We start from the raw sequence: 72,089 nt of genomic DNA, 5'->3' as shown, positions 1-72,089 counted from the left end.
ACATTAACACAACAGTACCTGTCCAATCATTATGTGTGAACAGTACTCCTGCAATGGGCGACATCATCATCATGATAAAGGTAAATGGGGTAACCATAGAGGGACCGGTAGTGTTTTGTGTACAATGGGGTCATCCTCCTCATGTGTACCTGAACCATGTAGGAGTGATGTGCATACCAGGACCATGCACCTGTGGGACAGTGGTGAGGATAACAGTCGTATGTTATGATGCATATTACAAGGGTTTCATGTGTCCAGTGGGCACATGTGTGTAATGGACAGCTATGTATAGGGCAGATGGTGTCCTAAGAGCTGAATGGCCTTATGTGTCTGTAAAAGAGGGTCAGATGTTGGGGAAGGAGTGTAGGTATGGCCGTGGAGGATAGGTAGGAGCACAGAATTGACAGCATATAGGGTTGGTATATGACACATGTGGGGGGGATACACCCTGGATGGGGTTGGGTCTTTGGCATTCAAAAGCCCATGTGGGAACAGGGGGATGGAGGTCTCCAGCCATGGGCAACTGCCACTGCACCTACACAGCTGCAAAGGAGGCAGTGCTGTGGGCTGTCCAGGACAGGCAGCATCACCCTGTAAATGTGATACTCCGCCCTTGAACTGGCATATCTGGCTTCATAACCCCTTAGGGAGCCACCTACGAAACATGCCTGGGACCGCATGACAGCAGATATGTACCTGTCTGGTCCCGCTCCCAAGGGGGACATGCTCCATCCTCAGTGGTGGAGCCACCAGCAGGTGGTGCATAGCCAACAGAGGTTGATGTTAATGGCTGGGCCCCAGATGTGCTAGTGCCCGGTGCCATGGTCAGCTGAAGTGGGACACTAGGATCTGCCAGGACCTACCAACCCATTTGGCTTATGGTGTTGCATTTTAAACCCACATATGGCTTAATGATAGATAACAGCATACAGGATTACCTACGACAGTATGCATAGATATCACCAGCAACCCAACAGATTGTATACATTTGCAGAGGGAGCACAACACATGCGTATATACCACATGGCAACTATGCAATGTGTAGTAGACGTGTGACCGCAGCTATGAAAAGTTGCCCATCATTGGCTTGTCACTGGGAATCCCACACAGTGTCAGTCATACCACTGTCTCATGTGACACATGTCCAGTCAGGGATGCGATGGCAGTAACACATCCCTATCATCATGTACTGTCTGCAATCCCCACACTATGCTTCTGCTGTGCACAGAAGTGTGTTCAGTGTGTAACACAGGAAACAAATGGTTGTACACACTGACCTGTTCACAGATGGCCCTACAGATGGGGTTCCCTCATGAACAGAGTACTGTCATGTCTGTATTTTAACATGCAGAATACCCATTACCACACACATGTTAAGCAGGCAGTAGTCTCAATGCAGCATAGCTACACTTACATGCTGTAGTTGTGTGGCACATCACCCTCCTGTCATTAGGCTATTTCCCATTGTTGAAAATGATTGAGGTACATCCAGATATCATCTGCAATGCTGTGTCAGAACACCATATGCAGGTACCACTCACAGTGACTGTCATGGCCAGATAATAACATCTTTCCCTAGATAGTGTACTGTGTTTATCATGCAGATGTCTATGGGAACACCATCACAGCTGTACCACAGGAAATCAGCTAGAGGAGGACTGCAATAGGTGCAGAGGCCATCACCTCACCATTTCCATCTGTTACAATACACATGCTGCTGCTGTGCAGGCGTACACCTTCACATCCACCAGAGAATGTGTGTGTGGGACAGGCAATGTACACCAGGGAAGGGCTTGGAGACTTCACCATAATCTGCCACATGCTGAATTGTACAGGGTCAAACCCCTTACTACTCATTACTATTACATGTGCATGACATTACTACATGTGCCACAGAGGCAGCATGTTGCAGTGCTGTAAGAACATGTGTGTAGGTGAGTGCCATCTGCAACAGATATAGTAGACATACATTAGGTATGGCACACATGTCAGTCCACGTGATCGGATGCCATTGTCACCACAACCACACTCTAATGGACACGCATTGACACCTTTGCCAGGGCGGCAAATACACAATGTAACTACTTAGTTTTCCACACCGCAGTAATGCACAGGACCACATGCACCACAGGGGATATCTGGAGGTCCAATGAGCTAGGCCATGTGAAAGTGCTTGGCAACTGTTGGTATGCCAATGGGGTTTATACTGGGAGTGACTGTGGTTGGGAGCATCACAACCCACACGCAGACACAGGGTGCCAGTATTGTCATGCAGGTATGCATTGCTCGATGGGTGTGTAATGTTTGGCTGTGCAAGATGGCTGTACAAGGCTGTGTGAGAGGTAATCCTTGCCATTGCGTCACCTGACAATGGCGTGCAGTGCAGGGTTGTAGTGTCTGCAATGTCCCACACAGATGGGTACTGCAATATCTGGCCTGACATCCTGGTTACCAATGTGTAGGGCCATAGCTTTGCAATGCATGCCATGTCTGTGTTTGATAGTCCTTCACATGGACATTGCCTGGGATGTGCATATCCTACAATACTGTACAGCAACATGTACAGGTGTACCTGATTTGACAGACACATGTAGTGTACACAGCCTGTTATACCCCGATATGCCAATACTGGCCTGGTGTGGCGAAACCTGCTTATAATGAGAGGTCGGCCCTGCACCTGCATGTATAAAATGGACAGGTATTCTGTGGTGTCAGTGGCATGGGTCCATACAGGACACATGTGTACAGCATTGTCTGGCCTTAGTGGATCACATATGATGGCACCACATATGTTGCAGCCATTCAGTGTGGAACATAGTGAAGGCACGATGTCTGCATATATGTGCCAATTGTACCGCTGTACAGTGTGCCATGTCCTCTGCAGGCCACTGTGGTCACACCATGCCTACTATCTGTCCTCAATGTGCATGTTAGTAGCAACAGAGTGGGATATCCTTGGCAAGGTTACATGTGCATGGCATATGGTTGTGGGACATATACCGGGTACTAGTAGGGCTGCATTCTTAGTTCACCAGCCCTTTTGCCAGATGTATGGGTATGGCTTGCCAACTCAGTGCCATGGCTGACTGACAGCTGTACTCCTCGTGAGGTGACAAATGTGTCATAATACAGATGCTATATAGGAAAACTACAAAACCCGCTCCCAAACATGTCCAATGGTAAGACAATCACAGCCACCTCTACACAGGCTCTGACAGACAAACACACTTGCCATGTCCTGTATACAACCCCCTACCATATCACACTGCAGCAACACGTGTTTAGGGCATGAGCTACACCAAATACTACAAAGCACTGTACTTGTCTCATGCAGGCAGACACACCCACATACACACACACACACACACACACACACACACACACACACACACACACACTTGGCATGTCTGGGATTAGAACACTGACCTAACTACTTTACTACACTACAGCATTATGCAGTTACAGAAAGTGCTACCGAGATTACTGGGACACAACGCTCCCAGAGGTGTATTTGTGGATGGGCGACATCATCGGCCTTGCTAACGGTGGGTATAAGAAATGTATGGAGTGTGAGCAGTATAAAGGTATTATTCAGTCCTCAGGCAAACGGGGAGACACATACACACACATGGCAAGTGTGGGACTAGAACACCAACCTAACTGCTTTATTACACTACAGCATTATGCAGTTACAGAACGCGCTACCGAGATTACTGGGAGACAGTACTCCCAGAGGTGTATTTGTGGATGGGTGACATCATCGGCCTTGGTAATGGTGGGTATAAGAAATGTATGGAGTGTGAGCAGTATAAAGGTATTAGTCCTCAGGCAAATGGGGAGACACACATATGGCAAGTGTGGGAGTAGAACACCGACCTAACTACTTTATTACACTACAGCATTACGCAGTTACAGAACGCGCTACAGAGATTAATGAGACACAGCCCTCCCAGAGGTGTATTTGTAGATGGGTGACATCATCGGCCTTGCTAACAGTGGTGATAGGAAATGTATGGAGTGTGGCCAGTCTAAAAGCAATTTAGAGTCCACCGGCAAACGGGGACAGACATACACACACACACGCCAGTGTTGGGTATGGAACACCTGCCTATTTACAGATAACTATTACAATACTACATATATACAAATCTCGCCACACAGACTACACATGTCAAGGTTGTCATTATGACCATCTGGGAATGCAGACATCAACAGGGAGTTAAGATGTACATACCTGTGAACCTGTGTGTTTAAAGTATGAATCCATCCTGACCTGGAGTATGCCCATCTGTGGAATGGATGACTACTACCACTATACAGGGTTACAATGGCCATGCCCATCGACAGAGGCATATAACCAACACAAGGTGTCACTGGGCATGATCACACACTTAGTAGCACAGTGCTGTTCGGAATGCACTGTGTCCATCTGCACAAGGATATACTGGGCATGCTCATACACTTAGTAGCACAGGGCTGTTCGGAATGCACTATGTGTCCATCTACACAAGGATATACTGGGCATGCTCATACACTTAGTAGCACAGGGGGCATGCTCACACACTTAGTAGCACAGGGCTGGTCGGAATGCACAACTATGTGTCCATCTACGCAAGGATATACTGGGCATGCTCATACTCCTAGTAGCACAGGGCTGACTGGGATGGACTCTGATGCTAAACACGGAGGTTCACAGTGGCCATGCTATTACATGTTGACATAAAGAACACATTGTAATGGTCTCTGGTGTTGGTAGTTGTCATTATTAGCGAGAACGCTGCTCTACATATATTTGACACCGTTCTTTTACAAATCAGCTGTCATTCTGGGATGACATAGCTGACAGTAGGCAGGCCTTTGTCACATATCACATGCATCCATGATACAAGGGAGTGTGGATATTACCCAAGTCGCAACTGTCCACACAGTGCTATTCCAAGGCAAATGTCCTAAACACAGGTTAACTCCCATACACCTACAGGACAACTGCATTGTTTTCTTATGCTAACCAGTGCTAGATGTGTAGTGTCCATATTCACAGCTGGCCACTGTAGATCCAGCAATGGGGAGTACTGACATCTGTGCAGTGAGGAACACCTGGCTGGTGTCTCTGTAGTGCACAATAGCACTACCACCATATAACTCAGAACCTAGCACTACCACCATATACCTCAGAGCCAGACATGTGGGCCATAACACAGGTATGGACTGCTTCAGGTGGTGTACCCACATACATAAAGGCCACTCACATGTACTGACTGGTCCCTCCACGAAAGGCATCACAAATGAGCCATGTGCAGGACACATTGTCACATGCTGCATTCTAGGATGTAAACTGCAGACATCACCATGCCCTCGGACCACCACCACCACGAAACTATACATGTTGTATGACAGATGAGTATGCCACCATGTGACCCTTGACCTGCGTACTGTACTAAGCTCTACATAAACTGTAGACAGTACACATGTGCTGACACAGTTGCATCATATGTTATGCAATGCAATGATACCACTGTCTGTGACCAGGTCAGCTGTACACAGACCAAGGGCCCTCAGTACTGTCTACCGTTAGCAGATGTCTGTTGCTGTACAACAGTACACACCCTCATGTATGGATATGACATACATGTACCTGCCCTGGGTATGTACATGCCACACACACAATATACCTGTAAATAGCATAGCTGTTGTAGTCATTTGTGCAAACAGGTGGTTACAGCCATTACACACATGCACATGGAATGTAGCTCCATGGTTGCTGAATGCTAAGAGTACATAAGGTGTGATATCAATGTTGACAGAGGTAACATCCCCTCTGTACTGATCACCCATCATATCATACAACAGTCCATGTGTCATGTATGTTATTACACATATCCGCCAATTGCAATGCCTACAAACATGACCAAATGTCAGGATTGTAGGACCTACACACCTGTACACATAGTGTTGTGCATTCAGATAACATGCGTGTGCAGTTGCTGATGTATGCAGGTGGCATGTATCCTAGTATATCATGCAGCTGCAATGCAGCCTCAACATTGCTAACTGTATATGGTGATATGTTGAATGTACAGAAAGATGTACCAACAGCTATGGACAGATGTGTTGAAATAACTAAGTGGCGGGGCATCTTTGCAGATGAATGTTTGCTGTGGACAGCTCACAGGTGTATCACAAGTGGTCATACAATACCTTGTGTAACCAGTAAGCAATGGTTTTGTTAATTGAAGGACATAACACACAACTTAGACAGCAGTCAGGGTGATAGCGAAGGTAAATCACTTGACACCTGTTAATAGATATGACATCCCTAGTGCATATATCAGCACTGTTGTCAAAGGAAGTGTCAGTACAGTTTGTAATGCATGCAATACTGCTGTATGTCTGACATACATAACATGAACTAGGCAGGTCTGAGATTCACAGTACTGGCATGTGTGGTTGCGTGTGTGACCATATTTGTCATGTATTGTGGGGAATAAATCTTAATTGTTACTCACTCTCCTGTACACTAGTGTACGCATATGTACAGACTGCAATGTATAAAGCAGGACATAGGCAGGGGCATGTATTTCACACATGTGAGGTATCTGTATGTGCATGACATAGGTGTATTAATTACTGAATGCCACAGTGTGTGTATGTAGGGCTGACTGGTCCCTGGGGTGAGGTTGTATGTTACCATACTGAACTGATAGGACCCTTCCCACCATCCAGGCGATGCATTCAACTATTCGTGTTGATGTCCCCAATCTTAGGCCATACTGATTACGTGTACATGTGTATTCTCTGTGGAGCATCATGTAGGTGCACAGTACTGAAATGATGATTTGCACATAGGCAGGGGTCCTCATTCCACCAGTAGCAACTGTGTGCGAGTGTGTGTTACTGTGTTGGTGAAGCCATGATGAGTGTGTGTGTGTGTGTGTGTGTGTGTGTGTGTATGTGTGTGTGTGTGTGTGTGTGTGTGTGTGTGTGTGTGTGTGTGTGTGTGTGTGTGTGTGTGTGTGTTACAGTGTCACTGAATACATGTGTGTAAATATCTGAGTGTGTGGGTGCAGTTGTGTGTTGGCATCCTGTCATGGGAACGTGTATTACTGATTCCCATTGAGGCATCACACTTCCCACTGGCCTCTACCCTTGTAATCAGCTAGACCCCTCTCGTACCTCACTACTCCATGTAACTGTACCTGTGATGTCACCCTTTATGAATGTCACATCTGTGGTCACAGTAGCTTAATACACAGCTATAATGCTCTTGGAACTGTAGACATGTTTGTAATGTGGGACATTCTCACTGGTATGTGGCAGCTACACAGTACATGCTGGTATATTCATACATACCTGTGAGTAGTCCACATTGACATATGGGACACTTAACTTCAAACACTGACATTCACCGGCACGTGCAATTAGACCTGAAGAAGGACGGCAGAACAACAAGACCACCATGCATTTACTGTTGTTACACAAGACACATACTGTTACCAGTATTGTACACCTGTACTACACAGTATATCTGCTGACTGTCAACAGTCCTCAACATTTGTAAACTACACATATCATCCTAGTCTGTTCACCCTGTGCATCAGACCATATGAGCATGTCCCTGCACCAATGGTGTGGATGTCAGGGATGCGGCACAGGCATCAGCATATGCACAGGGTGTTAATGTTTGCCGGAGGCCTAGGCTGCACTGTTGTTGCACAAGACACATACTGTTAACAGTATTGTACACCTGTACTACATGGTATATCTGCTGACTGTCAACAGTCCTCAACATTTGTAAACTACACATCATCCTAGTCTGTTCACCCTGTGCATCAGACCATATGAGCATGTCCCTGCACCAATGGTGTGGATGTCAGAGATGTGGCACAGGCATCAGCATATGCACAGAGTGTTAATGTTTGCCGGAGGCCTAGGCTGCACTGTTGTTCCACAAGACACATACTATTAACAGTATTGTACACCTGTACTACATGGTATATCTGCTCACTGTCAACAGTCGTCAACATTTGTAAACTACACATATCATCCTAGTCTGTTCACCCTGTGCATCAGACCATATGAGCATGTCCTGCACCAATGGTGTGGATGTTAGGGATGCAGCACAGGCATCATCATATGCACAGGGATTTAATGTTTGCCAGAGGCCTAGGCTGCACCATTGGATGACATCATGTGTGTGGGTTTGGGCCTTTGATCTAATTGGGCGTGTGTGGATGTTATGCATGTGTGTGTTGCGGTGCCCTACCTATGTGTCCAGTGTATGCATGTATGTCTGCACACAGTTCTCCCATGTATCTGGCTTACACAGGGGTATTATTGACAGCTGCAGACTGTACAGATGAGGTTTTACAGTTCACGGTTTCTGGCCATGGACATGTGACCTGTGCCTGCCAGGGATTGCATGGGCACTACCAGACAGAGGTGCAGATTGGGTACTGTCTGATGTCACTAGTCCACTGGAACCGTGTCCCATGTTCGGACCATCATGGGCCACATGCACGTGACCTGCTGTGTCGTGGTGTGGACGGCACAGCACCAGATGTACTGCTGCTGCTACTGCCACTATTGGAGCAGGTATGTGAGGTAGCTTGTACACGTAGACCTGACACAGGTGATGTAGCAGGCATATGTCCACGTGCCCGACGCCTCACTCCTACCAGATGTTCCAACACAGACAGCTCACACTCGTAGATTGTCATGCCAAGGTCAAGGACTCCAACCATGTCACCCAACTGTCTATCCAAAGCATCAGCAGTCTGCTGTTGAGCATTTACCATTGCCTGGATGCTGTTGTTTAAAGAATGGACAGCAGCCCTCTGTAGCCTCTGATCTTCTCTGTTGGGCCATTCACCACGTGCCTGTGCCTCCGTTACAACCTGAAACATGCATCTGGTGACACCAGCTGCTGTGCTCTGTCGTGCAGGAGCATGTTGGTCAGAGGTCCTCCTACAAGCAGTAATGGCCACGTGCCTGTGTGGGGCATCACCAGTAGTTTGGCTGACACCATGGTGTGCACGTACACCTTCCATAGCCCCCACACTTTCCTGTTCCAAGCTACCACGTGCCAACTGTCCTTCATCTATAGCCACTGGTGATGGGGTATGTGCAGATATGGGATCTGTGTGCGAGGATGAGGTGGATATAGATGGAATGGCAACAAATGGCACAGTTTCAGCCCCTGACAACTCTGCATGTGACCCAGTCATACGTTCATCATCACTGCTAGAGTCTGTGGAGACAATAACATCTGATGTACTGCAGGAGGGCAATGCATCTACATCACCTGTGAGGGCAGACAAGAACTGTACATTACAATCTATACAATAGACACACACACACACACACACACACACACACACACACACACACACATGCATGTGATATGACAGAAGGCATGCAACATGCATGTGATATGGCAGACGGCATGCAGCACAGACAATAATAGTGGTAGTTATCATACATCCCTAGGTTGCACACAACAGCATGCATGTGTGATAGCAGACGGCATGCAAATTACACAATCATAGTAGTGGTTAGCATACATCCCTGTGTTACACCATGTGGACCAGCGCAGTTTAACAGTAGACCTGCCTGATGTGTGGCATATGACCTTGATAATCACATGTAGTATGACATGTGATCTGCTGATGTATGCAATGACATGCATATATGTTTAACACAAGGGTGTCATGTCAAATATACAGTGGGGCAATGGTGTACCAATTCAGTGTTGTCTGTCCACCCTACAGATATACTGCAAATATAGCTTATGTGTATGGCCATTGCAGGGAATCATGAGGAGTCTCTAGTGCTATAAGTGTGAGTTACAGACAGGGTTCATAGCCATCACTGTGGTCAGATACAATACATATATACTGTGGTATGTGACCTACGTCACTGAGGTGTATACACACTAAACCATGATGTGGAAGTTATGACACAGGTCACTGATGGGTATACGGATGACACACCTGCACATCTGCAACCATATTGCTGCAGCCTGGCAACTATGGGCAGACATGGCAAACACGTCGGTACACCATGTCCCACATGACAACTGTGTACCACACACACACACACACACACACACACACACACACACACACACACACACACACACACACACACACATGAGGAGTTAGTATGGCATTTATGTCCATCACCAGCAACAGGAATGTAATGTATCTGTGGCCTGATGTGGATACTGTACAGGTAACTGCTGTCATGTTGCAACACCCTCAAGATGTTCAACACATCCTATTTGGTGGATTGATGTTATGCCTACACAAGATGTGCACAGGCCTGTAGGATGTCTAGCATTCCACATCTACATTATGACCATTATACAAAGGCCATGGCCGAACCATGTGTAGCCATTGTACAACAGGGTGTACACACAAGCACAACACTTCTACTGTGTGTGTTGATCCAAGTCTCTGGCATTCTCCATGGCCATGTGTGTACATGTGTTGTCCAAATTATAGTGATGGGCATCTATTTCACATGTTTGTGTTGTCCCATATGACATATATGCTCCACTGACAACAGGGTTATGCAGATAAAGGGTGGTATGTGTGATATGTTTTCAGGTTAGGTAGGCAGTGTAGCAGCCAGGCCAATAGATGTAATGGACATGTCAAGATAGCACATCACATTGTGTGACATTCATAGCAGGGCTATGATCCACACCGGAGAAACCTGTGTGCTGGCCATACTCCAGCCCACTGTGTAGTACTGTTTGTATTCACCACATGTGTAGAACAGATATGTTATATGTTCCTAACGTGAACAGCACCTCCACCATTGTATGCACAGCTGTCAACACATCTGGCAATAAAGTTTGTGAGGAGTCATGTCGGTGAGATGATTTACATAGTTTGCAAATGTGACACATGGATAGTCATTGTGATGCATTGTAAGTCTGACCTGTATTTTGTGACAGGACCATACATTATGTGTACATGTTGTGAATGGCCACATGGCAGACAGATTTGTGCATTATGGTTCCTGATAAATAATAACACTCTCACCTGTAATGGGCTTCTGTTGCCGCAGAATGCCAGAGGTACCTAAATAGTAGTAACACAGCAGTATGAGTATAATCCACCCCTGTATAAAGGCTACGGGGAGCAATGTGCATAACACATGCACCAGTACATTAGACTATACTGCATACACAGAGTAGCATACTATAATATGTGGCATGTGTGCATACATGCCTTGCATATGATGTTACATTACATATTGTTCAGTGACACATGCAGCTATATGGAATATAGTTGTTATAGGTGCAGTACTAAATTACCAGGCAACTCTAGGCTCAGTGGTTGAGAGACACCCACCTCCTCAATATTGGCTAAGGCTTGTGGCTGTGGTTCTGCAGGTGGCCTCAGGTTGGCCTGTAGCTCCTCGGTACATGTGAGTGGGGGCTGGGTTGGTGGTCCACCACCTGTTGCACCTTGTTCCCTGGCGATTGCATTTGCCTACTGTTTCACCCATCGAATGAGGTCTGTACAGTGTCTGCGCACCTGCTGGTATGTGTGGCTGTGGCCACCCACATCATTAACCCGCCTGCGAAGTTCCATCCGCAGGGCATCCCACTGCTGTGCATCCTGTGGAACATGGCTGAACAGGATGTCATGATTATCGAGTAGGTATGGGATGAGGGCCTCATCCTCCAAGCATGTAAAAGGGGGAAGCCTTGCATGCGGCATACCTGGAAGACATAATGATGGAGACAGGTCACAGTACCTCAGAGACATACAGAGCTACAGCTGAACATACATGTGCATCGTATTAATTCAGTTTAAATAGTTGTATTTGCAAACCTACATGACACTGATGTGTTTGTGTCACACACATGTGACACTCAATGTTCAGTGGATATTATCACCATATATGTGTGTGTGTGTGTCACCTGATTACATTGTTCATACTCCATGTGGCTGCTGTCTTGATGTGGGCATGTCTGTTTGCCTGTACTGGTGTTCCTACCTATCAACACATGGCTGGTTGTGTCCACATTAATGCAGTTGACCTTGATGCAGTGTATATGTCACATATAAGGACTTTCACTGCCTTAACAGACATGACCTGTGACCCTGCAGACATGCTCACATAAGGTTTTGCATGTATGTGTTCTGCCATAATCATCTACACAGCACTGTACAGCAGTTCAACATCCTGCCATGTATCACCTGTGTTTCACATGTGATACACATGGGACACTGGCTAGCCAGATGGTATTTGCAGGGATGGATATCAACTATGGCATGTACAGTCAAAGTCAACTAGTGGGCTATATGCCATGGGCCATGTATGCATCTAGGATGAAAGGTTACCTGGCAGTAGCCGACAGGCGGGTCTGTGGGGCCAGGTGGAGCAGTGCCACATTACTGATCCACAGGGTTAATGATACATATACCATGCATTATCATGTGGTCATCACACCATGTCTAAGAGGGGAGCGATGTACAGCTTTGACAGACAGGAATGCATAGTATGGCAGGACTATGTCAAGGGTATGGGAAAAGGATCTGTCCAGCATGTGGTAGGTGAATGTCCATGAAGTATGTGTTCGAGATCAGGATGAGTACGTGTAGCATGTCCATCACTGGGTTGGACATGGATTTATTCAGGGTATGCATTATGCTACATAGTGAGGAATGGGAAGGCTGGTGTAGGCCATCTGAACATGGCCAATACCCCTTAAAGGAAATATGTGATCTGATATGGGTCACTTGAGTGGTCTGTATGGCTGGACAATGATCTCTATATTCATGAATGGCACCTTATTAGTATTAGGGTTGCCACATATGACTCCCTGACAGGTGTGGTGGCATAGCTATCACAGGAAAGACAACTTCCCAGCTGCATCCCTCAGACACAAGTGTCCATTATGATGACCGCTGCCTAGGTGGTAGTTCATGGATACAGGGTTATTAACATAGGGGTGACAATGCAAGTCAGCTATTGCTCCTAGGTCATAGCCATTCACATACTACAATAGGCAGATGCCTTCTGATTGTCTGTGAGGTATGGGCTACAATGAGAGGGAAAAGAACTCATTAACCCTGACATACTGTAGCTGCCACTGGTGTGATGATCACGTATTATTCAGACACCTTCTGTAGTGTTGTTTCTGCCAGCAGTCCTGTTGCAAAACACTCCTATGACATAGGAATGTACATCTAGTATACCGAGTGTAGGTGGTACACAGTATGGGTGATGATGTCCTATGACCTGGCAAGGTTATGATATGCAGTGTGACATCAACCATACTGTCATCTACATCTGTACTGCTGACATCACTTAAGTGATCAAGGTTCATGGCCTTCCAGACCAGACTCAGCAGGGTAGTAGTGCAGTACTTCCCATTATCAGTGGTGTCTCCCCCTTTGTTGGGTTGTGATACCTGTTGGTGTGCACTATTCAGTGTGTACACAACCTGACATGGAGCTATGTTTTACATGATGTGTACATGGAGAGCATCTGGTTTTGCCATATGTGTATGATACAACCTGTGATGTGGGCAGGTCCCATGCAGACTGAGTGCATAGTTGTGGGTACAGGGGCCCTGTGGTGTACATGGATATATGCTTGCTTACCTGTTGGGGGGAGGGGGCCATGTTTTTATATTATCCAAGACCCTATCTGGATTGCTTATTCATGCTAAGCACTTGTTCAGGACTTGTAAACAGTACGTAAGCTAATGATTACTATAGCACTTAATCTTCCACGTCACCTACAGGTAAGGGTGAACAGGTTTTGTACATACTTTTCTCACTTGCGTAGAGTAATGTATCTGTTATACTCACTTTCCTCAATTATCTAGGTGAATGTAGTTCTATATTCAGGCATGTCCAAGAGTCAACTGCCAATGTTCTCACCTGTCTATCTGATGAATCTGGACATCTTGAGACAATATACACATTGCCTCATGTACACAGATAAGCCTCTCCACCTACCACCCAACACTAAAACCTGTGAGAGATGCACTCATCTAGCCAAACTGGAGGTAAAGGTCTCTCTAACTAAGCCTGACCCTGACTGTCATGTGGAGAAGGTACACAGTCGCACAACACCACACTCATCACATAAGCCTCACTGTATCTACCCCACCATTAACTGGGAAAACTACTCGTGTACCAACACATTAGCTCAATGTTTTTTGGAATTCATAAACACCAATGCCCTGACTCATCATATCCACACACCCACCAGGGGCAACAATATCCTAGACCTAGTCATTAGCAACATGAGTGACTGGTGCTCCACACGTGAAGCCAACTCCTCGTTGGTCCGATCAGATCATGTGCTGAACACCGTTGATATCCACATCCCACACCTACCCCCCCATTAAGGAAACCACAGTATAATATGTCTACAAGGCCAACTACATGCTTCTTAAGGCAGACATGGTGGACGTCATGACACCCATGCAGATGGACAGTACTGTTACAACTGCTGAGTCCTACACAAATGCACTCTATAAGCACTTAAAGGAGTGCATGGCTTGTGCTATCCCAAACAGAACCAGGATGCTATACTCATAATTAACTAAACCAATCTGGTGGTCCCCTGCCATAAACATATTGTAATACAGGAGGAAGACACTGTTGCAAATGAGAGTACAATAGCATGTGTGGAGGAGATCACAGACCAGCCTCAGTAAGAAGGTGAGATCCCTTATAAAATCCTCCAAAGCTAGCTACGAAAACTATAATGCAACTAATACCAACAACAACCATAAAGCCTCAATTTAAACAACCAGATCTGCTCTGTGTTACAGCACAAAGGCACAAACATTACAGAAACAATTGATATTGGCAACATCCTGGCAGATCCCTCTCAAAGCTGCACACTATAAAGGCAATATTACAGCATCCATGGGACTGGACAACATCCCAGGCTGCGTTTTACATGAACTTCGGATCATACTGTTTCATCTCCTATGCACCATGTTCAATAATAGCCTCACATCGGGCATAGTGCCCCATGAATGGCACACAGCAACAGTTATCCCACTCCACAAAGGTGGTACCACAATGGACCATGGGACCTATTTCCCTATAGGCCTGACTAGCCGGGTCTGCAAGGGTATGGTGCATATCATGGATCACTGTCACAGAGATATTGGGTACCTCCCAACCTTTGACCCCTTCCTGTTTGGCATTGTTAAGGCCGGACCATGCCTCTTAAACCTGGTGGGCTTCATAGAGACAGTTACCAAGGCATTAGATGAGGGTAAGGAGGTCCACACAGCCTACCTAGATCTCTCATAGGCTTTCAACACCATTCCTCCTTCTGGTATTATCAACATACCCATCCGCTTGAACATTAACCCCTATGTCATGTGATGGTTTGCAAAGTGGCTCATGGACAGAACACACACAGTAGGGATTGCACACCCTAGGTCCGACTGCATACCAGTTACAACTGCCGTCCCCTAGGGCTCAGTCCTAGGCCCCTCATGTTCGGTATATACTTCAATGACATACAGACAAGCACAGGAGGGCTTTGGCTGAAAAGGTTTGCAGATGACTGCAAACTAGGGGACATAATTGCTGTTACAGACACCCTCTGGAAGGGTCGCACTGAGATGGATACCTGGTGTTAATATCATGGCGTCAAGCTGAATGCCTAAAAGTGCATAGTCATCCCCTTTGGATATAACTAATTACCCGTGGACTGCCACATAGGTGCTAGTCCCCTACATATAAAAAAGGTAATACGGGATCCGGAAACACCAGTAGATAGCAATCTCTCCTTCGATACCCATAATTACAAGGTGGTTAAAATATCCTTCTACATGCCCCCCCTAATCTCTAATGGGTTCGCTTCCAGATCAGAGGGACCATTGTAACTCTACACATGTCATATCAGACCCATTAAAGGATACAACACCCCATTTGGGATATACCTTACAAGACAACTGCAACAGCTTGGAAGACCACACCAGTGCCACACCAAGAGGATTACTGACCTCAAACAGATGACCTATGCAGCCCAAGCTGTGAAACTCCAGCTGCAGTCAGGTGCATACCGCATACTCACAGGTGATCTCTGCTTGACATACAAGGCCCATTTTCAACCCTGTATTGCTGGATATGCTCCCCTAAACAGAAGCCCCTGAGAGCCACATGCTCTAGGGATATACACCTAAATACAACCATGAGTAGGACATGCTGAATGGATAGATTCCTGACCTGGACACTGCCTATGCTTTGGAACATGATTCAATGTAAATCAGGCAGGGCCCCTCACGAGCACTCTTCAAGGGAAACCTTGCTGTGTGGATAGGAGACAGACATGTACCCAGGGATCACTGAAGTGGCTCTGCTGGACAGAGGCACAGGGAACTATTGGCTCTGCCATTCAGAGACACAGGGAACCAACCTATGGGGGTGGCGAAAGACAACACACGCTAGCTAGGCTTACAGATACCCTTGGTAAGATAGCCTAGTACCTACCTTTGCACATATTACATGTCTTATGTGCATGGATAGTTAAATAGCTCTTCCATTTTACTTTGCTATCATGCTGATAAACTGTCGTCTCACTAAAAGACATATGTATCCTGTTATTGTGTATTGTAAATGCCAATTGACATAACTAATGCTTGCCTACCATTACAGTAATGCTATGTAGCTTGTAATACATATCTGCCTACAATACTGTACATTACAGAGTTATTGGCACAATATCCCACAATGCAAAACATACTTGCACAGTGGCCCAACCTTCCACATGTTATTCTCTGTATTACACCCATACATATGGCTACAGTTACAATATATCAACATATACTATCCCCTGTTATTGCACATATTTGTTGGACCAACACTGCCACTGACATCGGTTGGTGAGGAGTATTTCTGTTCAAAGCCCTTATATAGCATCCCTTGTGGTCTATGTGGTGTTTGCCTTGTGACCTACAGCAGTACACACAAATACTACAAGCGTGACTATGCTCAACAATACATCACTACAAGATAACTGTTTCCACTATATGGATTGTGTGCACTTTAAGTACTACAGAATAGTACTACATACACAGACATACTGACTGTATTAGTAACCCGACGTATCATTAACAGTTGATTCAATCCTTTTCGATTTGTGTTTCAATGTTATTTGTAATGTTCCACTGGTATATACGGATGGTTTGAATGTGTGATAACACATCCTTTTCTAGTTACATATCGGCAACATGTGGTATCCTGTCCACCAATTGCTGCTCCAAAGTAGTTAATTAGATGCACATCAGCTGTGCAGCTACTCCATTAGCTGATACCATGGCAACAGTGGTGTATAAGTGAGTACTCCTTTTGGGCTTTGTCCGTTTGCCTTACTTTCAAGGGAGACCGCCTAGATGTGTTATTGTGATATATTTCAACAGCTATATGGAGACACACAGAGATATATTAGCTTCATGACTCCCGTGGACTGTGTGTAATGGCTAGATGATTTAGTTCTACATGTGAGTACAGCTGTTATATTTTGGAACAGTGCTACTTATGCAGGGTTTGTTTGTACCTGATACTTCTGCAGATTTTTAAGTCTGGCAAGGATGTTTGGCTATGCATGAACTGTTAAGTGGTGTACAGTGTGCTCACCAGACATCCTTGATTTGGTGTACAAGTGTAGCATACTGTGCTGTTACTCACTAATTGCTAACACATCCCAGTGTACGCACAACCCTCTGAAACGGGTTTAGTGCAAACAAACCCTATTACATCAGCAGCTGTTCCATTGTATAACAGCCGCTATTTCACTTAGGGCCATGTTAATGTGTCTCTGACAAGGTATGGTAAGGCTTCTGTAGATGTCGTACAGTGTGTGAATGATTTGCGATGTTATTACAGTTTGTATTGTAATATGCTTGCGTGTGGGGGTGATGTTGGTGGGTGTGCTTAGCAAATGCAGGTATATAGGAACTGCTTTAATACATAATCGCTAAGTGTGTGAGGGTTCCTTCACTATTTGAACACCTATCCTTTTGTGGACTAATACAATGGTATTTGCAGGCTGATTCATTAAGGCACTGTTATGTGGTTCCTGTTTAGCATGCAGGTGATGTTAGTCCTTGAATCCCTTCGGTAATACATCTGAATGTAATTACATGTTGCTACATGATAGCTGTGTATTTCTGTCATAGGTATTTGCAGTCATCATAGTTGTGTCAGTGACTGACCCTCTTTGGCTAGGGTTGCCTCCTTTTCATATGTCCATAGTGGGTCCTTTTAGGGAACACACATCTGATTTTACAGGCTGACACAAACCCACGGTCAGTACAAGGGATATAACTTTCCTTTCTTGCCTAATTATAAGCTTATTCTTGTTGCAGTTTAGTAGCTTATCCTGTTTCCTGTACCATGTAGGTACTTTAGATACAGAAATAACTATTGTATGCAACTATTACAGTACATATGGGACATAATTATGTCCTACAATCCCAGGACATTTGCCATGTTTAATATATTTGGTCAGGACTCAACCGCCCAAAGAGGGAGTGTCCCTCGCAAAGTGGAACAGGTGCTAACACTATCACTGGCTCATGTCCATAGCACATATTTGTAATGGTGTATAGGCATATACTCTCCATATCCTTTGTTCATAAAGGTTGGTAGTGGCGGAATGTGTGATTGCTATGGTCTATGTTATACACATATGTGAACACTTCAACCACTGTATACAGGAGACCTACAGAATCCCGAAACCACAGTGTTCCGATGCACACAGTCCTGGGAACAGACTCGCATACCCCACATTACCGACATCGACAGTAACTCGTAAAGGTAACATGTACATGGAACACACACATGCACACACAGACACACTGCTACCCAACACATCCAAACAAACCATCCTGCACTACATATGAGCAGGTGGCCAAGCCCCCCTGCACATCCCATGTAGGTGTCTGCGCCCCACACACCACGCCCTACTTTAATATTCTACATCCAATGTGGCGCAAACAGATTCACAAAGCTAACCCACAACCACACATTACAGTCCCCCAACAGCACACACCTCACACAGAACACAAACTACAGCCCTAAGAAACACATGTACACACAGTAACCTACCCAAACCACAACACCAGAAGCATCGACTAACTGTCCATTAACATCGTGAGATTACACCTCGCACATCTGGTGTTTCGGTACTGTGTTCTTTCAGACATTAAGCCTTGAAATTACGTGCATCGGTATGTAAAGTAGTCAGTATGTGGTAGGTATCCCATTTATATGTACCTCCATGGTTATGTAGATGTTGTTACCCTATCTATATATCTACATATATATTTATATCCCCATGTATCGACATATCTCTCTCTCTCTCTCCCTCTCTCTCTCTCTAGATATATATATATATAGATATAGATATAGATATATATATATATATATATATATATATATATATATATATATATAAAACATACAACTTTCATTGTGTACATGCCGGTTTGTCCTATTTCAACACATTCCTACCTTTTGTGTTTTATCCTGTCAGTATACATGACTGCCATTGGTACATCTCAGGTAGCTTAGTGGTATGTTATTGTGATGAATGTGTACATGGTTGCATGTTCTAATCCTAGCAGTGATATCTTACCTCTCAGAGCAGGCACTGGTAGAGCAAGGGTGATTAACGCACATTTCAGCGGTTGTGTGTTCCACATGTTTATTATTCTGTGGAGAACTACCTATATATGCAAGCTGTGTTTAAGGTATACTATGTAACATGTACACATTTGTGAATATTCCTGTCAGGGATACTCCCCATTATTTGGAAACACATCCCTGATTACATTATACAAAACCCCTTACTAACACTCCGGGGAATCCTTGCACAGTGGGTGGTGAACAGTAGCTACAACCCAGGGATCCCGCAAGTGGCTCTGCTCCACAGGGGGACAGCTAGTTGATCGATGGGGTTGTGACAGCAGACATGTTTTGCCTATGCTTATGAGTGGCCTTGGCGGTTGGACATGTACCTACATATGTATCTATGAACCTGTACATACAGTATGGACATATACAGATAGCTTAATATACTGTTCAGGTATTGACTTACCTTGTGCCAATGGCGGTTGTGTGTACAATAGTTGAGGGCTACCTATGTAGGATGCACACAGTAGACCACCTATACATGACAATTTACAGGTGGTCGTGTGTGTGTGTCATCCATGTTTGCTGTGTGTGCAGGTGGAGAAGGGTGTCAGTCCATGAGTGCCTACACTGTCAGTGTGTGTGCTATACGTTCCCTCTTTGCCAAGGCATGGGCATACTGGGAACACCTCTGTCTGCCTACTGGGGCTAGCACAGGATGTTCGTGGTCAGAGCCCCCCTGTGCCTGTGGGTCCCTTGGCAATGGTGGTGGGCTGTGAGGGCCTTCACCATTCTGTCCCTGCTGCAGCTGTTTCTGCAGGATCATGTTGTGTAGCATGGCACATACTATGAAGATGTGGGCACACGTTCCTGGAGAGTACTGCAAGGCTCCACCAGATTTCCAAGCAACGGAACCATGATTTCAGCATCACAAACACTTGCTCTATGATGATTCTGTTTTCTGCATGTGCCTCATTATGGCATTCTTGCGTGGCTGTGTGTGCATTTCTGATGGGTGTCATCATCCATGGTTCCAGTGAATAGCCAGCATCCCCCACCAGGTGGCCATATGGGATTTCCCCCCTGCCAAATACCGGATACAGCTGTGAGGCATGCCAGATGTGGGAGTCGTGATAGCTTCCAGGACTGCCAGCACTCACATCCATGATAATGCCCTGGGCATTGCACACAACCTGGCAGTTGATGGAGGGGAATCCCTTGCGGTTTATGTAGTGCCTACCCTGCTCACTGGGTGGTGACTTGATGTGTATGTGCATATAGTCTATTGCACTCAGTACCTCTGGGTAGTCCATCACATGGTGGAAGAGACGCATATTGCTGGCCAATTCCTCCTGCATTCGGCGGAAGTGTATGTGCTCATTGGCATGTGGTAACATGGCATCCAGGAACTAGTGGAGTACCCTGGATGCTGATGCCTGTGAGATCCCCATGATATCCCCAGTTGGCCTTTGGAAGGTACCTGTGGCTAGTATTGTCAAGCTTACACATACCTTCATGTCCACTGGGATGGGTTCCCCTCTGTTACTTCTGGCTCAACAAGTTGCTGTATGATGTCCCTGTCCACCCTGTAATGCTCTACTATCTCCAGATCATGTAACCCCTGGTAGGTTACCCTGGGTTTGAACACTCATCTCCTTCTCCAGTGCCTGAGATGGTTGTCAGCATCATTTTCCACACCGCCATCAGTCTCCAACACATGCTGGTGAATCAAAGCTATGGCAGCTCCTAACATATACATATTAAAAGTTCCCCGTCTGTATACACCAAGGGTGCAGAGTGTCTGGGAATACACAAGTGTGTGTGTGTGTGTGGGGCTTTCACACCTTATACTGTTGTGCAATGGATGATGCTGATGTAATTGGGTGTTTTTGTGCTATTCCAGCTACAGGGTATCTTAATTATTGGTTTTACAGCAGGTACTGCTATTTTGGGGCCTTTGGTGTTGACTTACGCTTGTCTGTCATGATTCATCTATTGCCCTTTACTTCTATTTTCAACCCAATTCACCTCCCATTGTCAGGCATGCATCCAGCTGCTGCCTTTCTTGTTTTGTGCTTCCACAACCCAGGATTGTGTTGGGAAATGTGTTATGTAGCTGATCTACCGCAAGTTTGCTTTGTTCTGCTGTGACAGTTCTCTTTTCTAAGCTGTACGGCACCTCCCATTTCCTGTTCTGCAGGTAGCTGCTAGCAGCCTTGTTAGCTGTTGTCTATGGCCCACTGTAAGTTTCTAGGTGTTAAGTACTCATTTGTACTCCAATTACCATGCTGCAGCATTTCCTTATTGGCTTCCCGTATCCTTCTTGTTTCAGTTGTGGTGCACTCCACTCACATCCGTTTACCAGGTTTCTTGCGTGTTTTCATCCACGTTCACATGAACTTTCAGTTACCTTTTGTGCTCTCAGCTAAGCAAAGCTATGGCTACTTCCACACCCCTATCCTGCGGCTTTGCATAGCAACACCCGACATGGATTAGCAATGACCCAATGTGCTTACAGATACGGTGGAGCACCCCTCTCTTGATGTCATGTTTACCTCCAGGCCACTCCTCGGTGTTGTAATGCTACACCATGTGGTACATCCTTACGCAGGTGGGACGTTTGCAATTCAGTATTACTTGTCTCATTTGCATGGCATTTACTGCTAATTCCTAGTTACCGCATGGAACACTGTCACAGACCCTTAGCCACCCTTGTGTCATGGTTGTGGTGTAGCATGTGTGCCATTGACTATTATGGGGATATCATGAATTGTGTTACATTACAGTTTCATGACATCTAAACATATTTTCATTATGATCCCATTTGCGCACTGATGCACTGTGGTTTTACTTTGCGTTGGTATGGCCATGAAATTAAATGTTATTTTTTTATGTTGTGCATGTTTGTTTATGCCACTGGCTATATATTTAGCCATTGGCATAAATTAACTTTATAACATGTAAGTTTGGTCCGGTTTCATGGCTCCAATTTTATGTTTGATAACATGTAAACCGTTTTTTTTTTTTTTTGGATTACATTTCTACATGCTTACGCTACGCCTGCACAACTTCATGAATCGCTATATACCTTCATTTGCATGTTACACTGCTGCGCATGGGGTAATTAGCATACATGCACCAGGAGTTGCACAGCTCTGGCGTATGCTGGTAGTGCATGTGGAAACAGCTCTTACCTGAATCGCTCGATGGCCATATTTGTGCTAGATCGCCGACGCTACTCTGGCGCATGGCACAAGCTTAATGAATCCCGGGGTTAAAGTAAAATAAAAAGTCTTGGACATTCAGAATTGCCATTTAGCTAAAACACTGGATATCCTTAAAGGGTAATTTGCATATGTCCCATGTTGCCGCTGATACAAGAGGTTTAAGGTATCACACAGTGGAAAGTCTAGCTTTGTAGATTTTTCTTTTTGTGTTTTTTAACCAATTGGTTTTCCTGTGTGACTCTTTTATTCAATGTTTTAGTTTGTTAGTTGGGATATTTTGCAGACACCCTAATGTTTTTTGACATCAGTTGGGTACAACAACCCTGTGTTTCCTAAAATCAAACAGTTCTTTTATGCTGTGCTGATAATGCTATAAGAAGGCAGAAATAGGCATGCCCACATCTAGAGGGATTTGGCTTTATTGGTCTGAAATTGTCCATAAATAGAAGCTAAAGAAGAATCTTGGACATTCCAAATTGCCATTTAGCTGAAGCACCTGATATTCTTAAAGAGTAAATTGCATATATCCCATGTTGCCTCTGATACAAGAGGTTTAAGGTATCATGCTGTGGAAAGTCTAGCTCTGCTAGATATTTATTTTCGTGCTTTTTAACCAGTTTGGATTTCTTGTGTGACATTTTTACTCATTGCCTTAGATTATTAGTTGGGATTATTTTGTAGATACCCTAATGTTTAATGAGATACGTGGGGTACAACATCCCTATGTTTATAAAAGTCAAGCATTTTTCTTATGTTGTGCTGCTGATGCCATAAGAAGGCAGAAACATGCATGTCCACAGCTAGAGAAATTTGGCTTTATGGCCTGAATTGTCCATAAATAGACTTAAAAGAAAAAGTCTTGCACATTCAGAATTGCCATTTAGCTGAAACACCTAATATCCTTAAAGGGTAATTTGAATATGTCCCATGTTGCTTCTTATACAGGAGGTTTAAGGTATGACACAGTGGAAAGCCTAGCTTTGCTAGATTTTTCTTTTTACGTTTTATAAATGCATACTGTATAAATATATATATATATATATATATATATATATATATATATATATATATAGATTCACTTTATAACCTCGAAATACTGAAATATCGAATTTCAGTATCTCAAGACTATAAAACCAAATCCACAAAACACAGACACAAAAAAAACGCGAAATTCACAACACCGAAAAAAACACACACACTATACCACACATACACCACAACACCCACATCACAACATAAACAAACAAAACTACACACATACACAACTCATACACATAAGCAGGGGCAAGTCCCCTGCACCTCCCATAGGGGGGGGCTGCCCTCCCCACCCCTACTTATATATACTAACTCTGAGATCGCACAAACACAAAACAAAAGCCAACTCACACACACACATTCTCCGACCCCTCACACACACATCAAACACATCAGCACACTCACACACTCTAAGTCCCACTCAAAACCCTTAGAAAACACTTACCTGACATAACACCTACATCCACACATGGCACCGTGCACCATCAAAACACAATCCCGAACATTACGCAACGTAAGGTCATAACCGCGAATTCGACATATATTCGAGTTCGCGATTATGACCTTTCGCTATTTTTAACATTCAGCTTTATAGTCTCGAGATACTGAAATTCGACATTTCAGTAATTCGAGGTTATAAAGTGTTTATATATATATATATATATATACAGATGCACACACATACACACTTGTGTCTGTGCACACACACACACGCACACACACATTAATATCTATATATATATACATATATATATATATATATATATATATATATATATATATATATATATATATATTTATATTACCTCCTTTGAATGATACCAGAAGCTAAACCAATCATTGAAATCAATAATGTTTTGTTTGTTTTATGCCATCATTCTGTAGATGGTAAAATGCTGGTCAAGGTTAGGTTTGTACCAGGCTTAGAGACATATTCTAAGTGGTCCATCATACCTCTCGTCATGTAGTCCAGGGAGGTGCATCTCAAGTCACTTACACCCAAATGGACTAGAACTGTGTCTTATGTGTAACTGTGGTAGAAGGACTAGAGTGCTTGTGTAATGTGATACATTTTGGTACCAGATAGATGACTGATCATGACCCTCTCTTTGCACAGCCTGCTGAGTAGGGTATTAGTTCATCTAAATGTGGCATCACCTATGACTGAGATATTGGTTTGCAAGGAGGTTTGCCTTATGAGCTTTTGAACTTAGTCATTGTGACTCTTAGATGTATCAAAAAACCTAAAGTGCAAGCACATTCACAGAGTAACCCAAACCTTAGCTTTATTTCACACTTAAAGACATGAACACTACAAATGTAGAAATATGTTTTTGTCCTGTAATACATAGACTTCATCAGATACAGCAATGGTTAAAACCCTTGACATATATACCCATTTAAAAAAATGCTCAACTGATAAAAAGCTAGGTGGATCAATTAAACAAGATCCATAACAAAGTCAGCATGTAATAAGAATTCATGACCCTGCAGTCCAGGTCAAAACATTGTTAAAATACAAAATGCATTCAAAATTGAATAATTTGTGCTATTTATAAAAAGTTAAAATGTATATATATTTCAAAATTGAATAAATCATGCGATTTATAAAAATTTAAAATGTATGTATATTTTTACATTAGTTAAAATCCCTAAAAACTATATGCTCACAATGTGCGTATATTCTAAATAGTGGCAAGGTCTACCTTGAAAGTAGGGGGAGATATGTTGTTGGTGGTTCCTTTTACAGCTGTAACACTGCTGGGGTAGTTTACTTTGCTATCTGTGAGTTATGTCAAGTTTCTACATTGGAAAAAACAAGCATAAACTAAGAAAGCTGATATACGAACATTATTATGATATTAGGACCCTCACTGAGAGGGACACTTTATTTAAACACACCTTGATCTGTAAGGGTGCAAGGTTTTTGTTTTTGTGATTGAACATGTACAGGCTGACATTAAGGGGGGGCCTGGGAGACAAGACTAGAATACAGGGAACTCTTTTGGCAGGTGGAGTCCCCCAGGGCTTAATGAGAACATCAGTATAGCCCCAATATTAAAACTAAGGGCAACTAAGTTGTACATTGTAGCACTTTCCACCCCCGTTACTACTACTACTACTATTATTATTAGTAGTATTTTTATTTGTGTTGGTAAAATCAAATAAAATGACAGTGTTAGACATTGTATGTGATAGTGCTCTATGAGAACCCTGGTTCCTTGGGTAACAATTAACTAACCAAAAACTTTTTTCCTTATTTTCAACTGGATTCACTGCCTTTATAACATTTGTCCACTAGATGGCACTATTTATCATCAAACTTACATACTATCCACATGCCTTATAGTTTGTAGGGATTTTAACTAATGTAAAAATATATATACATTTCAACTTTTTATAAATAGCATGAATTATTCAATTTTGAATGTATTTTGTATTTTAACAATGTTTCTACCTGGATTGCAGGGTTATGAATTCTTATTTACATGCTTACTTTTTTATGGGTCTTGTTTAATTAATCCATGTAGCTTTTTATTGGTTGAGCGTTTTTTAAAATGGGTATATATGTCGAGTTTTAATTGTTGCTGTATCTGACGAAGTCTATGTATTACAGGACGAAAATGTGTTTATACATTTGTAGAGTTCATGTCTTTGAGTGTGAAATAAAGCTGCTGTTTGGGTTCCTTCATGCTTTGTGCTCCATGAGTGTGCTCGAACTTTAGTGTTTTGGTGTATTTTCAGCACACAATCTCCCTGATTTTTTGTTCTTGGTTTTGGTTTTGGAGACATGGAGAGCTTAGATTCCTCAGCTCGGTCCTTGGTAGAGAGGAATGACAATGTAAGTGAAACCAGGAGGTTGATTGGCCAGCTGTCCCAACTAGTGGAACTACTGACTCCTATTGGCCCTTCTTTAGCCTAGTACCTACCTTTGAACCTATATCACTTCATTGGCTCTGCTTGACAGAGGCTCAGTTAATTAATCAATGGGGCAGCGAAAGCCGACACACTCTGGCTAGGCTTAAAAATGCCCTCGGGCAGATAGCCTAGTACCTATCTATGAACCTATGAACCTTGGATGGCATGCTTGCTTCTAGCTCCAAACCGGTAACCAGGAGACATTACGGTACAAGACTGTTTACAACAATGCCATTAGTGAATGTAACCAGCAAAATGAGTGAAACAATGTACTTAGAGTAAAGCAGCACAATAAGGCAATTAGTAATCAAGACATCGGGGTCCCTAATAGTTTTGCTTCCTCCACAGACACCTGTGAAGGTGATGGGCAAGCAGTAAACTGTGGAACGTGAGGTGGCAACAGACAAGGTGACTGTTTTGTTAACAATTCTCATACAGTGGTTCACAGGGACTTTAAGAGCTGGTTAACAGAGAAACATGTTTTTAACCCTACTGAAGCATCTATGGACTGCTCTGTAGAGCAGGACAGTTACAATACTTGTTTGAACAAGTTGCATGATTTGCTGTCTAAATTTAAACTGCTTAGCATTGACAATGATTACTTAAAAGAGTGTCTTAACAGGGTATTGTACATAAAGGGTTGAGGGTGTTTAAATACCTCAACAACATTGACACGTGCTCTGAGTTATCCAATGAATTGGTGGAAGTTTTTAATAGGTGTGGGGTGGATATAGTTAAAATTATTATTAGACAAAATGAGATGTTTATGAATAATTTACAGTTACAGATTGAGCAATTGAACAAGCAGGCAACTGGTAATTTGATGTTCACTATTGATATAGAAAAACAAAGGTATCATACCATATTGGAAAATGTTGACAAAAAATGTTCATTGGCTGTTAAGATGAAAATTAAGAAGTTAAACAGGGACATCTTAGAGTACAAAGAGAAAAGATGTTACCCAAAACCCAATATGTCGGAGAACATGGTTAATAGGAACATTGTTGTGGGGTGTCCCCCTGACCATTTATTGTTGGAGGACCAAAATTGTAATTCTATGGACATTATGGACCTCCCAGGAGTATCTGGCCCTAAATAGATCTGAGAGGCTTAGGAACTAGAATCCTCAATACTACAATCAGAACCATCTTTTTCAAGGTGGGAAGTGAGGGGGAGGATGTGGGCGGGGTAGGTACTGACCCTACCACACCAATGATTGTTAACAATGGATTTAAATTTACTTATGGCGATTACCACATTTTTAATTACAGTAATATATACCTGAGTACTGACCACTTTAACCTTTTTTCTAAAGGTTTTAAGTTTGTTTCTAACAGAAGGTGTTACTTGACTAAGGTCATACTGGGTTTGAAAATGTTTGTACAAAAGGTAAACCTGGAATTAATGTTTAATGAAACCAGTGGGTTGACTAATAATGAGAAACTTAGGAGAAAGAGTGAGGTCAACCCTCTACTACACCTTAAATTGAAAAACTTTGAAACAGTGATAGAAAGAGAACTTAGAAAGAACATCCCTAAACAAAGATGTGGATTTAATCTTTATGTTAGGAAATGGGCCATTGTGGAAGAATTGAGGTCTGACAAACACACCAGGGTGATGAAACCTGATAAAGGTGGGGACACAGTTATTATAGACTCTCTTATATATGAAGATAAAATGTTGGACATTCCAGGAGACACGAATATCTACACAATGGTTTCAAGAAACAAAATCAATATTGCATACCAGAAAATAGATATGGCCCTAAGTGATTTATTTCTAAAGGGACTTGTTGATTTGGATATGCACAACTTTTGAGGAATGTTAGACTTGGGTACCCACCATTTTTGGTATCCGCAAGGTCCATAAGGACCAGGGGGATCCCCCATTGAGACACATTGTTTCTACTGAGGGGTCCAAGACTCCTCCTCTGGCCATGTATATTGACAAAAAATTGAAGTCGATGTGGGGAACTGAGGATGAGATCCTTAAAGACTCCTCATATTTTCTTAGGAGTATTGACACTGAGCAAAGTAGTGAAACAATGTTATTTGTTACAGTGGATATCAAGGATCTCTTCTCAGTTATTCCCCACGAGATTCCTCTTGAATGGTTGGAAGAGGCCCTGGTAGAGAAAGGTTGTACAAACTCCCATGATTTGCAGGTAGTATTACAACTGGTTGAAATTGTGTTGAAAAACAATTTTATATTCTTTGGTGGTGAGTTTTTCCACCAGACCACAGGAGTAGCAATGGGGGCCAACTGTGCCCCCACTTATGTGAACATTGTTTTGTCATGGTGGGAAAAAAAGTTTGTACTCTGCTCTGAATGCAAGACAAGTTGGTCCTTCTATAAGAGGTTTTTGGATGATATCTGTCTATTTTGGAAAGATACGGAGGACCAACTTGGGAAGTTCTTAGAGTTTCTTGGTCACAGTACTGACTTCTTGAAGGTTACCCACAATGTTTCTTATGATAACACATATTCACAAAACTGGTGTGCCACGCAATCACAGCCCTTAAGGCAAAATAACATACCCAACACACTAGTGATAGGTGACTCTATAGTCAGGCACACTGATGTCCCACTCACTAGGCTGATCAAGGAGAAGGTTACTGTTAGCTGCCTGTTGGGTGCCAGGATCCACCACATAACACAAGCACTCAGGTCACTTCAGAACAAGTACAAATATGACTCTGTCATTGTCCATGTTGGTGTGAATGACCTAAGCCATACCTCCCTGGACTACATGAAAACAGACATGAAGGAGCTCTCTGATCACATAGCCCAGGCCGGTATGACCCTCACCCTGAGTAGCATCCTGCCCTCACCAAGAATGATACCACGGTATAGAGAAAAAATTATCAATTTCAACAATTGCCTAAGCTTCTGGTGTCATTCAAAGGGGATCCAGTGTCTGTCGGCCTGGGATGACATGCTCAACAAGTCACGCTGCTTTGCTAGAGACAGCTTACACCTGTCACCCTAGGCTTTTGAATACTTGCCAAGGCTCTTGCCACCCCCATAGTGCCTTTTTTTAGGCAAGGCTCAAAAGACAAACCCACCCCCGTAAATAGCACAAGTAACAAAAAACTGTAATACTACTCAATGCCAGAAGTCTAAACCTCAAAATGCACACACTCGAGGCACTCCTCAGTATGGAGAAAATCGATATATGTGCAGTAACAGAAACCTGGTTTAAGGCTCTAGAGAGCACCCCAGCACTACTAGGCTACAACTCATACCATACATTTTGGCCACAAAACCCGGACCGAAATATAAAATCGGGGGATTATCCATATTCATCAAGGATACACACACAACCAGGTTAGTGGCACAGCATGATGCTTCAGAGATCATCCCTGAGCAACTAACAATGGGCAAAACTGCTATTCAAATTATAGCTTGCTACAGATCACCAATGCATGTCCCAGGACCCCCACTCCGAATTCCTGGAAACACTGGGAAACATAAAGGTCCTACCAAACACCCTGATATTGGGTGATTTCAATTACCCAAACATTAACTGGGAGAACTACTCAAGTACAAACTCCCTTGCCCAACATTTCCTAGAATTTATAAACTCAAATGCGCTGGATCAACAGGTCAACACCAGAGGTGACAATATATTGGACCTGTTCATCACCAACATGGGTGACCAGTGTTCCACACCAGATGTCAACCTCTTGTTGGTTAGATCTGACCATAAACTAATCACTCTGGATATCCACATTCTGCCATCACCCCCAGTCAAAGAAACGACCATGAAAAACTTTTCAAAAGAAAACTTCACATTACTTAAGACCAAGGTGGGAAGTTTCAAAGCCCTTATGCTAAAGGATAACGCTGTCCAAGCTGCAAAATCCTTTACTAATGCACTCTACGGGCACCTACAAGAATGCATGGATCGTGCTATCCCAAACAAAACCAAGACTCACTCCTCCAAGAAAAGGAAACCAGTCTGGTGGACCCCTGCCATAAACAAGCTATACAATAGAAGGAAGAAACTAGTACAGAAAAGAGTAAAATCCCAAGAAAGGAAGACATCCCTGATCAGTATCAGCAAGAAACTATGTTCCCTCATAAAATCATCTAAGGCTAGCTTTGAAATAAAAATTGCCATGGACTCCAAAGATAACCACAAAGCATTCTATAGCTATGTCAAGAATCTGAGTGGCAATTCTCAGATCTGCTTGGAGTTTGTGCAGAATGGCACAAAATACACTGAACCGACCAATATAGCCAACATTCTGGCAGACAGGTTCAGTGCAAACTTCACCCCCCCCCCAAAAGGGCCCATAACTATACCAGAAGAATGAAGTGCCCCTGAAATAAGAGTCACTCAGGTTAAAACAGCCCTCTCCAAAGCCAAAAACACAGCATCAATGGGACTGGATAGTGTCACAGGCTGCGTCCTACATGAGCTCAAAGATGAACTAACCCCTCACCTAAACATACTGTTCAAACTCAGCCTCTCCACAGGCTATGTGCCCACAGAGTGGTGCACAGCAACAGTTATTCCACTCCACAAAGGTGGAGCCACATCAGACTCTGGGAACTATCGCCCTATAAGCCTGACTAGCTTGGTCTGCAAAGCTATGGAGTGCACCATCATGGATCTCATTAACAGAGACATTGGAAACCTCCAAACTCTGGACCCTACCCAGTTTGGCTTTGTTAAGGGAAGATCATGCCTCCTAACCCTGGTGGACTTCTTTGAGACAGTTACCAAGGCTATAGACGAGGGAAAGATGGTCCACACAGCCTACCTAGATGTCGCAAAGGACTTCAACACCATTCCTCACTCAGGTATTATAGACAAGCTCACCAGCCTGAACATAAACCCCTACATCACGAGATGGGTTTCTAACTGACTCACAGACAGAACCCACATGGTAAGAGTTGTGGGAGCTAGGTCTGACTCTAAACTGGTTACAAATGGCATTCCCCAGGGCTCGGTAGTAGGACCCCTCCTGATTTGCATGTACTTCTCAAAGGTACAGGCAAGCACAGGAGGACAATGGCTGACCAAGTTCGCAGACAACTGCAAACTAGGGGCTATAATTGACTCTCCACCTAACACAGACATCCTCCAAATGGGTCTCACTAAGACAGATACCTGGTGTCAAAACCATGCCAAAAAGTGCATAGTCATACTCTTTGGAAAAAACAAAGTACCCACAAACTATAACATAGGTGGTAGCCTCCTAAATACGGAAGACTTAATAAGGGATCTGGGGACCCAAGTGGATAGTAACCTCTCCTTTGATAATCACATTGCTAAAGTGGTTAGAAAATCCTTCTATGTGGCCCACCTAATCACAAAAGGGTTTGCATCCAGATCGAAAGAGGTCATTGGGCCCCTCTACGCATAACTCATCAGATTCATCATAGAGTACAATGCCCAATTTGCAATGTACCTTACAAGACACCTGCAGCAACTGGAAAGACCACAGACGTACTTCACCAAGAGGATCACTGGCCTCAAGCAGATGCCCTATGCAGCTCGACTGAAGAAACTCCAGCTGTACTTGGTTGCATACCACCTACTCAGAGGTGATCTCTGCCTGACATACAAGGCCATGTCCAACCCAGAATTGATGGACATGCTCCACCTAAAGAAAACCATATTCTCTCGAGCGACACGCATCAGGGATCTAAACCTCACCACAACAATAAATAGGACATGCTGGAGGGATAGATTCCTGTCCCAGAGACTTCCCATGCTCTGGAACAAGATTCCAGTCTACATTAGGCAGAGCTCCTCGCTAACCTTCTTCAAGAGAAACCTTGACGAGTGGATGGGAAACAGAAAGTTTACCCCAGGGATCACTTCAATGGCTCTGCTGGACAGAGGCACAGGGAACTAATCTAAGGGGGCAGGGAAAGCCAACACATTCTGGCTAGGCTTATAAATGCATTCGGGCAGATAGCCTAGTACCAACCTATGAGCCTATAAAATGGACTATCTTAATGTGAGTATTCACAAAATAAGCTCTGGGTTAAATCCACCGTATTTCATAAAAACATTTTCTCAAACTCCTATTTGCACTTTCACAGTGCGCACCATTTTCAACAAAAAATAAGTATTGTGAAAGGTCACTTCATCAGGGTGAGTAGGATGACCTCCAATAATGAGGATTTTCAGGTTGAATGTGACATCCTAGAGAAACTTTTTAATGAAAGGGGGGTATCCTTCTAACATGATTAAGAAGATAAGAAGGGAGGTTACACAACAGAGATCTGAAAAATACTTCCCTTTGGTAGGAAAAGGGTCTTTAGGGTCCATTGTTGGAAAGACTGGGGGAAATACTACCCTGTACAATAGGGCTTTGGCTATGGACTTTTGTGGTGACACCTTTTTAGTGAAAGATATTATCAAAAAGGAATGGGATAGATTTATTGATTTAACTGATTTGACTGTATTACATAAATAACTGTTGAGTTTTGTATTTAGAAAAGTGAAAAATTTGAACGAACTCACTGAGTCAAATACAGTTTCTATTCCTGGATCCAACAGAAAGAGAAATCGCACATACAAATGTGGGCATGCTCACAATGTGTGTATATTCTAAACAGTGACAAGGTCTACCTTGAAAGCAGGGGGAGAGTTATTGTTGATGGTGCCTTTTACAACTGTAACATTGTTGGGGCAGTTTACCTTGTTATCTGTGAGTTATGTCAAGTTTCTACATTGGAAAAACCAAGCATAAACTAAGAAAGCTGATATACGAACATTATTATCATATTAGGACCCTCAATGAGAGGAACACTCTTTAAACACACCTTAATCTGTAAGGGAGCGAGGTTTTTGTCTCTTCAGGCTGACATTAGGGGAGGCCCTGGGAGACAAGACTAGAATACAGGGAACATTTTTGGCAGGTTACCCTGGATTCAGGGAGACCCCCAGGGCTTAAAGAGAACATCAGTATGGCTTCCCTATTAAAACCTAGGGCAGCTAAGTTGTAATTTGTAGCACTTTACACCCCCTGTTACTACCACTACTACTATTATTATTATTATTATTATTTTTTATTTGTGTTGGTAAAATCAGATAAAATGACAGTGTTAGACATTGTTTGTAGTAGTGGTCTATGAGAACCCTGGTTCCTTGGGTAACAATTAACTAAACAAAAACATTTGCCTTATTTTCAACTGGATTTACCGCCTTTATGACATTTGTCCTTTAGATGTCATTATTCATCATAAAACTTATATACTATCCACACACCTTATAGTTATTAGGGATTTTAACTAATGTAAAAAAAAAAAAATATATATATATATATATATATATATATATATATATATATTTTTTTTTTTTTTAACTTTTTATAAATAGCATGAATTATTCAATTTTGAATGTATTTTGTATTTTAACAATTTTTCTACCTGGATTGCAGGGTTGTGAATTTTTATTTACGTGCTTACTTTTCTACAGGTCTTGTTTAATTGATCCACGTAGCTTTTTATTTGTTGAGCATTTTTTAAAATGGGTATATATGTCAAGGGTTTTAACTGTTGCTGTATCTGATGACGTCTGTATTACAGGACAAAAACATATTTCTACATTTGTAGTGTTCATGTCCTTTGAGTGTGAAATAAAGCTGTGGTTTGGGTTACATCATGCTTTGTGCTCCATGAGTGTGCTCGAACTTTAGTGTTTTGGTGCATTTTCAGCACACAGTCTCCCTGATATTGTGTACTCTTAAATGTATATTTCATGGTGAACACTACCTATGATTTGTGCCTGTGGGATTGCTGAGTGCACTTTTTTAGATTAAATTTTGGAAGGTTTTTGTGGTTCATGTGGGTTACTTTTAAGAGCATCATCATATGTAGGTCTCTGTGTTTGGTCTGCACTGTGTGCATTTTTTTAGAGTCAGGTTGTGTGGTACTGACATCTTGTTTGTTATTTATTATGGTTTTATGACAGAGTTTTGCTTACAATAACATTGTATAACTACAACTCTAACATACTGTACCAGCTGTTTTTAGTAGTATGTGGTTGTCAGTAAAGATAAGACAATTAACAGATTGTCTCAGAATGTCCATTTCACCTAGGCTTGCTATACATATGGTGCAAATGCAAATCTATCATTCCGGGTGCTTACTAATGTAGGATGAAGTGGGTGCTGTGTCTATGGTTATGGACGTGATTTACCAAGGATGCTACTTGTCTAAAACAAACAGTCAAAGTCTACACATGAAGAGCAACGCACAACCTAGAAGAAGCCAGAGCCTCTTCGCTCAGCTACTGAATATTTGCAGTGCAATACAAACCAGGGGAGTAGGTTTATAGAGAAACTTAGGGATCTAAATGTCTCTGTCTACATAATGCATTCGGTTACAATGCCATGCTATTGGCAGCTTCACACTAAATTGCCATTTTTAACACAGAAAATAAGCAACAACAAGTTCAGTATAACACACCAACCAATACCAACACTCTTCAATTTACCCACCATGTCAAGGAACGCTCACAGCTATCCTGGAAACTTTATCCAGCCACCAGAAGGGCCCAATAGACTAATTTTAGCAAAAACTCACTAATTTAGCAGTAAAAGCAGTGCAAGCTGTATTAGTAAAGTCAATAGCTTTTATATTAAAGATACAGGGCAAAAACATATACAGTGGGTTTAAAAGACAACTAGAACAAGGTGGGAGGGACACTTAGCTCTATAAATGATCACATGAGAAGCAGTTTAAATTTCCAAGAGTTTTTGCACCTCCCCTCAAAGATGACTGTAGATTATTATGCACATGTTTACATGTTATATAAATTTACATGCTGCAAAATAAACAGGAAGCAGATGCCTACTTTGTTGTTTTTCTCCAAAAAATGTTACATTTAGCTTATATCTATACAGATTTTCTATATTTCATGTTTTTACGGCTGGTTGACAACTCCCAAGTTTCACAAGTCTCTTATACTTCTCCATGTCCATTTCCTAGACATAAACAAGTTTTCTTGAGATGCCATTAACAAATAAAGATTAATGTATTAAAATCCCAGCCTCCTGTCATAACCGCTCACCTGCATTCATACCAGTGGAATCAATCCACTCAAAAGTTTACTGTTTTGGTCAGTGGAATGACAATGTAAGTGAAACCAGGAGGTTGATTGGCCAACTGTCCCAGGTAGTGGAACTACTAACTCCTAGTGGCCATTCTTTAGCCTAGTACCTACCTTTGAACCTATATCACTTCATTGGCTCTGCTTGACAGAGGCTCAGTTAAGCACTTTTAGATTTTTTGTTCTATAATGACTAATATGTTTTTACCTATATATTGGTCTGCAGATTTTATAGATCTTACTTGGGAAAAAAGCAAAAAATTGGTCAAATATGGTTACTTATATATCAACTTCTAAGACTATATGCTGATAAATATAAAGGAAAAGAACAAAATAAGTATTTTATTAATGTCAAAAAAGGTTTTACAGATAATTTGAAACAAGGCAAAGGGAACAGAAGCACTATAGGTTCATTTTTAAGAAGTATTTATAAAGACCCTGTTGAACAGAATAAAGATGCTGAATGTACAGAAGAATTAAAAGACAGAGTAAGGAGCTTTAAAGTACAAGATATGAAATGAGATGAAGTAACTACCAGAGAAACTGAGAGAAAATTCAGAAAAGGTCCTAACTGGAAAAGCAGATGCACCACCTAACTTCTGGTTAAAGGCATTAACATCTTTACACAAAGAATTAGCCCCAAGCAAGAATTACTTACACCCCAAACAGACATGTATCTGGTTAACAACAGGAAAGGTTATACTCCTTCTTAAGATTGAACCTTCAAGCCATCCTAAGAGCTGTAGACCAATAACTTGTCTTCCTACACTACACAAATTGATGCAGATAGAGTTCATAGTCATTTATGAAAAAAAAGGTTACAGCAATAGAACAAAAACATAGCAAAAGAAAGTCATATGGAATAAAAAATCATTTATTGCTTAATAAAGCCATAATAGAGAATTGTAAAAAGGGAAAGAATCTAAGTATGGCAAGGACAGATTACAATGAAGTGTCTGACAGCATCTTACATTCATGTATGCAGACATGTTCCATTGATCAATTACTTTATAATCACCTTGAAATAGTGGCAAACCACTTTGCAGTTGAACCACAACAAAGAGCAAATAATTATCACAAGAATAAAAATCTAAGGGAGATATTTATTAGTAATTCTTTGTTAAAAAACAAACAAGCTGAAACTGTACTCCAGAGAACATCCTTCTCTGAAGTGGTTTAAGGCTTCTGCTTTTTTGTTTTATATTATCAGTTTTAATGCATTTGAAGTACTTTACATAATCTGTCACCTTTATTGTGTTTTGCAATTCTTCGTCATCATGGTGTTTTGTATTGCCCTTAACCCATTTAAGCTGTTTACTTACAGATTAGACAATGGTTACAATGTGGTTCCTAGAGACCAACCTTGTTTAAAAATATCTCATTTCATTTACTTTTTTGTGGATGACATAAACTGTATATTTCATGAGTTCTGAAACTGAAAGCACAACTACAAATGATTATTTTTTTTCAGATGATATAAGAATGACATTTGGTCTTGATAAATGTGCAAAAGCAACATTTACAAAAGGAAAGCTGCAGCACCAAGAACATATCAACCTGGAAAAGGAATATGATATAAACGATTTTAGACAGAAAGGAGTGAATAAATATTTGGGAGAAGGTGAAGGGTCAGCAATAAAACATGAGGGGTCAGCAATAAAACATGAACAAATGCTAATAAAGGTCAATAAGGAATACTTTAGAAGACTAAAGTTAATAGTGAAAATTGCATTGACATTTGGGAATAATGTTTAACCTATAAATCAGTTTGCTCCACCTCTTCTAAATTACAATTTGGGGTGATTGTTTGGACCCCCAAATTACTGGATCAGTTGAACACAAAAACAAGAATAATTCTGTATGTTTATCAAATCATATAGAAATTCAATGTATACTGTGATTATATATTCCTTGCTCTGAAGGAGATATGTGTTGCCTCAAAATTGACTACACAAATAGATCTGCAATCACTGGACTGCATAAATGTATACTGACCTCATCAGAGCCAAATATAGTGAAAGTTTTAAAACATAAAGAGAAGATGTCTAAGATGACATCTTTCCTTAGTTTAGCAGAAGCAATCTAGAATAAAGTGGGAATAGAAATCAAACCAGAAGTAGACAAATATTGTATGGTAGCCAAATATGTCAAAAAAACAAAAGAAAGAATATAAGGGAAAAGATTAGAAAAGAAAAAAGAAAAAGAAAAATCCACAAATATAGTGGCAGGTAAAATTATCTCCAAGAACACCATCATGTTGACCAAGATTTCTCACAGGAATGGTTAAGGAGAGGTGAACTGAAATCAAAAGATGAAAGGTTAATAATGTCAGCTTAGGATACTGGACTATGTACATGTTGGTTTACAATATCCATTGAAAATGTTAGAAAAACAAATAAATGCAGGTTCTGTACAACAGAACTATAAACAGTTGCACATCTTGTTGGGTGAGATATATTGATACCAGAGGGGGCGTATACTGAAAGGCACAATAATGTGTTAAGAATGTTGCACTGGGGATTGTGCAAACTCTGCAATATAGAAGTAGCTAAAAAGCATTGAAACGTCACCCACAAAGAATTTTAGAGAATGATGAAGTGTATATCACATGATCACACATTACCAACAATTCAAAAAATAGATGTGAGAAAATCAGATATAGTAGACCATGGAAAAGGGTCAAAAGTATCACTGATCTTTGAAATTGTTACACTCAGTGATTACAGTGTCTTACATACAGAGAGGCACATGATTTGCAAGTGGGAGCAAAAGCAATGTGGTGGAAAGATACCCACGCAGGTCCAATACTAGTTGGAGCTAGGGGGATAGTAAAAAACAGAATTTGCAATTACACTTAAATATGCTACTAATACATATAATCCTGTATAAATTACAGAAGAAGGCAAGTCTGGACACATTGTGAGTACTGAAAAGAGCCCTCTTAGCTAACATCAAAGACTGAAACAATACTAATGTCATGAACTCTAATAGCATTTTGATTTAGGAATGGGAACCATTCCCATCATGGTATTAGAATCCTAAGGCAACTGGAGAAATTAAACCTGAACTTGGATACTGACAGTCATAGTTCCTACAAATTACATCAGGTGTTAGACATATGTTTCAATGAGCTGCAAGACATTGCAATCTTTAAATTCCTGGGCACACAGACCTGCTCAGGATATGCGTGAGACCTTTAATAAATGTGAGATAATTGCCAATCCATAACTGACATGCCAATTTATGAAGCCATACAAAATTGTGTATAATCGTTTACAAACAGTTCCATACTGTGGCTGGCTTCATTTAGCTGCAGAGTCCTTAAAGGGAATGGCCTTGTAACATTAACTATTTAAGGGGGTGCAAACAGTTCTCTTGTGGGGAGTGTTTTTAAGAACTTTGTTCTTTGTCAGTATATCATTTAACACCTTAAACATATCCCCACAATCAGTGGCTCAGATTAGTTTAATGTTTCATATTACTCACCTTGAATCTTAAATTTTAGGCATTAAAAAGTGTTTTTGTCATGGACACATATATTTTGTTTAAAGTTATTCTACTATTCATATAGTTCTTTCAAGTCATTTGTCTTTCAGTTTGGTTATAAGTCTGTTGTGCAATTGACTGATGTTTTTTGCTTGTAGCCCTGCTTTTAGCTGTGAAAGGTAAGGACTATTTGTTCAATAAATGTCTATCTTTTATAAAGTAAACATTACATATATCTGCTATTTTATACAGTGATGTTACGTATAAGCATGAAGGTATTAAAGTCAGTCAATGAAAGTGGAGCAGAAATGCAGCACCTAGAGTAAATCTGTGTTTCTACTGCATTAGATGTGTGACATAATAGCTATCAGAATGAATGCAGCTTGTAACCATGCTGTGTGCTTTGTGTTCGACTGCATTAAACTCAACTGAAGTTTGACATCCATTTTAAGATTGTTTGCTGTAATAGAAGAAAGTCAGTCCAATTACCTGTATAGATACAGATGTGTAGAAATAGAAAAAAACAAGTTTGTTATCCTCTTTACAGACAGCTGGTATAATCCTTGTTGAAGACATCCTTGCATTTATGGTGGCCTCATTGTCCTAAGGACATTAAAGTGACAGATGATATTCAGAAAGGATAATTAAAAAGGAATACTATCTGAAGGAGTCATACAAAGATGAAGTGTAGAATAATGTCAGAATAACTAGAATATCTTAGCTTACATAGGTTAGGAAAAGGAAGATGGGGAGGCATGACTGAGACATGGATGTATTTTAAAGGATTACCTATAGTTAAATGATGTGTTATCTGTAAGAAATATAAATGACTAAGAGTGTGTGAGAGGGCATAATCTGATATTACAAGGTGGGCAGATCAGCTGGGTTGTATAAACATTTCATTTCTTAGTATACAAAAGATAATAGGAGAATAAAACATTCATCCTAATTAGAAAAGTAATAGAAAATGAATTCAGGAACACATGGGATACAAACTGCGGTATTTCAAAACAGGTGGAGAAAACGTAATTGAGGGATAGACAGATACATACATACATGTATACATAAATGCTAAACAAAGTCTGCAAGTTATAACACACATGGTGAATGGGCAAATAAGTTAGGCTGAGATCATTTATATGACTTTAGTACCATGGTTTTATATGCTTTATGACATTCTGTGAAAAATGTTTTGAACATATCAGAGACAGAGAAGAGAGAGAGAAAGAAAACATTTTACATAATTTCTATGTGCTTTTAGTTTTTTCCATTTCAGATCCACATGCAAGCAATGAACAAAGTTAGGTTAGCATGTAGTGACTTGTGCATACCATTTCATCCTGTCATAGTGAGCTGTTACTGTATATTACACTTATTACTTCTTCAAGATGCTTTAGTACCCATGTTCCTCAGTTACATGTCCCAACATATACTTCTTTTTTCACGTCTGGGTTATTCATGTGGAAACTACAAGGGCTAAAAACTACCAGAACAATATAAGGCTAGGCTTCTTAAGATCCTCACAGATCAATAGCCTAGCAAGTGCCTATGAACCTAAAAAGGCCTATACAAATTATATTCCACACTGCTCCTTAACCTCCCAACATCAGTGTCATAATCTAGCTTATTTTTTAACTATAATCTCATAAATTATTTTACACAGTAAAGACAAAACACATGTTCTCTGTAAATTGATCATAAATAATGTCTGCCTCATTTGAACAACCTACTCCTTATGTATGTGCATGTGTTAGGGAACCCACACATGCTCATACATATTCACACACACACACACACACACACACACACACACACACACACACACACACACACACACACACACACACACAAGAAAAAAATAGTAAATGTTTGTGTGTGCTTTCTGACATGTTAGGACTGCATTCAAAAGAAGAGAAACAATTTAAGCTATGCAACATAACTGTTGTAAGCCGAACAATTAAATTAAGCTGCAGTGATCTATATCTTTTATTTGCATATGGATTTGCTTATTTCATTAGGTTCTTCTTTATTCTTTCACTAGGAATCCTGGTGATACTCTGGGGAATGTATTTTTGGAATTTTGAATTGGTGCTAATTCATTTTGTTTGACTTTGCTGTTGCCAGCCTTATTAGCAAACCTGAGCACTGACAGTCAGCAATTCATATTTTCTGAGTGCAGGCTAATTGACATTATAGATACTAGTTGGCATCATTTAAAAATGAGGTCAAGGCCTTTGAAGATCCATTGTAGTTATTAATGAGTTCTGCTTAAATTTAAATGTTTCATTCCTTGCAAATGGTACAGCTGAATGAAAACAGCTGACAGGAAAAGTTATATGTGAGTAATAAAGGTCAACGCAGAATACTGAAATACTCTGCTGAGTTTTTTGTTTTCATTTAAACCTTATATTTTTAAAGCTTTTGAAAATTATAGCATACAACATATGATATCAATATGAATAACATATCTTCTATTAGAACTAATTAAGTCTGCATGTTGGTTTTGTATATTCTGAAACGTATCTGTTTTACAACGTGCCTGATGTTATGCTATGCACAAAGTATATGTATCAAACCTCTCAACCTCTTAGAGCAAGAAATCTGGACAAAGCCATATATAAAAGTGGGACAAAGGCCCAAAAATAGGGACAATTTTTAAACATTGCTCTTACAAACTTAGAAAGTTGACAGAATAAATTGTTTTGCATTAGCATGAATTTTTTGAAGGGTATGAAGTCTAAAACTCAAATGTCTGTCATTATTTTCTAATTTCAATGTTTAATGATTTGCCAGTAATTTGCCAGAAAACCACAATTTTATGAAAAACAGACGAAAGATACAAGGCAAAAATCTGGGCATTCTGCGAAAATCTGTACAGTTGAGAGCTATGATATGTATATATAATAAATTAATACATATGTATATCTATATATATATATATATATATATATATATATATATATATATTAAGACAAATCACAGTCCAACCAACACGACTTATAGCATAAAATAAAGTCACAATCCCCTGGATTCAGCAAGCTCTGCACGGCGTGCAGGAATAGTGCAGGAGTTGCTGGAGGCAATATGGCCACCGTGCGATCCAGGAATAAGCTCCTGGGATGTGCACGAGCGTTCCTGCACTATTCCTTCACGGACACAGCTCCTGTATGCAAATTACCCCATTTGCAGGTGAAAAACATGCAAATGAGGTGAATTTGCTATCCAGGAAGTTAGCAGCCAGCCATGCAGGACTAGTGTAGTCTGCAGAAATGTACTCAGTTAGTAACCAAGTACATTTCTGCAAACTACAAAACGGAGCCATGATAGTTCCAAATAAAGGGGGTACATTATGCTGAAAGCATGCCAGTGGCCAAATATATGGCCATTGGCATGGAAAACCGTTGCAAAAATTTAAAAAAAAGCTTTTATTTTTTTTTTAGCCATTTTCGGCTGTTTAAGCGTAGGGCAGTGGCGTGCAAACAGGATTGGACCGAAAATAAAAAAAAAAAACTGAAATAAGCATTGTATCCAAAATCACAATTTTGCCATTATACTAAATGGCAGGCAGAAGACAATATGGCCAGTGAATAGTGATTGCTAAGGGGGAAGGTTCAGTGTGGGACTTGTAACTAAGCATTAGCAGGCAATCCTATACAAATGAGGGGAATGATACTGAATCCCAAATTCTCCCTCATGGTTAGCCTGCACCCAACCGTGACGGTGCAGGAAGACCATGGTGCAAGCTGAAGAGCTAGCTGACATCATAGAGGGGGGTGTGTTAGACATACTTTAAGCTTACTGGAGCCCTGTGGCTCAGGTTTGCCCTGAGCTTAGCAGAGCTAAGCATGGGGGTGTGTCTGAGGCTGCCTAGCACTCTTTACATTGCCTAAGCGGATGTGTGCACTGCGCACTGGGTTTTAAAGGAAAAAAGAAAAAGTGAATCAGGAAATGGCAGCTCCGTGCACATCTGAGCACTGTGTTTCCGCGGCGTGCCCCTGGGCTTAAACAGAAAGGCAATGTGAAGGGAAAACAGCAGTAGGAAGGTAATCAAGGTGAACTAGCATAGCTGGCAGGTGAAATGTATCAGAATCAGCCAATTACAAGGGCAGCAGACCAGCCCAGCCCAGCACACCACTATAAACTATGCAAACACCTTTCCCTCTGTTTTTTCCCACAAACTTTACACCACCAGTGTACACAAGCGGGGGAGTTTTAACAATCAAAAGCAACAAAATGATAGGGGCTGCATCAGCTATCATAAATCAACATCTGGAAGAGGCTGAGGGTGGTGAGAATGAGAATGCTGTCATCCAACCCATAGTGAGGAGAAGGAGAAGACTGTACAAATCCAGGGTAATCTACCAGGGTCTACATGAGCTTGAGATAGTGGAGCGCTATAGGGTGGACAGGGACCTCCTACAGCAAATTGTTGAGCTGTGCTGGCCACACCTCACACACAGAACCAACAGAAGGGAACCCATCCCATTGGATACCAAGGCATGTTTAGGCCTATGAATACTAGCTACAGGTATCTTCCAAATACCAACTGGGGATATCATGGGGATCTTACAGGCATCAGCATCCAGGGTACTCCACCAGTTCCTGGATGCCATGTCAGCACATGCTGGTGAGCACGTATATTTCCACAACACCCATGAGGCGTTGGCCAGCAATATGCGTCTCTTCCACCAAATAGCAGAATAGCCTGAGGTAGTGGGTGCTAGAGACTGCATGCACATATGCATCAAAGCACCACCTGGTGAGCAGGTTAGGGTCTACATCAACTACAAGGGCTTCCCCTCCATCAACTGCCAGGTCATGTGTGATACCCAGGGCATTATAATGAATGTGTGTGCTGGTTGCCCTGGAAGGTATCACGACTCCCACATCTGATATCTGACATAGCTGTACTAGAGATTTGCCAATGGAGACATCTCTTATGGTCACCTAGTGGGGGATGCTGGTTATGCACTTGAGCCATGGCTGATGACACCCATCAGAAATGAGCACACACCCGAACAAGAACTCCATAATGAGGCACACGCACAGACCAGAATCATAATAGAGTGTGTGTTTGGGATGCTCACGTCATGGTTCCTGTGCCTGGACACATCCAGTGGAGCCTTGCAGTACTCACCAGCTACATTTACCCAAATTGTCATCATATGCGCCATGCTACACAATATGATCCTGTGGAAACAGATGCAGCAGGAACAGCATGGGACAGGGCCACATAGCCCTCCACCATTGCCAAGGCCAGCACAGGCAGTGACTTGGAGGAGGAACAACCTAAGCCTGCTCCAATAGGCAGAAGGAGGCATGCCCAGTATGCCCTCCAGCACCATCCTCAATACTGGCCCAGCCATAAGGTAAGTCACTCTCCCTACCAATTGCTGAATGGAGTAGTATGTGTTGTTACTTGTGTCTATGGTATGGATGTGAGCATGCAAGGGAATCGGGTGGCTGAATGGGATGTCAGCAGATAGTAGACACCTATAGTGGCAGCATGAGATCTGTAACAAATACTGGCATCACCATAGAAGCCAGTACTAGACAAGGTGACAAAACTCACTGCAGGAAATGTGTTGGGCGACATGTCTGTCCATAGGGAACACGCATGCCAATCAGGGAGGCTCACATACCCAACAACAGTCTCAGCCAGCAGGACAGGTGTAGACAAACACAAACAAAAGCTGTACTAAGGCCTCTGATTGATGGCTATGGAGAACACTCCCTCCAGACCTAGACTACAACAGGTCAGGCAGTGGGATGTTAGTTCTGAAGGGTAAGAAGTCAGAAACTAAAATGTAGGCCAATCAAACCTAAGACCTGTAGTACACTGATATGCCTCTAGTCAGCGTGATATGTTAGAATATAGAATGAAATGGAGTACCTGAAAAACCAGTACAGTCATAGCAAATGTGTACAACTGTTAGGTGTGCCCTCCCAATCCTATGTAGAAATGTAGTAACTGTCAGGTGTGCCACCCCAATCCTATGTAGAAATGTAGTAACAGTCAGGTGTGCCCCCCAATCCTATGTAGAGATATAGCAACAGTCAGGTATGCCCCCCAATCCTATGTGTGCCCCCCCAATCCTATATTGACATGAAGTAACAGTCAGGTGTGCCCCCCCAATCCTATGTAGAAATGTAGCAACATGCATGTGTAGGTATAATAACAGTGGAGCACAGATTACCTGAGCTGGCCAAGGTAGCAGGATAGATTGTAGCATGTGTACAGTATGCAGGGCTGTGTGTGTTAGGTTGGTGTGGGCCATATATTGTGTGAGAGTGATCAGTATGTATGCATGGTGAGGTTTGTCCTGGTGGGCATTGCCCAGTACCACCGATGACAGAGACAAGTTCTCACAACTGCAGTGCCAAACACAATGCTTCCCAGCAAAACACATTCCAGCAGTAAGCCATAGTAAATGTTTGGAAGTAATATGTGTCACCATTTGAAAGATGGACATGGCATGAATGTGGGCCCAGACATACAAGCAGTACACAGGGGGAAGTACCCAGACAGACAGTGTATAATATGTGACTGTCAAATAGACACACCCTTGGAAATGTACATACAGGTTAGCAGCATATTATTTGGGCTTGTAGTAGGGAATACCAATGTCGTCTGGCCAAACACTGGCAGACCACAAATGTCATAGGAATGAAGTATTGAGAAACAGCTGATGTCCCTGCAGAAGCCAGCATAAGTGGAATGCCCCATGCATATCTGTGAGTCAAATGCATGTAGTGTCCATAGCACATATGCACCCAGCTCACCCCACCACCACCCACAGGTACCTCTCCGGTCTTATCCCTGCTGTTGGGAATGAGTACAATTTGACTCCACCTCTGTATGGCAATAGCTAAAGAATGCAGCATGCAGAATAGGTGTCCCATGCAGGTGTGTCCCTAACTGTAAGCAGCACCCCACCAGTATCCACACCACTGTATCAATAATGACAGAAAGTATTGGCATGAACAACTTGCACACCTACCCTGTCATCCCAGGGGAATATAGTGTATTGCAGTCTGGGACTGCAGGAGTGACAGAATGCAATGGCCTGCTACAGCTGGTCTGCATCACTACCAAATTTCCTACAGTCCTTTGCCAAAGACCTGTGTCTCACCCGTACTGCCAATGTTTGTTATGTCATGGACTCCCAAATAACAACAAAACACAGTCCACAGTTCCCAAATGCAAGGCCAAGTGGACAAATCACAGTAACATGTCCATCATGTCCTACTGCATGAATTCTGGACCAACACCAAATTACTGCTGGGATGAGGTGATAACTATAGGGAACATATCAAATAACATTTGCATAATGTATGTAAGAGGGTAGAATAGTAGAAGTGGGTAGGAGCATGAGCGGCAAGGAGTGTGTGAAGTCCAAAACTCAGTCGTGTGAACATACTATCCCTGGCTGCAAACATAAGAATGGGTGGCTACAAACATGCTCGTCAACCACAATGTGAAGGGGTAATGTCCAGAATTATAACCCCTGCCTCTGAGTAACCTGTGTAAATCTGTACAGCTGTGAGGTATGGCCACAGCAGGATATGGCCATACTGTCACTTCGATGGATGTACAAACATGAAATCCTCTGCCACCACTGTACCAAGGTGCTGAACCATTTACACAGACTCAGCAGCAAGTGTCTGCAGCTTCTCCTCCAGAATGGCATGATTGTGAAAGAATATGTAGGCTGATGACCACAATACTGGACACAGCTGCATTCACCCTGTGTTCCCCAGGACATCACTGCAAGCAAATATGTATGCCTGACAGTACTTGATGACATAAAATATCATAGTGTAAAACAGTACATATGTCTGAATATCTCTGCTAACACCAGGACCATGCAGCAGAAGCAGCACAGACACAATTACCTACAGTAGCCCACTATCCTTTGCCCATTTTGACCCCATATTGTCAACCGATCTACAGATATCCTGCAGAAACTGTTTGCTAGCTGTAGGTGTAGAACACAAAAGTCTGCACTGGAGTACAATCTACCTTGAATGGATTCACATATTCAATTCAAAAGGTCATACTGGGCATGCACCCACACTTAGAGAAATGAAGGCCATGTCAGACAACAAAATACTGAAAGGTCATACTGGGCATGCTCACACACTTAGAAATGAAGCCCATGTCTGGCAACAACAGCAGACCATAAGTATCTGGCAGTAGCAGATGTTAGTGCATACACTCCTCAGTACACACCAGTCATGCTTTGCACATGTATTGGATAGGAATACACACATATATCCAAGGACAACACACTATAATTGGCCAAAAATATGCATACACATATGTGTGGAAGAGAGTGACAATAACAAAGAGGCTCCCATCATGAGGCCTGTTCTACCTAGCACACATACAATTGGATAAAACAACATGATGTGCAAATGTCAATCACCATAGACATTTGCCTCAGGTATCCCTCGGCACTATAGTGTCTGTGGTGCTTTTGCTAACTGTGTAACATGACTGTACAAGTCAGTAGTCATCTAGCAGTTGTATACATGTACCTGTGGAATATAAATCTGTGTGTGCCTGAGTGTTGTGTGTCTGCCTCTAGATGAATGGGTTATTGTCCATGCACACACACTGCACTCCCCATTTCCCTACTATGGCAAGCCTGCTGATGTCTTCACCTTGAAATACACCTTTTTGGGAAGTAGTAGCCCAGTAATCTCCATGGTGTGTCCTTTAACTGCGTAATGCTGTAGTGTGATGTACTAGCTAGGTAGAAGGTCTAATCCCAGATGTTGCAACTGTGTGTGTGTGTGTGTGTGTGTGTGTGTGTGTGTGTGTGTGTGTGTGTGTGTGTGTGTGTGTGTTTGTCTGTGTAGGGATCAATGGGTTTTAGGCCAGTCACACTCACTACAATGTCAAATGCCCGACATTGGCAGGGCTGATGATGTCATTCACTTTGAAATACACCTTTAGGGAAGTAGCCCAGTAAACTCCATGGTGTATCCTATAACTGTGCAATGCTGTAGTGTGATCTACTAGTTAGATAGGAGTTCTATTCCCAGACATGGCAACTGTGAAACTCTGTGTGTATGTTTGGTTGTGTGTGTGTAGGAATCAGTTTTATTGGCCATTCACAGTCACTACACACACCTAAAAATGGAGAACATTGATAACTGTGCAGTAACAGAAACCAGATCCAAGGCTCCAGAGGGCACCCCTACAATACCAGGTACAGCTCTCACCACACCTATTGGCCACCAAACCAGACCCAAAACAATAAAGGTGGAGGAGTGCTCATATTCACCAAGGATAGTCACACCACCAGGCTACTTGCCCAACTGAATGTGTCTGAAATACCACCGGTGCAACTAACAGTAGGTTAGACTGAATTCCAAATTGTATAGCTTGCTACAGATCTCCCACCATGCCCCATGACATCCGCTACACCTTTTGAAACATACTGTGAAATATTATGATACAAGCAAGCACCCTAATACTGACTGACTTAAGCTACCCTGCCATTAACTGGAAAAAACACTTGTGTACCAACACATGTCCCCAACGGTTCTTGGAAGTTATAATTCCCAATTCCCTGGATCAGGTAACCCATAGTTCCACCAGGGGCTCAAATATCCTAGACCTGGTCATTACCAACATGGGAAATCAATGCTCCATACCTATGATCACCCCATCGGTGGTCAGGTTTGCCCATAAGCTAATCACCCTTAACATCAACATCCCTCCCCCACACCCAAGTGTGGAAACCTCCATAACACACATCTACACATCCAATTTCATGCTACACATGTCAGATGCAACTAAAGTCATGACACCCATGGAGATGGGAACTGACAGGATGACTGCTGAATCATACATGAAGGCACTGTATGAGCACATCCACTCATGCATGAATCGTGCCATATAATATAGAATCAAGACGCCCCCCACCTAGAAAAGGAAACCAATGTGGTGGTCCCCTGCCATAAAAACATACTGTACAACAAAAGGAGGAAACTGTTGCCGAAACGAGGGAATTTTCAAGATGCAAAATACTCCCTTACCAGCTACAGTAAGAGGCAGAGATCCCTCATAACATCCACCAAACCTAGTTACGAACATAATATAGCCAAAGATGTCAAAGACAACTGCAAGCCATTCCATAGCTATGTGAGGAATTTAAATGGCAATGCTCAGAAGTGCTCTGAGCTACAACAGGATGGTATTAAATATACTTCTCCCAGGGATATTGCCAATATCCTGGCAGATCGATTCAGTGCCAACTGCACCCCCCTCCCAACTCCAAAAGGGCCCGTCTCAACATGGGAAGATTGCCATATTCCAGTCATAACGGCCACATAGGTAAATACCACACTCTCCAGAGCTATGACAACAGCAACCATGGGACAAGTCAACATCATGGGCTGTGTAATACATGTGATACAAACTGAACTGGCACCTCACCTACGTGCCATGTCTAATCATAGCCACCCCTCAAGCTTCATGCCATCTGTGTGGCACGTAGCTACAGTTATCCCAGTCTACAAGGGGGGATCCACCTTGGATCCTGGGTACTAAAGCCCCAGCAGTATGACATGCCTGATCTGGAAGGCCATGGATTGTATTATCATGGAAATTAAAACAAAGACATTGGCAACCTGCAAACACTGGACCCTAACCAGTTTGGGTTTCTGAAGGGCTGATCATGTCCTCTCAACCTGAATGACAACTGTGAATCCATCTCAAGAGCTGTGGACGAGGGTAAGGTGGTTCACACAACCTATCCAGACCTTGCCAAGGCCTACAACACCATACCCAAATCTGGAATCATAGATAAATGTATCAAGCTGGCCATTAATCCCTGTGTCACCTGATGTGCTGCCAACTGCTGTGCTGGCAGAACCCACACTGTAAATGTAGGTGACACCAACCCCAGCCCCAGACAAGTGATAGTTGGAGTACCTTTGGGTTCAGTCCTGGCACTGCCCTTGTTTGGCATCTACTGCACTGAAGTACAGTCCAACAGTAAGGGTCACTGGCAAACAAAGGTCGCAGATGACTGCACACTGGGAGCCAATATTGAATCCCCACATGATGTGGATATTCTACAGAAGGGCCTTACAGATGGTGCTTGAGCCACGGCCTCAAGAAAAATGCCAAGAAATATATAGTTATCCCCACTGGGAATGTACATGTACCTGTGAAGTACCACATAACTGGCAGTACACTAAACACCTAAAGTGTGATAACAGAGTTAGGGACACAGGTGGACAGTAGTCTCACCTTTGATAACCACATCGCCACAACAGTCAGGAAACTCGCCTATGCGGCACACCTTCCACTTAGGGCTTTACATCCAGGAAAAGGAGGCCATTGTCCCACTGTAGTCATCAAAATCAAAAATGTAACAGAGACCTAACCGATTATCAAAGGGGATGACCTTTTGACACCACCAAATATGTTAGATTTATGGACATCAGACAGAAACCTGGTAAGAAATTACAAAAAAAGACCCAGATCCATATTAAAGGGGTCTCATACGTACAGCAGTACATCAGCAGATGATTCCTCCACTAAAGACACTGAAGGGACTAACACCGGGGAATCCCTGGTCCCCCAAAACATCAAAGAGTCAGACCCACCCTTTAAACACATTAGGAGGAGGGGTGGGACAAAGCATAGAAGGTACAAAGATAGACACAATCGAGGGTCTCATACAAACACTTATGAGACAATAGATGGTAACATTTTGAACATTTCTCAAACTGTTTTAACAGAGGATCAAAAGAAAGTGTTGAATAAAGGTCTGAACTTTGTTCCTGGGTTTTTTTGTTGATGAATCTGACATAGTTAATTATATTAACGATTTTTGCTGCAGGATTAACCTAATACTTTTCTTTGGCTCCAGGTCTGATTCTCAAAGATCTAATGAATTTAAATTTCATAAATCCAACTTTATATCACCTATGAACCAGAATGTAGCTGTTTTTCAACAAGCTGTACTTAGGGATATACACTTTACGTTGGATCAGTTTTCACCCTTGAAACATAACCTAACGAATACTGAACAACAGGCATTGCAACAGCTTAGGGATAACAAAAACATTGTCATTACTCAGGCTGACAAGGGTGGGGCGGTAGTCATCATAGACACGGATTTTTATCTGGGGGAGGGAAATGGACAACTTTCCAACTCTTCCTATTACATGAAAATGCCTATTGACCCCACTCCTAATTTTAAGTGGGAAATTGACAATTTTTGGACCTGGCAGTCTCGGAGGGTATCATATCCAATACAGTGAAAACACATCTGACGGTCCAGGATCCACAAAAACAAACACTATACCTGCTACCCAAGATACATAAATGCCTTAATAAACCTCCTGGAAGACCTATTGTATCTGGAATGGGTTAATTGATGGAACCATTATCAGAGTTTCTCACATTGTATCTGATTCATGCCAGAATACAGGACACCACACAATTTTTACATATTTTTTGCTGACAATAAAATAAAACCTGATTGGCTACTCTGAACCCTGGGTTTCAAGGCTCTATACACCAATATACCACATTGGGCTGGATTGGAAGCCCTTAAGTTTTGGTTAGAGAGAGACCAACTCTATCCCATAGGCTTTAACTCACTTTTGGTCTGCATGGCTGAACATGTTCTCAACAAAAATGTTTTTTTTTATTTTCAGGGAGAATGCTATTGGCAGCTGAAAGGCACCACTATGAGAGCATCTTTTGCTCCCATATATGCAGACCTATTTATGGGTTACATTGAGGAACATCTTATTTATGACTCGGCACATAACTTATATCTTGAGGAACTTGATATTTGGCGCCGATATTTGGATGATTGTTGGTTGGTTTGGCATTCTGATGAGGAATATTTGGCAGAATTTGTATTATACCTAAATCAGAACAAATGGGGTATCAAATTTACTTCTATTTATGACAATCAAATTAACTTTCTGGATGTGACCATAACCAGAAATCCAGATGACACTTTACAAAGTAAAACTTTTCTCAAATACCCCCAGTATAACAATCTATTACATGCAACGAGGAGGTATCCAAACCACATCATCTGAAATATACCCAAATCTCAGTTCCTCCAGATTCGCAGAATTTGTTCCTCAGACAATGACTATGAAGAATCCCAGCAGGATCTGGCCAACAGGTTCAGAGCTAGTGGTTACTGGTTACAAAGAGCCTGACATCCGGGGTGCCCAGCAAACTGCTATCAGTTCCACCAGAACTTCCCTTCTTAGATATTGTGACAAGACTCGTACCGAACAGGATGAATCTATCAGGTTTATCACAACACTTGGACGCAACATCAACCTAATTAGGAATGGTATGTCCAAACACTGGAACATTCTTACTGCCAATGAGGAGCTTATACCCTGGATTGGTGATACATGTAAGTATGGATACAGGAGAGGGAGGACACTTGGGTCATTTTTTTCACGTTATAAAAGGGTCAGTTCAGCTGGAGCGATACACCATCAATTAACCATGACAGGTGACAAACTATGGGGTACCTACCAATGTGGTCACTGTTCATGTCCATATATTTTTATATCAAAACATTTCACCAGTAAAAATACTGATAGGATTTTTGACATAAAATTCTTTGACAATTGTAACAGTGATTGGGTGGTATACCTTGCAACATGTACATGTGATTCATTTTATGTTGGACAGACATCACAACCACTCCGATTAAGTATGTCGGAGCACCGTAGTGACATACGAACCAAGAGGGAGATCAATGCCCTATTTAGACATGTATACAACACAAACAACACAACTCAGCCAGATTCCAGTTTAGCATCATAGACAGAATTCTTGGTGATAGGTCTAATAAAAAAGGATGGCATTCTATTTTCACTAAAAAGAGAAGTATTGGATCATTAAACTGGGTGCCTTGTTTTCACCTGGTTTAAATGATCATTTATAAAAATATTATATGTTTATTTTAATTTTTATTAATCACAATGGACAGTAACTGTGTGGTTGATTTTTTATATAACTTTTATATTCTCTTTTTATTTTCCATACAGGGAACAGTTTGAATGTTTGGAAGATCACTTTGGGAAGAATCCTATTGGATGACTCATGCTATATATATGTCTGTCACTGCTTATCTGCTATTATGTTCATTTCCCACTGAGGAAAGCCTGTTGGCTGAAACCGGTCTGGGTCATTTGTTATATCCAATAGATACTTATGTATTTAACTTAATAGCTTCATTTTGTTGATTTACACTGTATTTGGTGCTGGAAATTGTGTCTACTCCCACTGTAGTCATCTCTCAGTAGACCCAGTACAGACTACAATGGCCCGTTACGTATGTACCTCACAAGACATCTGCAAAAACTAGAGAGGCTGCAGACATACCTCATGAAATGAATCACAGGCCTAAACCAGATGCCCTATGTTGACCGTCTAAAAATCATCCAGCTATACTCTGTCACATACTGTGTTCTCAGAGACAATCTCTGCTAAACATACCATACCATGTTAAACCCATAGCTGTTGGATATGCTACACTTAAAGAATTCCAAGCCCTCACAGCCACATGCACCAGGGATCCAAATCTTGTCATCACAATAAACAATACATACTGGATGGTTGTGTTCCTGACCCAGAGACTCCCCAGACTCTGGAATAGACTACCCATACATGTCAAGCAGAGTGCCTCTTTGGCCCTCTTCAAAAAGAACCTGGATGATTGGATGGGAATAGAGAATTGACCCCGAGGATCATGTCAGCTGCCCTGCTAGACAGGGGTGCAGGGAAGTAAATATTGTGGGAAGTCATAGCCAGGGAATTGTCATGTCTAGGCATGTATAGGCCCTAGGTCCGATAGCCTAGTATCAACGTATGAACCTATGAACGTATGAACTACACTTTCCATAGCTCAACCTTAGCAAGGTTGCTGATATCATTCACTTTGAAATACACCTTTGGGGAAGGAGTATCCCAGTAATCTCCATGGTGCACCCTATAACTGAGTAATGCTGTCATGTGATATACTAATTAGGTAGGAGTTCTATTCCCAGACATGGCAAGTTTAGATGTATGTGTGTTTGTTCTCCTGTGTAGGGAGCAATGCTTTTGAGACCATTCACAATCACTACAACCTCCATTGCCCTACTTTGGCAAGCCTGCTGATGCCATTCACTTTGAAATATACCTTTGGGAAAAGAGTAACCCAGTAATCTCTGTGGCGCATCCTATAATTGCATAATGCTGTAGTATGATATACCAGTTAGGTAGGAGTTCTATTCCCAGACATGGCAAGTGTAAAGGTTTTTGTGTGTGTGTTTGTATGTCATTGTAGGGAGCAATGCATTTGAGGCCATTCACTACAACCTCCATTGCCCTACTTTGGCAAGCCTGCTGATGTCATTCACTTTGAAATACACCTTTGGGAAAAGTATCCCAGTAATCTCTGTGACGCATGCTATAACTGTGTCATGCTGTAGTGTGATGTACTAGTTAGGTAGGAGTTCTAATCCCAGACATGGCAACTGTGAGACTTGTGTGTGTGTGTGTGTGTGTGTGTTTGTCATTTGTATCCTGTGTGGAGGTGGCTGTGAGTGGGTAACAAATGGACTCATTGTGGAACGGGTTATGCAGATTTCCTATATTGTGGGCCTATTATATGTCACAATGTCCACCTTCAAGGATAACAGAAGTCAAACAGCAGAGGGGCAGGGATAAACAATCCATACCCCAACATGTGACATCATGGCCTGGTGAAAGATATAGGCAGCCCTTGTATTACCCAGAGAACACTCTAAACCCATGTCTCATACACAAACACACTCGGCTGGGCAACAACCACTATGTTGGTAGCTCCATGCATATTGCCCACAGATAATAACTATGGTGTGATTGCAGTGGACTGCAGAGGGCATGGCACCCTGTTCCATCTCTACAATAGGCACATAATTGCATACAGTGCTCCTTCACTATGTTCCCCCACTGGACGTCTGCAACAACTGTAGAGCCAGCAAATGTAACCCATAAAGGGCAGACCATGCCTTATACACATGACCTCTATGGACAGATGCCACTGACACCAGGGAATACCTGTATCATGCTGCCAATGTAGGTGCAGGGTCAACCTGGTGTCCATTGCCAATTCTCACCACATGAGGCCAGGAATGCCACATCTGATGATAACAATCTGTGTACACAACATGCCCCAGAAACCCCAAGTACACTTCCACATGTCACAGAACATGGATGTGGGATGTGTGCACATCCCAGACAACATCCATGTTATGGACTATAGAACACATACATGGCAAGCATTGCACAGCACTGGCCATCCACAATAGTAACCCAGATGACTGGATGGTGAATACAATACCCACCTGCAGCGGACAATCCAGACACTACACCCCTGAGCCACACAGCAGACCATTGTCAAGTAGCCTGATGCCAAGGTATACCCTTTACCTAACCTTGTACAGCCTTCTGACACAGTCAGCCACAACACAACTATGAAGCAATGCACCCATGCATGTTAGTACTGCCAACCTGTGTCTGTGTGTCTGTGTGGAGTATAATAATTTGGACGCCATTCACACTCACTACACCTCCCATTGGCCTACTGAAGCATGCTTTCTGATGTCAGACATCCTGGCATACTCTTTGCCCATATATTATCCTGATAACCCCTGTAGTGCATGTGATACCTGCATTTTACTGTATTGTGGCAAACTAGCTAGTTAGGAAGCTTAAGCCTGACCCTGCCAACTGTAATAATGTGTGTGAGTCCCTGACAGAGTGTTGCTGTGTCAACCTTGACACCTGTTCATGTGTACAGGCACGTGTACTACACCTACCTTATCCCTTGTTTATCACTGTTGTGGATGTCACACACCATCGAATATACCTTTGGACAGCTCCCCAACATATAAGCTCTGTGGCACATGCAATAACTGCATAGACGTGTGATAGCAATGCATAGTCAGGCAGGGGTTTGAAACACTGTACTGGTAAGTGTGTGATGCAAAAATGTTTAGGTTTTACTCTCCCACCTCCTCCCTGTCTTACTTTGTCTCTATCTGTCTCTCTCACTCCCTCTCTGGCGAATGTGGAGAAGTACACGTGCTTTGCTTAAGCAGCAGCTTGTGTTTTGTAAGGGATGCTCATGATCAGCTGATAGCCTCTGCACGAATTGCAGTCCCCCACTAGCTGATTGCAAGTGGGACAGCTGTGGTAACATTCCCATAGCCAATTGCATGGAAGCACATTTCTATAACTAGGAACATCATGTGGGTGTTGGCCCTTTTCATTCACTGTGAGCAGGTCTTCATGTCAGTATTTGGCAAACAGCATCACAGATGGTAGTAGAATATACCTCTAACAACATGCACTGTGGAGACAGGCCAATCACAGAATGTAAGTGTTGCTCTTCTGCCTTTGGATTAATGTTAGTTTAATAGGGTTTGTGTGGATATGCCTGGTCTACATGAATTAATGCCTGTCATGACAGTATGTGTTTGAGGAAACACCAATCTGTAGGGTTATCTGCAGACAGGCTAGTGTTTAGAGTCTTATGTATCTTGTGTTACTCACAGTTCACCTGTCTTAGAATTGCAGACGCATAGTTTGAAGATTGTAGTCAGTACATGGTGATAGCCATGAGAGTTACTGACTTCATATCCCTCATAGGACATATGTCACAACAAAACATGTTACAACAGTAAATGTATGAGGGTATCACAGCAATATGCCAATATTGGTCCAGTGTTTATGGCTCCAGCCACAAGTCTCTCAACCTTTGTACATATGTCATGCAGTGAGAGGTGCATGTGTTCTGTACACCATTATGTATTGACATCATACCTGATAACAAGCCAGTCAAATATCAGACTGCTAGACATGTTATGTATAGTAGGGGTTATTTCTGAGGACATAACCTGGGCATTCTATGGTTGTGTGTACAGTAGTGGGGTATGTGTACTTATGGTGGTTGTTGACAGTGAATACATACCTTAGCCTGTGTACAGACTGTAGTAGATGTCACTGTTCTTGGTCCTGTTCTATCTGATGTTACATGCTGCTCGAGTGTATGGTACCCTATTGGCTCACGTGTTTGTAGGGTTATGCATAAATAGTTAATATAAAATATAAATTATTCTTAATGTCCAATACCACAGACTGGCATTGGACCACAATGTGTCATGACCCAGTATATGTAGGGTTAGTGTGTGAGTGGCACATATGAGGATGATGTTGATGAGACAGGTCATATATTGTAATATTAAGCCTGTGTACAATATGTGGCTGTGGCTGTATTCACAATGGTTGTGGGTATGCACTTTCCCACAGGTGTCTGTTACTCTGTGCTATGACATGCCTGTGGAGCCTACTATATTTGCAGGTACATGTGTTTTCCACCATAAGAAATGTAGGCCAATGTTCTGGCAGTCTACCTGTAGTTTCCATAGTGCTTTGTTACATGCCTAGCAGCTTAGTGCAATTACCCAGTGTGATGTTATGTCCAGATATTTGCATGACATACTTCTGCCAGGCCACCATAACTATTGTGTATGTCTGACAACGCTGCGGGATGCTGTACAGATGTATGTCACTAACTACTGGGTAGTATGTGGCCTTGTGACCTCTGCACCACCAGTTATTATGTGTCAGCACAGACAGGAGTGTGCATGAATGCTTAAACATTTTGGGCATATGTTGTCCAGTATTTACATGATATACCCATGTACATGGCTGTTAACATCCACATTGTCAGGCTTGGTGCACATGTCTCGCACTAAGGGGATCTGTGTATACCTCTGGATTGACCAGAGTGTGCCAGACTGTCCACATTTATTTGTCATATCTCTTCTGTAGTCCACAGGATCATTACTGTGCTATCAGTGATACTGTACTATGATGTCCTTAGGATGTCTGTCAGTGACTGATGGCGTGCATGTCAATAGCAGATGTGACCTCCCACACACAACATGTCTGGTAAGACAAACCCTGTTACAGTAGCAAGAGTTTACATATATACCTGCTATACATATATGACATCTCCTTGCACTAAGAGGCTGAGACTATTGGTGCTGAGGTATGACTCCACTCCATGTTCTGGACATATGGTAAACATATACATATAAATATACATACATATATGGATATATATATATATATATATATATATATATATATATATATATATATATATATATATATATATATATATATATATATATATATATATATATATATATATATATATATATATATATATATATATATATATATATATATATATATATATATATATATATATATATATATATATATATATATGTATATATATATATATATATATATATATATATATATATATATATATATATATATATATATATATATATATATATATACACATCTATATATGTCTATACATATACAGATATATAGATATATATGCACATATAATTATAGATATCTACATATATATCGACATAAATAGATATATATGTACATATATGATGTACATATATATATATATATATATATATATATATAAAGAGAGAGAGAGAGAGACAGATCTATAAATGGGCATATATATGATGCACTATACAGATGTGTATAAATACATATCTATGAATATATATGTGTATGTGCATGTAGACATATATCTACATATGTATATCTATATATCCATATCCTTGTCATGTGTAAACATTACTGTTGTGTATAACTTCCCAGATGTATCACACTGTATGTATTTGATTTGTTTATATTTAGATATAACAACATATGTGATGCAACAGTAATATCACTAACAAGTACTATACAATTGTAGAAGTCACAGCAATTGCTCAATACTATTCGATATGTCTACTGACAGATGTATTGGAAAAATAACAGCTGTCTTCACAGCTGTCATGGTGTAGTCATTAACTGTTGTGCCTATAGTGTACAGGGTCCAGGGTTCAAGACCTGCAAAGGCTGTCTATTTTGTTGCTGGGCAGAACAAGGGCTGTTGGATACAGAGTGGTTCAGGCAGTTTTGAGCAGCTTTAAGTGTTTGCATGGGTTTGCACAAAGCTAAGTGGTGCTAAGCTATGGTTAAACATACAGACACTTACACTGTGTAGGCTTTGCTTACCAGCATTCATATCTGCTTAGCTGTTATGTTGCAGCAATGCTGACACCTGCTAAGCATGGCTCAGCCCTGGTAACCTGTGCTCATATCCCAGTCTGATATCATAACAGGGTACTGACATCTGTAATAGGTGTATGTGATGCCATGTACATAACATGCATCTATGTGCTGTCAGTACAGTAGCAATGGGTGTGAATCTCCTGTCTGGTACACTTGAGTATATGTATGACCTGCACAACACTCTTATCTATGTGAATGTGTTACATACAAGGGTAGTATCCCAGGTTATGTGCAGTCACACTGGCATGTAGTGTATCATGATGTTACTACTGTTGAAAGTGCTTTCCCAAGCAAGAGTAGATTGCTAATTGTAGTACTGGCAACAAACACCCCTGCATGCATAGATGGACTCCAAGTCTTCACTGTCATGCTCCTGGTGTGTGAGCTGTGTCTCATTATATATTTCTTACTGGATAATGATCTGACATGTGGAAATTAACTGTAGACTGCTGTCTGTATAGCACATGTCTGTGAGGGCTGTCAACATGTAGTAATGGCATACCTATCAGTGTCAGATGTCTATCTGTCAACACATTCATCCAACTGCATATCTAGTTGGCGAGCCGATGTTTGTCAGTCCCTGTACAGATGTGCAAATGTCAGGTATCCAGCTTGGATATGTATTTTGAATGACACTGACATGTCTGCCCCGCTGTGTTATAACTGGTACAGATAGGACACAGCACCCTGTATGCAGCACATGCCATGGGTACCTCCACTACTCTACCACAGTCAGCAAAACATGCTTGGGTACAGGACTCCAAGACAGACACTAACCATGTTATATAATACATGTTGCATGCATGTCAACTGGAGCATGTCACCGGCCAGTTGCAGCAAGCACCCAATGGATTGGCTGATGCATGTCACTCTCAACTTGAGGGTCACCACAGTGGTGTTTCTAGATAGATTGCCTGCTGGGCAAATGGCAGGTGGCATGATACCACTGTACACACATCCCCTACACTTCCCATCTCTCCATGGACAATAGCCAGGCACACACCTATGAACACCTGTAGCAATGCACCCCAGTACTGACAAATGTGTACATGTGCATTACTGAGGATATCAGTGTCTGTGTGTTAGTACACCTGTAGATGGGAATGGCCTCACACCTGTAGTTGGGAATACCCTGAGGCTCTTCACACCCACCGCAACACCCATTGCCATAGTTAGATGTGGCTGCTGCTGTACCAGACATTACATGTACCTTGTTATGCTCCTCTCCCTAAGGGCTGCCTGAGCCTTGCAGTACAACAGAACACTTTTGTACAAATGGGGGATAGGCATGGGATACCCACTGAGTTCTGGCAAGTGTGTGCATGACTGTATGTGTGTATATATGTAAGGTACAGCATTCCAAGGCCGCATACTCCTATTACAATAAACATTGCCACACAGTATTAGGGATAGTGATGTAGCTGCCCATAAGAGAGGCATGACATTGCATCACACTACTATGTCTGTGGCATGTGCATTAGATGCATATCCCTGTAGTAGCACTTATGGGATGGAGAAGGGGTTGTATTGCAGTCCTGGTCAATATGTGATGCTGGGTATGTCAGAGTGTCATCATGGGTTCTAGTGCATACAATATCCACAGTGGTGTGTGGGTGCTGGGTATACTGTCATTACAACATGGCACCCCTGGTACATGTCCCATGTACCACTGTATGGTGACCACTGTCACCATCAACCATACAGGTAACCAGCCCATTTATGCATGTGCTGTGTGCAGCCTACCTGTAACACATTGGACACGCTGACTAGTTAGCACTGATAGGCCCAGGTTTCTTGGATGTGTATCTGACTGCTATGTGTTTGTTAATGTGTATATGATGATATGTCACACTATGTATTGTCCATATACAACCATTACATCCCCCATTACCATACTGTACATGCCTGGGAATGTCCTGCATGTAACATGTAACCTGGAGCACACCTCATCTTAAACACTGTGTGGTGTGTGCAATGAAAGCCACACACATCAGTAGCACTACATACTTAAGCAGGGGTCTAGTCCCAGGGCTGCCAAGTCACAGTGTGCGTGTATGTTTTGGGATCTGCTTCAGGTTGCTGAATATACATGTCCCAGGGGGTCATCTGTCCATGTGGCACAGGCAGTAACTGTTATACAGACCTGTGATGTGTTCAACTGTACCCAGGATATGACACAGCCATGGTGTCACCACAGTCCCATACTCCTTGTGTGATATGACAACAGACCATCCTCTTGCTGACACATGTACACCTACAACACAAATGGATAACATTATGGAAACCACAATCACTGAGTGTTACTAACAGCTATAATGCAGCATGGCTGGAAAGCTACACTACCTGACATGTAAGCATTAAACATTACTGCTGACAACATGTTACACAGTGGTACATTGGTACACTATAGTACAGTCACCATGTGCATCAGAACCATATAAGCCTGTCCTTGCATCTATGTTATGGATGACAGGGATGTGGTACAGGTATCATCATATCCACAGGGTGTGTTTTGGTTTGCCAGAGACCTAGGGTGGGCCATACATTTGACACCATGTGTGTGAGTGAGGGGTGTAAGTTACTGGTATGGGTGTGGTGATGTGGTGTGTGTAGGTATGGGATTTCCCTAGCTGTGTTTGTATTGTGTGTGGGTATGCATACATACAGTTCTGCCATGTGGCTGCCTTATACAGGTGTTTCTTGGACAGCTGCAGACCATACCTGGCAGGATATGCAGTTCACTGCCTCTGGCCATGGACACAGTAACTGTGCCTGCCAGGGGTTCCACAGACACGTCCAGGTACAAGCCTCAATATGCCACTCTCCCCTAATGATGACATATCTCTGCTGGAACCAGGTTCCTACTGCGACTGGCCAGGGCATGTGCACGTAGCCTGCTGTGCTGTGGTGAGGACAGCACCCCCCCCCTGCACTGCTGGGGCTGGTATTGCCACTACGGGAGAGGCTTGGTGTCCTTGCATGTACACATCAACCACCAGCTGTTGGTGTTGCTGGTCTACGTGTGTGTGGCCATTGCACCACTCCCACCACATGCTCTCACACAGACAATCCACGGTTGATGAGGCCCATCATCTCACCCAACCATCTATCCATGACTTCTGTATATTCATGGTGGGCACCTGCAAGATCACGGATGTTGTCACTTACAGATGAAAAAGCAGCTCTCTGCAGCCTCAGACCCTGTCTGATGTACCATTCATTACATGCCTGCATCTCCATGACAGCCTGAAACATGCATCTGGTGGTACCAGATGTGGCACTTCTGCCAGGGGCATGATGACCAGCGGCCCTCCCACAAGCACCCCGGTACATCTGCCTATGTGGAACCCTGCCAGACATCTGGCTATGTCTGCTGTCTCCAGACAAAACAGTCATAGATACCACACTGTCCTGTCCACTGACACCACCTGCCAACTGTCCTCTGCTACAGCCACTGGTGATGGAGTATGTATAGGCACTATGATTGTGTGCATGGATGGGGTGGATAGCAGGGGGATGTCAAACAATTGTGCAGTTTCAGCCTCTGACAACCCAGCCTGTGCTTCAACACAGCTATCATCATTTTCAGTGTCTGTATGGACACCAACATCATGTTGCATGCAGGAGAGACCCTGACCCACCTCACCATATGTGAGGGGAAAACAAGAAATGCACTTTAAGACCTGTACATCATTGCTTAACAGTACACACATACACACACACACACACACACACACACACACACACACACACACACACACACACACACACACACACACACACACTGACATTCCACCATAATACCTACTTGTCTCTGAGTTTACATACTGTCCCAAGTTTATTCACGTAAGTTCTCCATCCTGCATCACACTTGGAAATGTACACTCATTAATACCAATCATTAACATATCATTCTTCTACTTGCCAAGACAAGTGATCAAAAATATGACCTGTTACTCCATTAGCTCTTTGACCTGATTGGAGTAGGTTTTACAAGGACTCACTGCTGTCATCCAGTGTTCACCCTGGATATGTCAGGACATTGTGACATGGCCCCCATATGTTAGGGGCTACTATGGTCACTCAATGATGTCACAGACTGGAGTGTCATACTTACCTATTGCTCAGTAGATGCAAGATCTGTTGTTCAATCAACTTATTATGTGGACAAAAATAATATTTGGATTCACTCACTGGTGTTGTCTAGTAATTCCACAATGCATCTGTAATGCTGCATACATAGGTAGTCTTTCGCCTTTCTGTTGATTGCAATTTTAACAGTATACCTGGTGTCTAGTTCCCCCCCAATGCATGTTCCATGCTACAGACCTTATTATACCATCAGCTGTCCTGAGATTACATATCAGATAAGTATTCCTGGTGTCTCCTGTTTCAGTCCAAGTCCATGTACTGCACGATTCCAAAGGGAAGTACTGACGTATGAGCAACCCCACAATCACACGTGCATACAGGGATACCCACAAAAGACACACACTTGCACACACACACGCACACACACACACATGCACACACACACACACACACACACACACACACACACACACACACATCCTACATGCATCAACCCCCCTCCACTCCACCAGATTGCACTTACAGACATAATAACCCCACACACACACACACACACACACACACACACTTACAGGTGAGGTTGCACAAAGATAGTACACACAGACCCCCCCATTACCCATCTGTCAACATTTATAACATATGGTCCTCAACAGCATGCAGTGCAGCTATAGTCAATCCATGCTAGCAACAGTATACATGTGTGTGATGCATGGGCTGTGTTAGTAGGTGATGCCCCTTCCCCTGGAAAACACTGCACCCATGTACATAGTATTGCTGTGCACCTGTCCAGCACCCTGTCATGTACTATGCACGATACCTCACAGGTGTACACACCATTGCTGAATGTGTGTTACTGTGTAAGTTATGTCTGATCAAATGCTCACAGCCTCTATGTGTGTGTCAGACACATACCTGGGATGATATGTGGACAGTTGTCATTTGTGAGAGCCTGATGTTTGATTTACAGATGTCATCATCAGTGGTGCATGTATGACCAATACAATACTATTACACTGACAACCATCAAACCTTACAGTGGCTATGGGGAGTGTACACACCCTTATTGATATGACACCCTCTTTCTTTATATGCCATGGGACCACATTACTGCATATGTTAACATTACATGAGCCTGATATGTGACATATGTCCTGTACAATCAAATGAAGTGTCAAACAAATGTGAGTTGTGCTGATGCTGATTGAGTTGCATACACATCATGGGTGCATATGGGTATGTGCCCTTATTATAATAGTTTGTTGCACCTACTGTTATGTGTACTACAGCAGTCACTATTCCTGGCAGGGGGTATACTAGCATGGGCCATCTGTATTTGCCAGTATATGGTCAATCTGCCCTACACATGTCCCCCAACTCTGCATGATTGCAAGGTCAACTCATGTGCACATCCCTTGCAGTTCACATACTGCCATCACTATTGCTGTGGAGTCAGGGTTACAGCTGTCACAGTTCCTGACCCTGACTACGTGCAGATATAGCCATTCGTAGCATCCTTTGGATCCCTGCTTCAGTGCACTGTTGTGTCATGATGACACCCACTCCCCAACATCAGCCTGTTTGCAAATGCTTGACAACTATGGCCTACACATGTGTCAGTTTGCAGTGTCCCAAACCCTGACCACCATGTGTGACAGCCTAGTCCCAGCTAATGAATGGCAAACATACAGGTATACATTTTGAGGAGTTGCTAGTGTGACAGGTTTGTTCTTATAGATGTGTGACAATCAGTTGTATTTCCTGTTTGCTGCCTAAACATCTGGGATCATCCCACTGATTCCCCAGGGGGACAGGGTGACAAACAGAAGATATGCGTGGATATACTGGACATTCTAGACATATCTGTACAGTTGTAGGGTATGATTCTGTATGCAGCCTACTTCCACTCCTGGGATTCAGACCATGGCTGTGTCTGCTAACACTAAAACACCACCCATCACAGTTGCGTGTGCTATATAGATATTGCTGTATATCTCTTATCTGATTTTTGTCTATAATTCTCCTGTGGTTTTACATTCTGACCTTGTATTATAACACTCTTATACAGGATTTCCTAGACAGTTATATTATGTAGCACAGTGTGGGTGACAGTGATGAGTGATACCTTATTATTCAGAGCAACTGCAACACTAACAATGCCATACAATACCAAAGTAAATAGTACCAGTACAGGGTATCAATCTTTTATTTCTGTGCACAGTGTTCATATCTGACAGACCTGTGGAAGAAATGTTTGTTGGCACTACCTGAATGTTGCCAAAGTACCAGATTTCACATTAGTATTATGCACATACATCTCACTCTGTTACTGTACACACTCTGGTCACAACTTGACAACATGAGGGTGTAGATGGGACTTGCTTCACGCATTACTGTCATAACAGTTTAGGGAGTTACTAGAGTGACAGGTCTGTTCTTATAGATGTGTGACAATCAGTTGTATTGCTTGTTTGCTGCCTATACGTCTGGGACCATCCCACTGATTTCCCAGTGGGACAGAGTGACAGGCAGCAGAAATAGGCCAATTTACTGGACATTCTGGATATATCTGTACAGTTGCGGGGTATGATTCTGTATGTAGCCTACTATCACTCCCAGGATTTGAACCATGGCTGTGTGTGGTAAAATACAACAGTTCACATCTCAGTTGCATGTACTATTTGGATTTTGTTGTCTGTCTTTTCAATGTTTTCTGTCTATGTCTCTCTCAGTTGTACTAAATGACCTCTGGGGATTACACCAGTCATATACAGACATTTCTACACATTTTACTTATGTTGCACAGTGTGGGTAGCAGTGCCTAATACAACAGTACTATTAAGTGATTGCAAATCTACATTACCATATGATACCAGAGTAAACACATGCAGTCCAGCAGTTAGACCTTCATTGTCAGGCTATTATTCTTTTATTTACATACAACCTATATGAGACTCTTCCTGCCTTATTCTCTGGTGTATGCAGTACTTGCCTTAAACAATACATGTTTTATACAGGTAATTAACTTACTAATACTTTTAGATTTATTTCCTATGACAGTACATGCAAGAGTATTAATAACCTGCCTTGCACTGACAATCTCTCCAAGCGACATCCATGGGCCTCCTGGTTTGCAGCCCTCTCACTTGCCACTGTGAAGGACATAAGAGGAATATTTAGCCATACTTATCCATAATATACATGAGTTGGCAATTATTAAATGGGTATAGGAGTGATACTTACACACAGTTGGGACCTCCTCTGTACTCCCAGCCTTTTGGATCCACTGATCCAAGAGATCCCTCTTTCACTGCTTCAGGCTGGCATAGCGATGCCTGACCTGCTCACCAGTTTGGGGTATGACAGTGTCTCTGGTGAGGTCAAGGGTGAGACAGTCCCAGGTTTCTGCTTTATATTGGGAACCCTGGTACTGGCCTTGCAGCAGTCTCTGCTCATGGTCTTTGACAAGGAGTCCTGTCATGGCTCTGGACTCCTGGATGCCCCAGCACTGCACCAGAAAGTAGACACCCTCTCCCAATCCAGACATGGTGCCTGCAAGGGGAAGCTACAACCAGTTATGAGATGTATTCCTGCCTGTTGGGTTTAAATAGGGCTGATTTCCCAAATTTTGCCATGATTTTATAGTTTTGAAAAGGCTACGATATGGGCAAACCTGCTTATCTAAGGTTGGCATTGTTTAAAGGAGTATACCAATGGGCAAATTGAGTTAGCTGGCCTACACATTGCTTACACCTACTAAGCTGGCCTGTGGAATTCTTAGCATTGCTTAATATTTAATTTGCATTTTATTTGCTTTTTGGCATTGATTTATTATTCATTACATGTTATATATGTGTCTGGTATCCATAATTCATGTGTACATACATTTATGGGGTCCTTGTGTTTATTAGGGGACTTCGACACTTTATTACAATTACACCTCACATCTAGGTTTACTGCAGTACTCCAGTTCACATATTTATGTTATGTAGTAAGTTATACAACAGGAGACTGTATATAGATACCTTTCACATGTTCAGTTTGATTTTACTATAGTGAGGATTTATTTGGTGATACCTCAGTCTTATGTATTGTTGTGATGGCTTAGTGTTTAACTACTCTGACTATAGTGTATAGGGTTCTGGGTTCAAAACTTGCAAAGGCTGTTTATTTTGTTTCTGGCCAGAACAGCGGCTGTTGCATATAGAGTGATTAAGGCACTTTTAAGCACTTGTAAGCGGGTTTGCGCAAGGGTAAGCTATGCTAACCTTTGGTTAAATATGCTTATAGATAGTTAGCTTCAATATTGCTTAACCTGTGTGCACATTGCTTAAGCCCACACAAATGGGCTTAACCCCACTTACTAGTGCTTACATATGCTTACTCCCACTTACTACTGCTTAATAGTGCTTACACTTACTTACTAGTGCTTACTCCCACTTACCACTGCGCTAATTTAGACAGTAATGTCTAATGGTTCTTGGGAAAGTGGTGGATTTGGAAGCTGTATGGAGTTATCATTCATTACACATTTTACCTTCCATTTGTATCCCTGATTCCTGTGTACATATACTGTGGGGAACATATGATTATCTGTGGACTTTGCAACATTATGACACTGACACCTCACATCTGCATTTAATGCAGTACTCCAGTTTAGAAATATATGTTATTTAGTAGGTTATGCAACTAAAAATATTGGTCATAAAGTGATTTGACATGGAAAATGGAATCTGCTGCAGTGGGACTCGAACTGTGAATGACTACTCGTAAGACAAATGCTCTGCCCACTACATTATTGTGATACTGCTACCTTGGCATATATCTTGCTTTTTATCCTCTTCTGCCATTTAAGCTGCATTAACAATAGCTAAAGGATGGGTAAATCCACGCACCTATGGTTAAATTGCATCTGTTTCATAAAAAAATATATCTTTATATTTGTTGTTTTAACTATTGCTCTTGTACACATGGGGGGAAGTTGCTGGGGGTATGCATACACCTATGAGTGGTCTCACTCATTCTTTTGGGACTTGTCTGCTGTTCTTCATTGCAGGGGCTTATATATTCTGAGAGCTCTGCTCTAGGACATGCCCCCTGCACTCTTACATGCTCTGTGTAAGATTAGGAACTCAGGCAGTGCGCCTTCATTAATATGCATGGCGCTGCTGTCCTGCTCCTAAATGGCCGCTTCAGTTTTTTATTGACACAACAGAACTTAGGTTGCCATTACAGTGCATACATTATCTATATATCTATATCTATATCTATAGCTATATATCTATATATATCTATGGGTCTATATTATGATATTGCATACTCAAAAGAGCGAATGACACATAATCAACCTCATGTAAGCCAAAGCTTACAATGTCGAAGCATCAGAACAGCAATTTTTTTTCAAAGGGAAAACAATTGCTGTTCCGAAACAAAAAAAAACTGTAAAACATTAAATAATGTGTGTGGCTTTGCTCTTCACACCACCCTTACTAAAATATACCAACTCCGAGATTGCACTACAGTGCCGAAAAGGCAAAGTAGCGAAAGTGGCCAAATGAATTCTTTCCCAGGCAAAGAATTTGCTGAAAAGCCGCTTCTCTATTTTGTCTTTTCATGCTTTTCAGTTCGACAAAGACAAATTTTACAAGCTGCGTCTGTGACAACGTAACAGAGAGTCTATATCTATATATACATATCTGTAGACATGTAGCAAGGGGTGTCAGGGTGCAGGTCCCCATTCCTGAGGTGAAGGGGAGGCATTATCCCTGCATATAACATTGGTTTCTATTTTTTTTTTCTATTGTTCATTTTGAAAATTTGTGGTTTATTTTCTAAATGTCAGTGTAGTGGGTCAGCAATGTATTGAAATTAAATTTTATATCTGTCTATCTATCTATCTATACATAAATATCTATATATATATATATATATATATATATATATATATATATATATATATTTACTTTAAATTATCGAATTCTTACTTCACTGAATCCCATTTCATCGAATGTTACTTCATCGACTGTCATTATATCGAATTCATGGAAATATGAAAAGGAAACCCCAGTATAGGAGCCACTTGACCACACAAAACAACAAACCCCCTAACTAAATATACCAACTGCGAGATTTCACTACAGTGGAAGAAGGGCAAAGTTTACCATGGTAACCAACTGTTTCCTTTCCCAGGTTTCCTTTTTTGTAGCTCTGGGAGTTCAATATGATGAGAGTCGATGAAGTGAAATTTGATGAAATAGGATCAGATAATGTAAGTATTTGATATTTTGAAGTAGACCCATATATACATGTATATATATCTATATATCCATGCAGAGATATACACACAATGCATATATATATATATATATATATATATATATATATATATATATATATATATATATATATATATATATATATATATATATATATATATATCATCATCTTTCGGCTTTTCCCATTAGGGGTCGCCACAGAGTATCATCTCTTTCCATATCTTCCTATCCTCTGCATCTTGCTCTGTCACACCAACCGCCTGCATATCCTCTCTCACCACGTCCATAAACCTTATCTTAGGTCTTCCTCTTTTCCTCTTACCTAGCAGCTCCATCCTTAGCATATTTTTCCCAATATAACCATCATCCCTCCTCAGCACATGTCCAAACCAATGCAATCTCGTCTCTCTTGCTTTGTCTCCAAACTGTCCAACATGAGCTGACCCTCTAATAAACTGATTCCTAATCCTATCCATCCTAGTCTCACCGAGTGCAAATCTTAACATCTTTAACTCTGCCACATCCAGATCTGACTCCTGCCTTTTTGTCAATGCCACTGTCTCCAACCCATATAACATAGCTGGTCTCACTACCCGCTTGTAGACCTTTCCTTTCTCTCTTACTGGTACCTGTCTGTCACAAATCACTCCTGACACTCTTCTCCACCCATTCCACCCTGCCTGTACTCTCTTCTTCAACTCCCTTCCACATTCACCATTACTCTGAACTGTTGATCCCAAGTACTTAAACTCGTCCACCTTTACCAACTCTACTCCTTGCATCCTCACCATTCCTCTACCCTCCCTCTCATTTACACACATATATTCTGTCTTAGCCCTGCTGACCTTCATTCCTCTGCTCTCTAGAGCATATCTCCACCTCTCCAGAGTCTCCTCAACCTGATTCCTACTCTCACTACAGATCACAATGTCATCTGCAAATATATATATATATATATATATATATATATATATATATATATATATATATATATATATATATATTTATTATATTATATATTAAACTCTGAGCTTTGGCCAGCTAAAACCTACCTGCAATCAACTGGACATATAAGTGAATTTAAGTAAATCTTTAACTGCACTTTTTTCAAATAATACAGCACTTAAATTGATTTATTTGTGTTGCATTGAATACTATTTAGCTGGAAGTTGTGGCTCTGTTTTTTCAGTTAGTTCCCCACCCACCCTCTCTGCTTTTGTTTTGGTGTTAATCTTGGTGGCTTTGAAACTGCCAACCCCTCTTGTAAATTTGCATTTGGATACTCCTCCTGGGCCCATCTCATTTGCTCACTCAAAAAAAAAAAATTGCACTTTATTCATCTGCTTTTACTGTATTTGTGTTTCTTCCTACTTTATTACTTTATTTTGCTTTTGCGTCATCTTAAAAGTACTCAATTGTATTTATTACTGTTTGGTGTATCTAATTCTAAGCCTTTTGGTTTAAGCACTTGTGCTTCAGGTCAGTCATTTTACATTAAGAAGGTTTGTGGTCTGCACTCTTGTGGTAGGAGAGTCTGGACTCTGACCTTCTGAGCTGGGAATTTCTGGTTAGAGGCTTATAGTGTCTGCATATTTGAACTGTTTCTTACTGAAATTGGTGTGCCTTGTTTGTTGTTGCATAAACTAGATTCAGGCCTGCTGAATCTAGCTTTGTTTGTATAATTTAAGCACTAATCCAGGCCTTCTTTTTTGGAGAAGGTTCCCCTGCAACCCAGTGGCAGGAGTGTGCAGTTAGAACTTGCATGATTGAAGACTACAGGAACAGGGCTCAGTTTTGAGATTTTTTTACTGGTTAATTGGGTAATTTGTTTAAAAGCCTTTTCTGATTGCTTGTAGTCATCTAAAGCTGTTTTAAGTGTATTTTTTTTACTGTTTTTGCCATATCTTTTTAAAAAGATATATTTCTTTGTGTCTCACCTTTCTAAGCTAGTATAGTCCAGTTTTCAGGCTAGTGCTGAATTCAGGGCTGTATTTCAAGTTTCTGAGTTGCCCATACCTTACTTGGATAGAAGGAGGCTTCTCTGTTCACCTGGGACAGAGGGATCTTTGAGCAGCCACCTGTCCCTGGAGGAGTGGTTCCAGCCAAGATGTTAGTAGTTTATAGGCCATTTTGGGCTAATTTCTA

This window comes from Protopterus annectens, chromosome 3.part0 (assembly GCF_019279795.1).
Source record: "Protopterus annectens isolate FY-2018-M chromosome 3.part0, PAN1.0, whole genome shotgun sequence".
In the NCBI taxonomy this organism is placed as follows: Eukaryota; Metazoa; Chordata; order Ceratodontiformes; family Protopteridae; genus Protopterus; species Protopterus annectens.
The sequence above is the reverse complement of the archived record's forward strand: the minus strand, read 5'-3'. Positions refer to the sequence as shown.